The 72089-nt window shown below is 42.7% G+C and overlaps 1 protein-coding gene and 1 long non-coding RNA gene across 5 annotated transcripts; one reads left to right on the forward strand and one right to left on the reverse strand.

The window, feature by feature from the left end:
- Positions 1-4302: 4302 nt before the first annotated feature.
- On the reverse strand, positions 4303-31023 carry LOC121532046 (ceramide kinase). 4 transcript variants are annotated; one of them, XM_041837690.2, is made up of 14 exons: positions 30663-31022; positions 22782-22826; positions 14774-14908; positions 14524-14646; positions 14193-14318; positions 13454-13520; positions 12718-12863; positions 11084-11158; positions 10208-10360; positions 9995-10100; positions 9735-9820; positions 9412-9617; positions 8786-8997; positions 4303-7091 (listed from the first exon to the last, which is right to left on the reverse strand). In XM_041837690.2, the coding sequence occupies exons 1-14, from the start codon at positions 30811-30813 to the stop codon at positions 7004-7006; spliced, it is 1719 nt and encodes a 572-aa protein (XP_041693624.1). In that variant the 5' UTR covers positions 30814-31022; the 3' UTR covers positions 4303-7003. The 4 variants fall into 4 exon arrangements, with proteins under 4 accessions (XP_041693624.1, XP_041693625.1, XP_041693626.1 ...); XM_041837691.2 differs by lacking the exon at positions 22782-22826 and having other exon boundaries at positions 30663-31021; XM_041837692.2 differs by lacking the exons at positions 22782-22826; positions 30663-31022 and adding an exon at positions 29896-29999.
- Positions 31024-42555: 11532 nt separating this feature from the next.
- Positions 42556-67769, forward strand: LOC121531380. The gene is made up of 9 exons (XR_005994143.2): positions 42556-43677; positions 43778-43849; positions 43951-44001; positions 44127-44207; positions 44323-44513; positions 44661-44732; positions 44846-44878; positions 45000-45073; positions 67692-67769. It is a non-coding gene; the product is annotated as an uncharacterized LOC121531380 (long non-coding RNA).
- Positions 67770-72089: the final 4320 nt, after the last annotated feature.

A 72089-nucleotide genomic window follows, 5' to 3' on the forward strand; every position in this document is an offset into this window, starting at 1 on the left:
GGACATCTAACCACATAACCTGGTCCACAGCAGGGCCTGGGGGTCCTGAACCCTCACAGGTGAAATTCCCCTACATTGACTAACTCCACAGTCTTGCTTGACAGGGCATCTTTTTCCAGAGGCAGCTCAGTGAAAAAAGTGGCTCATTATATTACCTAAAGGTCCATGTCATCACCTTTCAACTGCCCTGGTCCCTCCACCTTATTAGGTTAGGCACCATTATTTTAATGCAGGTATCCATTTTCTCCCAAGTGTATTAAAGTACCCTAACCTTTACTTCCTTCTGACCTTGTCAGTTAACTGGAAGTTAATCAAGTTCAGTCACAATGACACGGATAAGACAAATCTCTTCCGACCCAACAGCATTTCATTTAGTTGAACATCAGTGATCACCTGCATTTCCAATGTATTTAAATTAAAGTGGCAATATGTAACTTTTTGAGCGACGTGACCAAATTCACATAGAAATTTGTGAGTTATACATCTATCATTCTACTTGAAAGCAAGTCTAAGAAGCGATAGATATGTTCTATGTGCGCTATTTCTATGCTTCACATTCTTAAGTTTTGTTTTACTTTCGGTTTTGTACACCAGCTTCAAAACAGCTGAAACAACAATATTTTTGGTTATGGAAAATATATTTCACAGCGGTTTAGATGGTAAAATGATTATCTACACTATACTAGCTTATTTTGTCACATAAACTGAAATTAGGCAAACTATTAGAGTTTTAGCAAGCAGGAAATGGTGGAGCGATATCTGCAAAGAGCAACGTTAATAATCATAGGTTCCTGTGTGTGTTTTTGTGAATTTGTGGGATTTGATAATGCCGCTGTGTGAAAGAGCCTATAAGTCTGGTATGCAAAACGACCTCAACCCTCTGACAACTAATTCTGACTACTGAATAGACAATGTATTATTGCATTATAGTGTTGGAAATGAATGTCCTGCAAACCATCATTACATTGGCCGATTGCAGCAGGCATAACAGTCAATAACATGTCCACACAATTATTCCGAGGTTTAAATACTCTTTATTTACTTAGAATGTTCCACTTTCAACCAAAATAGACAGACCTCCACATAATTATTCATACATATCTGTAACATCTTGAAACCTGCAAGATCACAGAGGGGGTTTCTGTTGTACGCTTGTTTGGGGTTTTATTGGTAAAAACGTACAAATATATCAGGATCTCAGTTGTAACCTAACGAGAGAGTGCTGTGTGTGTGTGGTGTCATTACTCTTGCACTGAGAAACCTTACAAGAAAGAGTTGATCTGTGCTACACAGTGCCAAGCCTCATTAAGCCTCATTACACTGCACTTCCCACAGCGTTGTATTGACACCACACACGCACACACACAACACACTCCGTAGGGGTGACGGCTAGGGCCCCACAGCTTCTAGTGGAGTAATGGCCTTTCAGACACACACACTGCTCTCCCCTCCATAGGGGAGCCGCACTCTGCTACAGTCAGCAACTCTCAGCACTCCTATACTGTAAAGTGGGTCGGCATAAATGAGGGGGGCACCTCCAAGATTAAGAATGTACCATTAAGAGTGGCCCCGCTGATACAGATAGTTCTAATGGGCCTGGAAGTGAACCAAACTGCCGACACCAGAGTTCAAGAGTTGAAGGGGTGACTAGTGTTGGTGGAGGGGTGGTGTCACAGTGGATGATGAATCAGCGTAATTCTGTTCTGCCGAGCTAAAGGATCTTGGATGGATGGACGACCATCTGTCTGATAGCTGCCTGGTAGAAAATTCAGAGAGGTGAGTGCATGGTCAGAAAGGAATTGTGAATGCAGGCAAGATTCCTCACAAATGAGGATGCCAAAGTAGATGTTCTAATTTCAAAAGGAGAGGGGTAGGGATTGGTCAATGTGCCCCCTGGCTAAAATATTAGTCCTTCTGCCACTCGTTTGTCTCTTTCCTTGTCCTAATTTAGGCCAGACTGCATGTATGATATAAAAGAGTGCTCTCATCTCCAAGTAGGGGACGTGTGACTGCATCTCAATCTGCAGCAATGTCCTACTTATGCACACCCAGATAATTTAGAGTGAGTGAAAAAGAGGTCCCACTCAAACATGACATATAGCTAACTAGGGGCAAATCTTTTCACATCACTTTAACCTAGTGGATAAGGCCATCTACCCATAAAAAATATCACTCAACCTTACAACCAGCACTCAATCTACAGCATATTCCATACTACTCCTTTTCAATTCAGGAAATGAATTGAGAAACTAGCATGTTAGGAATTATTCTTGCACAATTGTTCTACTGTACCTCTCCTCATAGAAAATGTAATTCAAGAGGCTGACAATGTACACTACTACACTTTGTACCCCCATCCTCAAGGATCTCATGAAAATCTCAAACTACCGTTAGACAAACTGAATGTTTAAGGATTATCCTTTATCTCAGCTGCATGAATAAGACCATTCTGAGACTGGATTTGAGGGAAAACTAGACAATGAACAAACTTTAACAAAGCTGTGTCTTTGAGGAATACACAGAGGGAGACAGTGGATTGGGGATTGGAGTGATGGTGTCATTTGCTTTTGAAATGACAAATCAGGATGTCTCTTAGTCCCTTGACAAACATGCACAATCTGACAGAACGCAGCCTGAATTTTTGCACGGATGCCATGTCAAAACTGTTCAAACAATGTTATTTCACACTAGATAAAGTCATACTGAGAAATGGCTCAAGAATATGACAGTGATGAACCGACCAGCTTTAGTGACACAGCTTCTGAAACAAACAACTCTAACCACACTTCAAGGGAGAATTCTAAAAGAGTATGCTACAATGTACTCAGTCTTTGATTCAGTTTTACAGCAGCTACATTGTTACATATACATAAACATATACTTAAATATGTTTCTATGTGGCACAGCAGAAGTAACATGTCCTTAGATTAGAATACAGATGGCTTGTAATTCTATCCTTCCAAAATCAAGGAAGAGTAGAGTTCTTCAAAAGCTAATCTTCTATTGTTCAAGACACGTCTCAGATCAGCATCACAATATTTTACTTTCAGGCAGACAATGGGGATGCTATGTGGGCTCTACTACTAACTGCGATGTTAAGTCAATGGCAAAGGGGAGTATAACGGATGTTTTAGTCAAAATCACTGCACAATGAGTCTAAACCAAGCTACATCACCGTAGCATACAGCAGAGACTCGTATTTTGGTCAGATGGGGGAAAAACAACAGCCGTTTGCTATTCACTGTTGTCACAGCATATTCATGTTCAGCACCATGAACTGCTACAATTTTCCATGAACGGAGCAGCAAGACCAGCGTGACAGTGTGGAGGGAAATGACACCCAGCATAGTATGTGCAGCAGGGGATTATATGATATGCAGGGCACCAAGCGCACACACACATAACTGTTTTCTGATAGCTTTTCCATTTTTTGTCATTTTAGCAGACGCTCTCATCCAGATTTTTCAACTAGTCTGATCGGGGATTCGAACCAGCGACCTTTTTGGTTACTGGCCCACACTCTTGAAGGAAAACTCCACCCAAAAATGATCTTTTAGTATTTGTTTCAGTAGTCCATTGTTTGATATAGTCCCAAAATATTTTGCATGTCAGCAATCAAGTTAAGATATATAACTTTCAAAATACAGAAATACAGCCGTTATGATGCAAAACGCAGCATGATTTGATGCAAAATGCATCATACTGGCTGTATTTCTGTATTTTGAAAGTTATACATCTTGAAAACTTGATTGCTGACATGCAAAACATTTGGTACTATATCAACAATGGACTAATGAAACAAATGCCAAAAGATAGTTTTTGGGTGGAATTTGCCTTTAACCTCAACCTGGAATGACATTGCAGCAAATGGCAGAGATAGCTTGGTAAAATGTGCCTATTGCTACTTTTTTCATGCTACCAAGTCACACGTTTTAGTGCATAAACAGTGTTGATGCGCTACATTGTTGAGTTTTCAACATCCCATGTGAATCTAGCCAATCTGGACATTTTGTGTACCATTAGATTTGGTGATGGTTTGTTTCAATGTCACATTAAAGGAGAATGTAGTTTTTTTTTGTCTCAATTTTTTACCCCAACCAGCGATTCAATTCCTCATCCTTGTTGTGCAGTACGGGGGCTCTGAAAAAACATGAACAAATGCTTAAAAAACACCCAAATATGTCCTTTTAGAAACTGAAAAGCTCCCAGTATAGTGATGCAGGTCTTTAGATGTTGTTAGGAATTGAAAACTGTTCAAGGTGTGGATAAATGCTGGATGCAAAAGATGAGGCAAACAACTTCTATATTTAAAGGTTTAATAGAGAGACATATGGATATGAAGAGACGGACACGTTCTTCTAAGAGATTCACAGCAAATCTACCACCAGAGGGGAGGGCAGACCCAAATACTCTTGCCTTATCTGTTCGCTGTTTCATCCTTCCATGCCTGGTGCCAAAGCATTAAATCAAGTCTGAGACCTTGGGGTTGAATAGACTATATACATTTGAAACATCTTAAATCGCTTAAGGACACCCATGGCCAATTTTATGGCTCAAGGGCCCAGATAACAGTTACTAAGACCTGCTTTACGGTGACCTCTGGCCTTAGCAAGGGTACCTAGAAGCCAAATTCCAATATTGTACACATGAAATTGTGTCATTCTGAACTTTATCCGCAACGTTATATTCCATTTTGTTGCGACTGGAGTGATACCTCTCCGTCCATTCTAGCAGCAGGCTACATGGAGAATGGAACAGCTGGATGGGGGAAACTCGAGTCGCACAAAAAGGAATATAGCGTTGCGGAAAAGATCGGAATGACACAATTACATGTGTACAACATCTAAAGACCTGCATTACTATACTGAGAGCATTTCCGTTTAAAAAATCACGTATTTGGGTGTTTTTGGAGCATTTGCTCATGTTTTTTCAGAGCCCCCGTATTGCAAAACAAGGATGAGGAAGTGAATCGCTGTTTGGGGTAACTTTCTCACAAACACGTGAAATCGCAAAAAAGTGTCTGGACCCTTGTAGAACATTCCATTTACATACAAAATACAGATTATGTTTGTAAAAAAGCTAACTTCTCCTTTAAGGTGAGAGTCTGGATGGTATCTGGTACCCCTGGAGCAGTGTTTCCCAACTCCTGTCCTCGAGAACCCCCAACAGCACACATTTTTGTTGTAGCCCCAGACAAAAACAACTGGGGCCTCATTTATCAATGTGCGTGCGCACAAAAAAGACTAAACCTTGCATGCAGCAGTTTTCCCGCAAAGATTGGTATTTACCAATTTTGAACTTGATGGGAAAGCGTGCATAGCTCCACGCAAATCTCAAACCATACAACTTCTAGTGGTTGATCTAGTGGTATTGCAAGCAAATTATGTTATTTTGGGGGAAATGGAGGTGTTTGATGCACAGGAATTATAAGAATGTTAGGATAACAAAAACATTAAAACGTTGGTCTAATGATAAAACAGATGCATTTGCCGTTGGTAAGAAGATCGCATAGCAGCATGTTGCCTAATATATTCATTTTACTTATATAGACCTAAATCATATTGCAGGACATCTCTCCTTTTCTGACGACTGGTTTATTCCCGCTACGCAACAAATATTAGGCTACCATTTATCCATCACTTATTCAATAACCAACCATGCTCGAAAGTAAATAGGTATATGACAGTATGGGTAGGCTACAGTATTAATGTGCGATAGGAGTGAGACATAATAGCCTATTAATCTCAGAGCCTATACCAAGGCAAGAGATAGAAACACAATCATCTATTGATTAACAGAATATTGAACAACAATTAGTATTTTGCATAGAAGTGTGGGCTGTAGCATTTACTTGTAAATTGTTTGAATGGACAATCAATCTTGCAGTACGCGCGGACAGTGTTTGCACTCGCTATAGGTGGCATATGTCACTGCAAAAGATTGAAATGTGATAGAATTTGCTATTACGATTTATTTTAGAAACGATCATGGCCCAGCTCCAACATCTCAAAATCATACAGCAAATGAGGGCATTGTTGTTACCATAAAAGGTGAATGGAGGGTGTTTTCCAGGTCGGGTTGTAGTGCTCGTTCACAAGCCCACAAGTATAGTATGGCTCTGATTAAAGCATGAAAACATGCGTATATGTTGCGTGCGACAGTTTGATAAATTTGTTGTGCACGCAAATCCTAGAATCTCCACGTACGCCAGAACTAAGTAAGAAATGCATGCACGGTTGATAAATGAGGCCCCTGGTTCAACTTGTCAAGGGCTTGATGATTAGTTGACAAGTATAATCAGTTGTGCTTGTTCGGGGCCACAACAAAAATATGTACTGTTGGGGGCACTTGAGGACTGGAGTTGGGAAACACTGCCCTAGAGAGTTCTCTGGTTCACCCAATATCCGATCATCCATACAAATGTATTCAAATTCATGCTTTTTAGGTGCAGGGAAATAACTTCCAACAACGCATTACTTAAAAGGTCAAAATGCATAGGGCCTATTTGAAACAAAAGTGCAAGCAGCTAGTAAAATTCAAACATCCTCTAATTAAATGTTTTCTCCAAATGCATAAATAAACAAAATGTTGTAACAGTTATTCATAATTTGGAGCATCATACACTGTAACACGTGCAAAGAGGAGTTCTACAAATGTTGAGCAGCATGTTAAGTGCTAGGTTAACATCGCTCTATTGCAAAAGGAGAGTCGAAAAGGGGGAAAGGCTACATTCAATAATGTTTAGTATTTTCATGATTTCTTCTTCAGTATAGTGGATGTGGATAGTGAACCTCTCCGTAAGTGTACCAGCACCAGCACTCTTTGAACTGTGAACTTGTGAACTCTAAAATGTGGCGGAAAAACAAAAATGGCTCCAGGTAACAAATGTCTGAAACACCTAAAAGTACATCAGAAAAAGGTAGTGCACAGGGCGACATCCTTTTTAAAAAATGCAGTAGGACTGTTCCAGTGACTTTGATAAGGTAGGGCAGCAGAGGGGGATCTATATTGCACACGGGTTGGCAAGGTCCTCAAACACAGGCTGCTCTTCGATCCCTCGCGCAAACAGCTTGATCAACTGGCAGTGCACTCTGTAAGAGCAGAAGACAAAAAAGAGATTGTTTGCTTAAAACAAAGGCAAGAAATCAAAATGTTGATTTTTTGCACTGCGCTTTCAGAAGTGGGTTACAGTGCATTCGGAAAGTATTCAGACCCCTTCACTTTTTCCACATTTTGTTACGCTACAGCCTTATTCTAAAATTGATTAAATCGTTTTTTCCCACTCAATCTACACACAGCACCCCATAGTGACAAAGCAAAAACAGTTTTTTTCTTCTAAAATAAACCAAATAAAAACTGAAATATCAAATTTACATAAGTATTCAGACCCTTTACTCAGTACTTTGTTGAAGCACCTTTGGCAGCGATTACAGCCTCAAAGCTTGGCACACCTGTATTTGGGTAGTTTCTCCCATTCTTCTCTGCAGATCCTCTCAAGCTATGTCAGGTTGGATGGGGAGCATCGCTGCACAACTATTTTCAGGTCTCTCTAGAGATGTTCGATCGGGTTCAAGTCCGGGCTCTGGCTGGGCCACTCAAGGACATGCAGAGACTTGTCCCGAAGCCACTCCTGCGTTGTATTGGCTGCATGCTTAGGGTCATTGTCCTGTTGGAAGGTGAACCTTCGCCACAGTCTGAGGTCCTGAGCGCTCTGGAGCAGGTTTTCATCAAGGATCTCTCTGTACTTTGCTCCGTTCATCTTTCCCTCGATCCTGACTAGTCTCCCAGTCCCTGCTGCTGAAAGAAATCCCCACAATATGATGCTGCCACCACCATGCTTCACCGTAGGGATGGTGCCAGGTTTCCTCCAGACGTGACGCTTGGCATTCAGGCCAAATAGTTCAATCTTGGTTTCATCAGACCAGAGAATCTTTTTCTCATGGTCTGAGAGTCTTTAGGTGCCTTTTGACAAACTCCAAGCGTGCTGTCATGTGCTTTTTACTGACGAGTGGCTTCCGTCTGGCCACTCTACCATAAAGGCCTGATTGGTGGAGTGCTGCAGAGATGGTTGTCCTTCTGGAAGGTTCTCCCATCTCCACAGAGGAACTCTGGAGCTCTGTCAGTGTGACCATCGGGTTCTTGGTCACCTCCCTGACCAAGGCCCTTCTCCCCCGATTACTCAGTTTGGCCAGGCGGGTCTTGGTGGTTTGGCTGAGTCCTGGTGGTTCCAAACTTCTTCCATTTAAGAATGATGGAGGCCACTGTGTTCTTGGGGACCATCAATGATGCAGACATGTTTTGGTACCCTTCCCCAGATCTGTGCCTCAACACAATACTGTCTCTGAGCTCTACGGACAATTCCTTCGACCTCATGGCTTGGTTTTTGCTCTGACATGCAATGTCAACTGTGGGACCTTATATAGACAGGTGTCTGCCTTTCCAAATCATGTCCAGTCAATTGAATTTACCACAGGTGGACTCCAATCAAGTTGTAGAAACATCTCAAGGATGATCAATGGAAACAGGATGCACCTGAGCTCAATTTCGAGTCTCATAGCAAAGGGTCTGAATACTTATGTAAATAAGGTATTTCTGTTTTTTACTTAACCTGTTTTCGCTTTGTCATTATGGGGTATTGTGTGTCGATTGATGAGGATTTTTATTAATTTAATCCATTTTAGAATAAGGCTGTAACGTAACAAAATGTGGAAAAAATGAAGGGGTCTGAATACTTTTTGAATGCATTGTATATTTGCACAGCAGGTTATAGGGAGTGGTGACGTACCCGACTTCAATGGCTGCATGGGGGAGGATCTCGCCGTCACAGTTCCAGCTGCTGTAGGCAGGGCTGCAGCTGCAGGCCGGGTGGTCTCGGCAGATCTGGCTGAAAAGCCGCTTGCCGTTCTCCCTCAGGTCCAGCTCTGAGTCGCTCTGGCAGTGGCGCGGCGTGAAGTGGAAACGCCGCACACGGTGCACTTCTACAAAGGTCATGTCAAACTGAAGGGGAAAGAGACAGAAGGTAATGTCAAACTGAAGGGGAAAGAGACAGAAGGTCACGTCAAACTGAAGGGGAAAGAGACAGAAGATCACGTCAAACTGAAGGGGAAAGAGACAGAAGGTCACGTCAAACTGAAGGGGAAAGAGACAGAAGGTCATGTCAAACTGAAGGGGAAAGAGACAGAAGGTAATGTCAAACTGAAGGGGAAAGAGACAGAAGGTCATGTCAAACTGAAGGGGAAAGAGAGAAGGTCATGTCAAACTGAAGGGGAAAGAGACAGAAGTGAGAGAGTGAACTCCCTGATACAGGGAATTGAAGTGTTAACCATCTCATGCAAACACTCCTATGGACCCGGGTTGGAGTAGCCATAAAAAACATGACATCATTGCAATAGCCCCATCCAGTGTGGTTACCTGGTCGTATTTGCTGGTGTGGCGTAGCAGGTGGCGCAGGAAGTTGAATCGGGAGCACTTGCGCACGAGGATGAGGTCGGTGGTGCCGTCAGCGAGGTGGGCGGCGGGGGACAGGCCCTTGGGGCTACGGGGACAGGCACAGCTCATACTGGCCGCGTTGATGGCCAGGAATTTCCCTCTGATCACCCGCCATCCCCCTTCGTATTCTGGGATAGAGCAGAAATAGAGGTTGGTGCTTTGAGGTAAATGCATAGTGTAGGTTTTTGTAGAGACCCATGGTGTGTGGGCTTGAGGTTAATTGGTGTTCAGCCAGAAATACTTACCACTGTCTGAGACATCTGGATCAGTCTTGCAAATCTCTGGGGCGTCCTCGGAATACAGCTGTCCGTTGTGTTGGCATATGAAGCACCTGGAAATCAGGGATGGAGTGAGGACAGGGGAGAATGGAGTTGGCTAGCCAAATGAGCAATTTGCTTTGCACCATCTAGATGATATTTACATAGACAAACATGGGTATAATACTAAACTACACAATTGGTTGTGGATATTATTGGACAGGTTGCATTTGTCCAGTTGTACATACCCAGCTCTACACCTGGTCTTGTCTCGTGGTGTTCCCAGTATGTCAGTTGCTGGTAGAAAAGACACAGTCCCTTCATAGTAGTGATGTGTGAGAAACGTCTTAAAACCTGCACAAACAATAGCATACAATATCATTAGCAACCAATGGCAACAGTCTACCGCAACAGTATCAAAGTGATGTTTCCTAAGTGTTAAAGCTACTCTTCTGACCTACCTGAAAAGTCGTATCTGGCTGGTCCCATCCATCGTTTCCTCTCGCTGTCTGCCAGCACGTCGCCATAGAAACCGTACCCAAGCAGGGACACAGAGTACCTCAGGAATGTGTTGTTGTGATGGACCGAGCACACGTCCATTGGCTGGGCATCTCCTGTGAAGACACGCCCCAAAGTCTAGTATGAGTGATCCTCCACAGATAATGTGTGTAGTACAGTGTCCTACAAAGGTTGTGACGGATTTGTGTATTTTTACTATAAACATACACACCAGTGGAGGCTGGTGTGAGGAGCTATAGGAGGACCGGCTCATTGTAATGGCTGGAATGGAATAAATGGAACGAAGTCAAACATGTGGCTTCCATATTGTAAATGAGCCTGTCCTCCTATAGCTCCTCCCACCAGCCTCTACTGATACACACCAGTGCTTGAACACACCCACCCACATGCGCTCAAACTCTGTAGCTCAATTGGTAGAGCATGGCGCTTGTAACGCCAGGGTAGTGGGTTCGATCCCCGGGACCACCCATACGTAAAAATGTATGCGCACATGACTGTAAGTCGCTTTGGATAAAAGCGTCTGCTAAATGGCATATTATATTATATTATTAACTCACATACACGCCCACTCATACACACACCTCCAGCAGTTTCCTCTTATCAGCTGAGTGTGTGGTAGGGTTAGCATAGAAGTAACAAACGTGACACACATTTCTATGCACAATAGAGTCCTGGGGAATTACCTGGAACAGTGATAAAGGTGGCTTACGCTACTTATCGGTGCAGTATAATTTCAGTTACACTTCCTTTAGAGTCACTTTTAAAGGCATTTTAATGGGAAGTGCTGCCAATATTTCAATATGGTTAACTGCACTCACCCACTATGATGTGTAAGGCTGAGGTCACAGGATCATTGATGCCTACAGTTGCATAGCAGATGCAGTCCGTCGAACCTGGATAACACACACAGAAACAATGGTACCTTATGTTTCTGACTACACAGAAAAAAACTCTGCAGTGTGTGTGCGTAGAGCAAGACAGAAAAGTGGAACGTGGAAATCAACACACATAAGATACCGTAGTGTACATGAAATGGACCTCATCGTTGAAGTATTCGTTTGTAAACAGACACAGTCAGGTCATAAACCGTGACACGATAAGATGGGGCAACTTGTCAACATCAGCTATTGATAGCTTATGATGTGATCATTGCCACGGCCGGTCCTGGCCGTTCTGCTGCCCTAGATGATACAAATGAAATTGCTGCACCTACAAGAATAAGCAAAATGACGTTGAAAAGACGTCTAAAAGACGTATTCTTCCAGACGTTGAAGGTAGGTTCATTTTCGGTTCTGAATGAAAGTTGAAAATAGGTATTTTCTGGGCGTTGAAAATACATATTTTCCAGATGTTGAAATCAAGTACATTTTCGGTTCTGAATGAAAGTTGAAATGATGTAATTTATAGATGTTTAGGCCAAATCAAGGCTGGTCCATACCGGCTAAAATCTGAACCAAACATTAACATCTATGATTGGTTCATCATGGTTCAGAACGGACCAAAAATAAAAGTCAGTGGACGTGGAAATCAAGGCCGGTCGGGAATGAACAAAAGAAAAGTCCAAAAGATGTCAGCATCGTTCCGTGCTTACTGAGGTATAGCCTACAGCAGGGATGGGCAACTCCAGTCCTCGGGGGCCGGAGTGGTGTCACTTTGCCCATCCCTAGTCAACACAGCTGATGAAACTAATTGCATTCTAAACTGAAGCTCATGATTAGTTTATTATTGGTGTCAGTTGTGTTACCTGGGGCAAAAGTGTGACACCAATCAGGCCCCAGAGGACTTGAGTTGCCCATTCCTGGCCGTACATTTAATTTTAGGAATGCCCATCTATGTGGTAGGCCTACAGTTTGTAAAACACCCAAAAAATAGACAGCAGGTCCAGACAGAACCAAAAAAAGACGTCGGTGTCGGTCAGCGCTTACTGGGGTGTTGTCTACCATGTCGGCCCCAATGGAATTTTATCAATGTCCATCCATGTGGTAGGCCCATTTTATCTCCAGCCTGTAGGCTACAGAAAAGGCCACATACTATTTCTACCATACGCTATATCTGCTACATGATTTATGTTAGATACTTTTTTTGACAGAATGTTGGTGGAGCGCCGCAGCAATGCGACTCTCCAACAGCACCCTGGAGAAGCGCACTGGGAATGGACAAAATGAATATTTTGCGTCCTTGCCTTTGACAAAGTGGGCACTGCTTATCATAGGGCGGCATCAGCGCTCACCTAAAAAGCCCACATGCCACTGGTTGAGAGAAATTGTCATTTTTGGGCAGAATTATGTGAGGTTTTATGTGTTGTTGTAGGTGCTTCTTGGTCAGTTTAGCTCAGAAAATGCCGCCCTCGTCAATCTCATTGGCGGCCACCTAACGCTGCCTAATGAGCGGGCTGGCCCTGATCATTGCTGTGTCAAAATAGTGGTATGTGTGTGAGTGTGTATGCTCTAACCTGCGGGTATAATGCCGATGCGCAGAGTGCAGGGTACCAGCTTCTCCTCCGGGCTGTTCTGGTCCACGCCGTTGTCCCTCTGGGTCCGGGAGACCAGGCCATGAACTATCTCACTGAACATGCCGTCCCCGCCCACACACACCACTCTGCATTGAGGTCAAAGGTCAGGTCGCACACAGAGGTCAAAACAACAACACTAATGTTTTTGTTTGCTGTTTGAGAGGAAGAATATACTGGGCCTGGGGTGGTTTTTAGTTCAACTCTGAATTTGTGACGTTTGGGCTGAAAACCAGACTACAAAGAGGGGCTTCCCAGATATACTTTTGATTACTATAGCGACAATTACATTGAGAACCTAACAAACCGGGAACATTATCTCTAGTTAGGGTTTAATTTAACATTAGGATGACAACATCCCAAAAACATTCAAATATTGTTTTAATTTTTTCCAGAATATGTTTTAAATTAAATATGTGCACAACATATGTAACAACAACCACCACAGAACATTCCCTTAATGTTCTTATTAGGTTTCTAGGTAACGTAATAACAAAAGGTTTTCTGGGAAAGTTCTTGCAACATCAGGCGAATATTTTTATACAAACATTGTATAATCATCAGCTCAACTGGACAGTTTTTGTGTTATTAGAACTTTTGGGCCAACCAAATGAATAATCTGGGAACATTCACAGAACCAATTTTGGTTTGCTGGGAAATGTCTCCAACCATGACTCACCCATCATATTGCTTCAACTCAGCCTCTGTCCTCAGGTGGTCCCTGGCATGATTGGCATGCTCTGTAACTATGACAACCAACAACAAGGAAGGCGTTAGATATCTCAGCATGATTTACATTTTTCTTTCAAGTGCTTCCTGTAGATGGGATACACTTGAAAAGTTATGATTTTCAATCAATACATTGAACAGGTTTACAATCGACTAGATGATATCGCTTGACGTTTTTCTAATTTGCACTATAATCTGCAATATTTTGGACTATGGGAGTAATCATTCACTAGCTTGGAGTAATATATCGACTAAGCATTTTCCCTAAAGAATTCTAGTCCCAAAGCAGCAATTTACTTTCTCTAACCATTATAACAATTTGTAGCTAAAGGAATAGTTTGATTTTATGATTTCGTACCCACCTTGCTCAACTATCAATATCTTGATATCAACCCAAGCTTCTATACTGTTGGAAATACAATTGGTCATAATTTGTGACTATGAAATTACTATGTCCACAGTGGTTCTCCAGTCTGAGAAGTAAAACGGATGTAAAGTAATCCAGTATTCATCGACCATCAGCCTTTCCATTAAGGAACTGGGGTGATGGATGGCGGCCGTAAATGATGTCATAATCCTGTGCGGCCTGAGAGAGCTTGTGCCCATTTGCCTACAGTGAGAAATGTGACTTGGCCCATAAACACTCATCTTTTATTAAAGCATGGTTAATGTTGTTGGTGGGAACTCACCAATCACGTCCGTGGAGATGGAGGCACAGGTGAAGAGAGGGGCGACTTTCTGCTCGTAAATGCACTTGCCTTGCTGCTTGCCCCCATAGGGGTTGATGTACACCAGCAAATGCTTGGGTCTGCTGGCTACAAAAAGTAAAGTGAAAGATGTTACTGGTTTGTCCAGAGAGAAGGGCATGTGACATGGTAAATGTAGGCTGCAGGCTGAGTAACAGTACAGACTGAGGCCCATACTCATTTCTGAGTTAGCCATGCAACTAGACTTCACAAAGCATATTCAGTGAACGTAACAGTGTACACTGAACACAGAGTCAGTAATACTCAGCCATACTCAGTGCTGCGAGCTGCCCTCTGATGGTCTGGACCCACTGCTGACACAGTGCCCCCTCTAGACAGTGGAAGGTGACGTCACTACACCGCCAGCGGTGCTGCCAGGCTCTCTCCACATAGGACACTGTGGCAGGGGGACACAAAGGGAGTGACGGGAGAGAGGCTTAACAGAATATAGATTTACTTTGCCGTATCATCTACCATATTGAATCTAATATCGGTAGATTGCTCAAGATCGTCAACATTCTTACCTGTGAATGCATATGGATAGGCCTCAGTCGATTTCTGAGGCATTTTCTGCCACCTGCCGTCATCTTTCGTCTTGCTGTCCACATCGAGCTCCCTGACTGCTAGGATCTCAGACACTGACACACTGTGGCTGGTACCTGTTAAACACACACCAAATCAATCCGTCACAATGTGGAAGAACCAGAGATGTACCTTTTATAAATTAAAATCTTAGAGAAAGGGAAAGAACACACACACACACACACACAGATAACGATCTATTTTCAAGCCTTTTTTTAAATCATCCCAGCCAAACAAACTGGTCTGGCTGTATCAACTACAGCTTGGAAAGCGTCATTCTAATTAAGTTTAATGTGATGAAATGGGAACTTTAATGGACTAATTAACAGTTTGATTTTAGCATTAGGGTGGAGTAGGGTTGTGGCGGTCATGATATTTCGTCAGCCGTTGATTGTCAAGCAAATAACTGTCGGTCTCACGGTAATTGACCGTTAATTAACATAAACACAAGCCATTTTAAAAAGTCTAATAAATCCATGTAATATAGCCTACACCTTCACAATAAATGCATTATTTATTTTAGACAGGTCTAAAGAAGCATGATATGAAGAAAATGTAGTCTATTTCAGAAGAACAGAATAGCATACTCTGAGTTGTCCTTATTTTAGGTCCTGATGTGGCTATGCCAAATGGCTGTGGGCTACACTAGTTCATTTAGCAGACAAGATTTGATTATAATTCGTGGAATTATTTTATAGTATGAAGAATATAATCAAACAAAGATGAATAAAATATACATATTTTCTCCAAATTATTTGAGGGAGTGCGCACATGCAGCAATTCTATGTAGAGCGGTTAACAAATAAATAGGTACTCCTCTATGCTAAATTTAAAGTTAAGGGCTATAAACATTGGGCTATATGTTTTGATTTGTAATACATTGTAAGGCTGCATAATGAGACTAATGATGATTTGAAAAAAGTCGCTTGAAAGGCATGAGCTCTGCTTAGTTTTTTGCTGTACACACTCCAATAGTCTCACATTCACAATTTGACAAGCACTTCATTATGCCTCGAATTTCACAGCGGCATCCCCTTTGTGGCCGTAATGCATCCTAAAATAATCCATGCCTTTTGCGGCCCGGAGTGCTGCGTTGTGCCCTTCTCCTAGAGTGTGCTGCGCAATCCAAAACGTCTCTCACTCACACGGCTCTCCGTCACTTGATCGGGTCTTTCTCACAGGCTACAAGTTAAGACACACCAGGGACGCAAATGTGCGCGTCCTTATCCAATTCCAAGGTGCATATTGAAGATGTTGGAAGAACTGTCCACATTTACTTTCGTCAGCCAACAAGATGAGTAGGCCTAACGAACAACAAAACACTAGCCTATGTCAATCCACTATCCCCCATAGTACAAAAGTTGACATATTCTATGCTGTGCAATAAATAAATATTCCAAACATAGTCTGGGACAGTTGTGGGACGCGATAGATCCCAAACTAATACAACCACTAGCATCCCAATTTTTTTTTTATGCAATGTGGCTGACGCAACAGGTTAGAACCTTTAGCTTAAAATGTTGATAAACTATTAGGCTATTTCTTCACATTACAAGTGCAGCAATGCTTACATGGCATTAGGCTATAAGCGGCAATGTTCCATTAGCGGGAAAACACCATTATCAAAAGTGACCGCAAATGCAAATATGCATGTAATGCTTTTATTATAAAGGTGCATTTTTATGGTGTAAATTATCTTCCCTAAACTTGAAACTCATGTGGCGCTTATATATGCCAGTTAGGCTCTACACGCCTTGTAAAGCAGATGAATATGCTTAATTTTAAGAAGATATTTGGCCACTTTAGTTGTGATTCAAACCTTATTAAAATATATAGGCCTATAGACTAGGCTACATGAGGTGTGCGACTATGACTCGAACAAGTCGCAAAAAAAAGCCATTGTTTCTTATGCTGGGCATCATTCACAAGTGATAATAATAATACTTTTTAATGGAATATCTACATAGGCGTACAGAGGCCCATTATCAGCAACCAGCAGTTCTGTGTTCCAATGGCACGTTGTGTTTGCTAATCCAAGTTCATTATTTTAAAAGGCTAATTGATCATTAGAAAACCATTTTGCATTTACGTTAGCACAGCTGAAAACTGTTGTGCTGATTAAAGAAGCAATAAAACTGGCCTTCTTGAGACTAGTTGAGTATGTAGAGCATCAGCAATTGTGAGTTCGATTACAGGCTCAAAATGGCCAGAAACAAATAACTTTCTTCTGAAACTTGTCAGTATATTCTTGTTCTGAGAAATGTAGGCTAATCCATGCGAGAAATTGCCAAGAAACTGAAGATCTCGTACAACGCTGTGTACTACTCCCTTCACAGAACAAGGCAAACTGCCTCTAACCAGAATAGAAAGAGGAGTGGGAGGCCCCGGTGCACGTTATTTGTTTCTGGCCATTTTGAGCCTGTAATCGAACCCACAATTGCTGATGCTCCAGATACTCAACTAGTTTCAAGAAGGCCAGCTTTAATGCTTCTTTAAATCAGCACAACAGTTTTCAGCTGTGCTAACATAATTGCAAAAGGGTTTTCTAATGATCAATTAGCCTTTAAAAATGATAAACTTGGATTAGCAAACACAAAGTGCCATTGGAACACAGGACTGATGGTTGCTGATAATGGGCCTCTGTACGCCTATGTAGATATTCCATAAAAAATCAGCCGTTTCCAGCTACAATAGCCATTTACAACATTAACAATGTCTACACTGTATTTCTGATCAATTTGATGTTATTTTAATGGACAAAAAAATTGCTTTTCTTTCGAAAACAAGGAAATTTGTAAGTGACCCCAAACTTTTGAACGGTAGTGTATGTGTATATATATATATATATATATATATATATATATATATATATATATATACATACATACAGTGGGGAGAACAAGTATTTGATACACTGCCGATTTTGCAGGTTTTCCTACTTACAAAGCATGTAGAGGTCTGTAATTTTTATCATACTGTGAGAGACGGAATCTAAAACAAAAATCCAGAAAATCACATTGTATGATTTTTAAGCAATTAATGTGCATTTTATTGCATGACATAAGTATTTGATCACCTACCAACCAGTAAGAATTCCGGCTCTCACAGACCTGTTAGTTTTTCGTTAAGAAGCCCTCCTGTTCTCCACTCATTACCTGTATTAAGTGCACCTGTTTGAACTCGTTACCTGTATAAAAGACACCTGTCCACACACTTAATCAAACAGACTCCAACCTCTCCACAATGGCCAAGACCAGAGAGCTGTGTAAGGACATCAGGGATAAAATTGTAGACCTGCACAAGGCTGGGATGGGCTACAGGACAATAGGCAAGCAGCTTGGTGAGAAGGCAACAACTGTTGGTGCAATTATTAGAAAATGGAAGAAGTTCAAGATGACATTCAATCACCCTCGGTCTGGGGCTCCATGCAAGATCTCACCTCGTGGGGCATCAATGATCATGAGGAAGGTGAGGGATCAGCCCAGAACTACACGGCAGGACATGGTCAATGACCTGAAGAGAGCTGGGACCACAGTCTCAAAGAAAACCATTAGTAACACACTACGACGTCATGGATTAAAATCCTGCAGCGCACGCAAGGTCCCCCTGCTCATGCCAGCGCATGTCCAGGCCCGTCTGAAGTTTGCCAATGACCATCTGGATGATCCAGAGGAGGAATGGGAGAAGGTCATGTGGTCTGATGAGACAAAAATAGAGCTTTTTGGTCTAAAGTCCACTCGCCGTGTTTGGAGGAAGAAGAAGGATGAGTACAACCCCAAGAACACCATCCCAACCATGAAGCATGGAGGTGGAAACATCATTCTTTGGGGATGCTTTTCTGCAAAAGGGGACAGGACGACTGCACCATATTGAGGGGAGGATGGATGGGGCCATGTATCGCGAGATCTTGGCCAACAACCTCCTTCCCTCATTAAGAGCATTGAAGATGGGTCGTGGCTGGGTCTTCCAGCATGACAACGACCCGAAACACACAGCCAGGGCAACTAAGGAGTGGCTCCGTAAGAAGCATCTCAAGGTCCTGGAGTGGCCTAGCCAGTCTCCAGACCTGAACCCAATAGAAAATCTTTGGAGGGAGCTGAAAGTCCATATTGCCCAGCGACAGCCCCGAAACCTGAAGGATCTGGAGAAGGTCTGTATGGAGGAGTGGGCCAAAATCCCTGCTGCAGTGTGCGCAAACCTGGTCAAGACCTACAGGAAACGTATGATCTCTGTAATTGCAAACAAAAGTTTCTGTACCAAATATTAAGTTCTGCTTTTCTGATGTATCAAATACTTATGTCATGCAATAAAATGCAAATTATTTACTTAAAAATCATACAATGTGATTTTCTGGATTTTTTGTTTTAGATTCCGTCTCTCATAGTTGAAGTGTACCTATGATAAAGATTACAGACCTCTACATGGTTTGTAAGTAGGAAAACCTGCAAAATCGGCAGTGTATCAAATACTTGTTCTCCCCACTGTATATATGTGTGTGTGTGTGTATGTATGTGAAATTTGTTTTGATTTAGAATGGACCATTATCATGCACCTGTATCGAAACGGGCAGCGGGAAAAAAATACATGTCATCTATGCACTTAAATAGCGAATGGAGGACGCGTTTCCCCGTGGTTTATTTTCATGCCAGCCAGGTAGGCTATACTCCTGTTGTAAATATAAGCAATGTGCTTAATATTAGGTAAGTTGAGAAATAAATATAGTAGGCCTATAGAAAGTTGATGGGATCCTCCTCTTTTTAATAGAGGCCATCACTATGTTTTCTCCCGCAATTGCATAGCCTATAGAAATGTTGCTCAACATCAGCTTATGGGCTCTCATGAAGTGTTTGATTAGATTTTCGAACACATTTGCATTGATGTCAGATTGATTAGAGGGACAATATTCCTGAGTACCAGGCAGTTATCAAGTATGGTAGGCTACTAATGACCAGCAGCAGCATCAGTGCTTGGAGAAGCCTAATTAGCGTGACTAAGCGGTCACGTGGAATTTGACTGCCTTCATGACTCGTGACCACGCTGTGGCGGTAATACGGTCACCGCAACAGCTGTAGGGTGGAGCTAGTGTTGGGCTAAGAAGGCAGGGAGTGGGAGAGCCATTAGTCTTGTATGTCTGACGACCGCCCCTGCCATAGAAAGCACTATTGATGGATAACAACACAGCAGGGGAGATTATTTGAAGGAAGATGAGATCTTTCACTATAGACCAAACAATACCATATTGTTAGCGCAATGCCTACATTAATGGTGCCTCTTACTACCAGCCTATGGCCCTTTCCTGCAGTCATCATCATGATCATGATCCGAGTCTGCATTCATTTGACTTTGTGCCTACTGCCAAGCGCAGTTCTATAACAGCTCTATAGGAAATCAGAGCAACATGAATGACCTCTGAGTGACTTCTATGTTGATCATTCATTAATGCACTCCATAAAATGGCCTGCTGTGGCACGATAGAGGCCATAAGAGTTACATTATAATAAAAATAAACTAACTTTCTGCCTGCATACCACAACCCAACTAGCTGAACTCGAATGCAGTTTGTGTGCTGAATTAAGTCACTTTTCAGCTTTCAAGACCTGTTTATGACATGTCACTACTATGATATTGTCCCCTGTAAGATCAGTTGGTAGAGCATGGCGCTTGCAACACCAGGGTTGTGGGTTCATTTCCCACGGGGGGCCAGTATGAAAATGTATGCACTCATTAATTGTAAGTCGCTCTGGATAAGAGTGTCTGCTAAATGACGTAAATGTAAAATGTCATATAGTTTGATGAAAGTCTACCATTGCCGGACGTGCCAAAAACCCCATTGGCTGAGGAGCGTAAATAGAGGCCACTACAGAGGAGAGGTATGGTGCAGTGACTTGGCTCAACAGGCTGCGAGGCGCTATCCGTGTATCTTTATACACAACCCTGAGGACACAGATTATGTGACAACAGGCAGGGCGGGAGAGGGGTTTTTGGAGAGGTTTTAGTGTGAGGAATAATTAAATACACAGATGAGTGATAGAGAAACTTCAAAAATCCTGAAGCCCTTGTCATACAACATCCATGGAAGAGTTACGTTCACAGATGTCAAGTTAGGATTCAGGCCAGGGTGCTAAGACAGACAGACACTAAAGGGCATGACTCCAGTCACTTTTATGTGTATGGCTTTTTCTTTGCACAAACTCAAGTCACGAGCATAAAACTGATCTGGCTAATGATTACCTCAAAGAGAGACTCAGTTGATGGTGCTAGTCCTGACCTCAATGTCACCCAGGACCTAACTGAGAAACACGGCACAGAGGGAAGGCCAACGGTAACAACATGCTGGAAACAGTCACCAGAGAGCAATTAAAGGGGCAATCTGGGATTGGTAAATGAACTTTTGGACTTCATGAAGAATATAACGTATCAATGACTAATGAGCTTAGATAAACAATATTTTTTACAACTTTTTTGTAAGCAATATAATTGTAAACAAGAGCTGTATAGCTTCAAACATGGTTAAAACTATACTTTTGATCTCATGGATGGTCAGTCTTTGCATCCAGAGCTGTATACCAAAACGGTGTTAATGAAAATGAAACAATGTGAACCATTTCTGTCTGGGCCTAGACACACAGCAGTGTATGTATGAATCACTGGGATGATGCCCCATGCATTTACATAACTTACCCACCGAGGGTGCAAAAGCCTCAGTGAAATCTCACACTGTTGCACAATGGGATGAAAATGCTACACAATAGCAGGAGGCCAGAGCAATACAAAAGTGGAATGACATGGCAAATATCAGTTTATATTAGCACGAGAGAGAGAAAGAGAAAGAATGAGAGGGAGATAGAGAGAGAGCTCTATAAGAACAAAGGATAATTTCAGCTATAAATTCAACTGCTCTGGTTCACGGGCCCTGAGGGTGCCAGTAACATAAAGCCGGTTCGAGACTAAGTATCACATTGGTCACGTTGCAATGCACAGCCTATTCACATTTAATGATGAAGCAAAGTGGCAACAACAGGACACAGGAGTGTCATTGATCTGTTTGCTACAGGTTGTTAACAACAGATGGCTCTCCTACCCCGGTGGACGTATGGAGAGGCCAAATGAAAACCATAAATCAACTGTGATGACTCAGCATATTGTAGGTGTTAAACACACACACGCGATGCAAATAACCAGATCATTTTGAAGTCATGAGCATTAAACCGGGTCCAATGGCTCCAAGTTGAAGGGAGACATAGCAGCAACAAAAAAACAACACCTTAAACAGAACCGTGCGAGATACAAAGAGCAGGGACAGGATAGACCTATGATATTACATTACGGAGAACTGAACCCCCATTTGCAGTCTATCTCCTCACACTGCAGAATGCCCTAAGGGCTGCGATCCCTTTTACAAACCAGGTCAGGTCAAACCAATTAGGTCAGAGAACATTTTATGTTCACAATGTTCCCCCTTTTTCACACAAACATGCTGCAGAGAATGTGGTTCATCACGTCACTTTTCTTTAGATATTGTACCAACACATCTCCATAAGACTTCCTTGACCACACGTTGTACATACTTACCAAGATCGTGAACGTACAGAGGCATTCATGATGTGTGTGTGATTCCCTGTGGGAACATCACTGTTGGCTGAGGGCAAGAAATCACAGCACACTCCACTACAGCTAGGAGCACTAGAGTCACCACTACACAAGCAGCTAACTGTATTTGATGTAGGCCTACATAGGCTAAATAGGAAGTTCAGGAGACTTCTTTTCATAGCAAATGTTTTTAATTTAATCTTGCCAACTTTTCTGTCTTCTAAATGTGATCTGATCTAGAGGAACATTGATTGACTGATGGGGGACACCAAATACAGCTGGCAAAAGTATTTCAAACTACTCACTCTAGCGAACATATTTCGCCCAACTCTTTGACCACATTGTGGTAAGTGCTCCTACCTGACTCTCCTTTGCCTCTGCGGTGAAACTTAGGAAAACAGAAACCTGGAAGGGGAACAGTGGAGTTATTGTGGTTGGTTGCACCAAGATGAGCAAATGCTTGATATTTCCATTTTCCACACAGGAATATTTACATTTTTCAGCAGAATAAAACTTTCAGAATGTCCTGCATTGACTTGCTTTACAGCTTAGCCAGGGGAGTTCAAAGTTAAGCGAGCGTTTTTCTCAGTAAACCACAACCATGGCGCCACAATGAATTCATTGGAGGCCAAGATGCAGCAGATTTTGTCGCTGAAGTCAGTAATGTGTTCGAGTTATGGAGCCAGCATTTGATTAAGCAATCTCTACTCCGAGATAAGGTCTTGCATCATTTGATCCCTTTCAACTAGAGAATGGAAAAACATAATCTTATGAGAAAGACTTCATTCCCTTTTCATCTGGAGAGATGATCATTTCAATAACGCTCCTTGCGATTGCTCATTTTCAGGACTTATGTCCTTGGAACATCCAGATATCTCTGAATTGAATGCTCTTTTTTCAGCTCATGAAATGAATAGGCTCGACTGCAAAGCCCATCCATTCTGAAATAAATGGAGAGACCTTTGGCAGCCTCATGATGTAAGATGGCAGATAGAAGGCATCCAAATGAACTAACACGATACAGGGAGGCTACTAGTCTATCTCTAGGCAGATACAGTGCATTCGGAAAGTATTCAGACCCCTTCCACATTTTGTAACGTTACAGCGATATTCTAAAATGGATTAAATAAATAAAAATTCCTCATCAATCTACACACAATACCCCATAATGACAAAGCGCACATTTTTTTTTTTTACAATATGCTATGAGACTCGGAATTGAGCTCAGGTGCATCCTGTTTCCATTGATCATGCTTGAGATGTTTCTACAACTTGATTGGAGTCCACCTGTGGTAAATACAATTGAAATGGACATGATTTGGAAAGGCACACACCTGTCTATTTAAGGTCCCACAGCTGACAGTGCATGTCAGAGCAAAAACCAAGCCATGAGGTCGAAGGAATTGTACGTACAGCTCCAAGACAGGATTGTGTCGAGGTAGAGATCTGGGTATCAAAACCATCCTTCTTAAATGGAAGAAGTTTGGATCCACCAAGACTCTAACTAGAGCTGGCCGCCCGGCCAAACTGAGCAATCGGGGGAGAAGGGCCTTGGTCAGTTCCAGAGTTCCTCTGTGGAGATGGGAGAACCTTCTAGAAGGACAACGATCTCTGCAGCACTCCACCAACCAGGCCTTTATGATAGAGTGGCCAGACGGAAGCCACCCCTCAGTAAAAGGCACATGACAGCCCGCTTGGAGTTTGCCAAAAGGTACCTAAAGGACACTGACCATGAAAAACAAGATTCTCTGGTCTGGTGAAACCAAGATTGAACTCTTTGGTCTGAATGCCAAGTGTCACGTCTGGAGGAAACCTGGCACCATCCCTACAGTGAACCATGGTTGTGGCAGCATCATGCTGGGGGATGTTTTTCAGCGGCAGGGACTGGGAGACTAGTCAAGATCGAGGGGAAAGATGAACAGCACAAAGTACAGAGAGATCCTTGATGAAAACCTGCTCCAGAGCGCTCAGGACCTCAGACTGGGGCGAAGGTTTACCTTCCAACAGGACAACGACCCTAAGCACACAGCCAAGACAACACAGGAGTGGCTTCGGGACAGGTCTCTGAATGTCCTTGATTGGCCCAGCCAGAGCTCGGATTTGAACCCGATCAAACATCTCTGGAGACCTGAAAATAGCTGTGCAGCGACGCTCCCCATCCAACCTGACAGTGCTTCAACAAAGTACTGAGTAAAGGGTCTGAATACTTATGTAAATGTAATATTTAAGTTTTCAATTTTTTATAAATTTGCAAACATTTCTAAAAACCTGTTTTCGCTTCATCATTATGGGGTATTGATGAGGGGAAAAAAACTATTTAATCCATTTTAGAATAAGGCTGTAACCAAACAAAATATGGAAAAGGCACTGTATTTCGTCCATATAAGAAGCCATTACATAAGTATTACAGGATAATTTGATTTTGTTCTGATAACTTACAGCTATTGCTATAACAATGTCACATAGGTGTTCCTTTTGTCAAGGTGGGAAAGGTCAGTGTGGAGTGCGATTGAGATTGCGTCATCTGTGGATCTGTTGGGGCGGTATGCGAATTGGAGTGGGTCTAGGGTTTCCGGGATGATGGTGTTGATGTGAGCCATGACCAGCCTTTCAAAGCACTTCATAGTCATTTAGGCAAGAATCCAGGTGAAAGCTATGATCCCTTACTTATGTCACTTGTTAAATCCACTTCAATCAGTGTAGAAGGGGAGGGGACACGTTAAAGAGGGGTTTTTACGCTTTGAGACAATTGAGACATGGATTGCGGAACACATGACACCTTGTAAAGTCCATGCCCCGACGAACTGAGGCTGTTCTGAGGGGGGTGGGCAACAAAATATTAGGAAGGTCTTCTTAATGTTTTGTACACTCAGCGTATATGAGGCAATTTAGCAATTAGGATTCGTTATCTGTAATAGCTATGATAAATCAGGCATTGTTTCGCACCGTTGGCATATAGATAAATGCAACATATTTTTTCCAGTGCAGGCAAAATAGCTTATTTTTTCCCCCATTTCAGTACTCTAAAAGAAAATATGCGAGTACTTGAACAGTCCAAAAATGTCAAATGCCCATCCCTAGTATAATACAGTACATTATTGTGTACTCAACTCTAGTGTGCTCTACTGTGTACTGTTCTGAAGTGGGGTTGGGTGGTTTCCAGATTTTCATATCATCATACCGTCCTTCTCTCATTCCGGGATTTACGGTATTACTGTCTTAGTACACAAGGGGGACCCCAAAAAAACGTAAAAAAGAACCATTGGGCATCTGTTACCAGAATGCTAACAAAGTTAGCTCAAGTACTAGAGAATTTCCATGGAGGCTGCTACTGAATGTCATTTTTGATGAGTTTGGACATTTATAAGCGAATGAACAAGAGACACTGAACAAAATAAAAAAGTTCACACATGCTTGTCTGCTCTGAAGCAGTATGCGTACACACTGTGTCTGTATGGAGTCGCTAGGGCAATGGGCCTGCCTGCTCTGCTCAGAGGGGCCTGCCTGCTCTGCTCAGAGAAGAGGGGGGAAGCAGACGGGCCGAGAAAGGAGAAGAGAAAAATAGCAAGGAAATCAAGATAGTGGCAGCTGTACAGATAACTCCTCCAAAGAGCTTTGACTTCTCAAACACGGCAGAAAGCTTACACAATGATGCACCGTCAACTTATTAATTTAATAACTTACTTAGATAAGTAGCAATTTTTCACGCGGGAAAAACACGTAAGAAATATCTTCCTGCATTTTGTAAACGTAGATCTAAACTGCTTCTTATTGTAATTTCTGCTCGGCATCACACAAATTATGTGCTTCAGTTGCACTTCTCCACTTGGATGAGAATTCACAAATGGGCATTCCATCAGCAGACAGCTCTCTGACTAATGTGTAGCTTTTTTCTACCTTTTTCTCGTTGTAGCCAGCCAGCCTACTTATCTACATTTACATTTTAGTCATTTAGCAGACGCTCTTATCCAGAGCGACTTACAGGAGCAATTAGGGTTAAGTGCCTTGCTCAAGGGCACATCGACAGATTTTTCACCTAGTCGGCTCAGGGATTAGAACCAGCGACCTTTCGGTTACTGGCACAACGCTCTTAACCACTAAGCTACCTATCTCCGGTAAAATTCAAGATTACCTTTAAGCAAAACATTAGAAAATGTAGCTGGCTACATTCTTTCTATGATAAACATTAGAAATATGATGGCCATGCATAGTTTTTGCAAAAAAGACCTTGCTTTTTCATTGTAAGCTAATGTACTGTGTCTGCCTGTGAATGAGAGCCTGATGAAGTGTCTACTGTACTATGTGCTCTCCAAACTTGTGAAACATAGAAGTCTATGACTGATTCAGATTTGGTCTGGTCTGGACCAAATCTGAACCAATCATGGACGTCTGTGTTTGGGCCAAATCAAGGCTGGTCCGGACCAGACCAAAAATCTACATCTGTGGACGTTGAAATTAAAGCAGGTCCGGACTAGGGCTGTTAGGGTGACCGTATTACCTCCACACCGGCGGTCAAGAGTCATGACGGCAGTCAAATTCCACGTGACCGCTTAGTCACGGTAATTAGGCTTCTCCACGCTCTGATGCTGCTGATGGTCATTAGTAGCCTACCAAAAGTGCTAACTGCCTGGTACTCAGCACTCTATTGTCCCTCTCTGACATCAATGCAAATGTAATCGAAAATCTAATCAAACACTTCATGAGAGTCCATGAGCTCATGTTGCGCAACATTTCTATAGGCTATGCAATTGCGTGAGAAACCAGAGTGATGGCCTCTATTAAAAAGAGGAGGATCCCATCAGCTTTCTATAGGCTAGGCCTCCTATATTTATTTCTCAACTTTCCTAATATTAAGCACATTGCTTCTCTTTACAACCGGAATATAGCCTACCTGGCTTGCATGAAAATGAACCACAGGAAAAGCGTCCTCCATTCGCTATTTAAGTATTTTCACTGCCTCTGTTTCGAGACAGGTGCATGATAATGGTCCATTCTAAATCAAAACATATATTAAGACAAGATTAAATCAACAAGTGTGATGGGTGACAATATATCACTTGTGAATTTTTTTTGCTACACCCACAATAACATCTGCTAAATATGTGTATGTGACCAATAACATTTTGATTTGATGATATATTATCACTTGTGAATGATGCCCAGCTTAAGGCAAGAAACAGCGCATGCTTTTTTTGGCTACTTTTTTAAATCATAGTCGTACACCTCATGTAGCCTAGCCCATCGGCCTATATGTTTTGATAAGGTTTGTATCACAACTAAAGTGGCCAAATAACTTCCTAAAATGATTAACATGAATCTGCTTTACAACAGGTGTAAAGCCTAACTGGCATACATACGCAGTGTGTGAGTTTACATTTTGGGGAAGATAGTTTTCCCCATCAAAATGCACCTTTATAATAAAAGCATTACATGCATGATCGCATTTGTGGTCACTTTTGAGAATGGTGCTTTCCTGCTAATGGCGCATTCGCGCTTATATTGTGAAGAAATAGCCTAATAGCCTAACAGTTTATCAACATTTTAAGCTAAACGTTCTCATCTGTTGCATCAGGCTCATTGCTTAAAACAGGTTTTTTGATGCTAGTGGTTGTATTAATTTGGGATCTATTGCATCCCACAACTGTCCCAGACTATGTTTGGAATATTTATTTCTCGCACAGAATAGGTCAACTTTTATACTATGGAGGATAGTAGATTGACATAGGCTAGTGCTTTTGCTGTTCATTAGGTCTACTCATCTTGTTGGCTGACGAAAAGTAAATGTGGACAGTTCTTCCATTATCTTCAATATGCGCCTCGGAATTGGATAAGGACGAACGCAGTTGCGTCCCAGATGTGTCTCTCTTCACTTGTAGCCTGTGAGAAAGACCCGATCAAGTGACAGAGAGCCATGTGAGTGAGAGGAGCTTCGGCACGCAGCCGGAAGAAGGGAATTATAATTATTATATTCAGCCCAAGGGCACAATGGCCACTGGCCACAAAATGCATGGATTTTTTTTAGGGGGCATTACGGCCACACAAAGGGGATGCAGGAGGGAAATTCGAGGCTTCAAGTGCTTGTAAAATTTTGAATGAGAGCCTGATGAAGTGCGTACAGCCTGCTGCACAAAAAAATCTAAACATATAGCCCAACATTTGTATCACAACTAAAGTTACATAAATAACTAAATTAAGCATATAGGAGTACCTGTTTATTTGTTAACAGCTCAACACCAAATAGCCACATGTGCGCACTCCTTTCTATTTTATTCAGCCATGTTCAATTGTATTCTTCATACAATAAAATAATTAAAATAATGCCACAGAATTCTAAACAAATCTTGTCTTCTAAATGAACTAGCGTAGCCCACAGCCATATGGCATTGCCAGATCAGGGCCTAAGATAAGGACAACTCAGAGTATGCTATTCTGTTCTTCTGAAATAGACTACATTTTCTTCATATCATGTTTCTTTAGACCTGTCTAAAATAAATAATGGATTTATTGTGATGGTGTAGGCTATATTATATGGATTTATTAGACTTTTTAAAATGTAGATGTTCCAAAGGCCTGCATCAGTGGCTTGTAGGCTATGCGTGGAAGCCAAGAGATGCTAAATGTCTTTATGTTGATTAACGGTAAATTACCGTGAGACCTTCAGTTATTTGCTTGACAATCACCGGCTGACAAAATTCTATGACCGCCACAGCCCTAGTCAGGACCGCACCAAAAAACTACAACTATGGACGTTGGCGGACTGACACAATTTCAACTACTTTTCAACGTCCATGGACGTCCGGTGGATAAGGATGCACTTTACAGTAAATGGAAAGAGGGGGCTCATGCATAGGTGTCATTTAGACCCGGGAGAGGTGACATTAACTGGAGAAAGAGAGAAGAGAGAGGCACACTTGTTTGACCAGAGGACAGAAAGAGAAAACTGTTGAGGTGAACATAAGAGCCTAATTTTGAGTTTTAATCAGTTAATAATTCATAAACCAAATAGATATCAGCAAAAACACTAACTATGTGATAGGTCTAACTTTACTTGTTACATCTGTGCCCTTATTTTAAGTGTTTCTAAAATCCCCTATGGGAAAAATGAATGTGGAAAAACGATTGAAACCATTTCCTTGTTTGACCGCTAGGTTTTATGGTTATTATGACTCATACTGTGGTTCTCTATATGCTTTGCCCCTCATCTGAATCTCAAGTGACAAGGGATTTGCTATGTAGCCGATTGTTTAGACATGTGGGCCTATGTCAAACAGTAGGATATAGTTACAATTTCATTGATATGATTCTCAATAAATAACTTTAAATCTTATTATAATACATTACAGGCTAATACATACATACCAGCCTACAATTATGATGCTTTGTGCGTTTATATGCAGTGCCCATAGACTGACAACATCAATACAGTAGCCTAAAACATTAAGGCTAATTTGCAAGGGCTATGTTGGGTTATTACCGTTTGATGTGATGAAAAATGTCAACCAGCTCATAAAGAAGAACTCCGAGGCCAAATTGCGTGCCATCCAATTGACCCGACATAGAGAGGCTATCCAAGCCAGGGCCGCAGCCGCACTCCACGGACCAGCTGTCAAACAATGAACAGCTCAGAATCGGCTTGCGTTCATTTAAAATGAAGCTGGGCAATGGATAGAGGACTAAACTCCACTCCATGGTGAAGGAAGTTTATGATGAACTTCACCAACGTCCTGGAGCCGAGACAAGGCTTTGAGGACTCTAGCTCCGATTAGTTCTTCAGAAACTTCCTTCACCATGGAGTGGAGTTTAGTCCACTAGTCAATGGATAGTCTCGCTGTTATAATACACAAGTATATATAGAAGAAAAATAAAAGACTACACTAAACTGTCAATGTTCTAGTTATCGGTGTCGGATAGGCTATGGGGCAATTGACTACATCGACCATATACATCTAGGACTAACTTAGGCTATATCATTCCATGTCATTCGTTGACAATAACAATAGTGTATTGTATTTCATTAGCAAAAATGTTAAGAGCATGCAACGATGAATTTATATTGCCTATTTAATAACCTTCAGAGGATTATGTGCATGCGCACGTCATCTGTTTACGCGAATGTGGATAGCGGATATACCCAACAAAGAAAACAGGCTAAATGACCTCTCAACATCCTTCATCGTGCACGGCGGAATATTTTTACTAACATCTTTGCACTTCATAACCAGTTTATGTTTTGACACTTACCGACTTTAAATGGGTAATGTATGCCGCCCGAAACGCGTTTTTTCTTGGTCGGAATCTCTTTCCACGTCAGAAGCACACCGTTTAACGACACTTCGAAGAAGCTGTTTTTCAGTAGGAGTTGGGATGCCAACAACCTCGGTTGTTTTTCCATCTCTTCACCAAGAAGCCACCGCACTGGATAACTCTTCAGTAATTTACCGGGTTGTCGAGGCCCCTTTGTCTACAGAAGGAAACAATGTTGCTGTTTTCGACAATGGCAGTGCCACAATTGGATAGCGGATTCTTCATTCACCATAGGGGACGGACTGAACATTACGCCTAGCGTCATGACGTTTTCACATGTTGGTGCTGGAGAGAGATTTTGAAATGACCGAATGCTTGCTCTGAGAGCAAATATTCAGTGGTGGAAAAAGTACCCAATTGTCATACTGGAGTAAAAGTAAAGTTACCTTAACAGAAAATGACACAAGTAAATGTGAAAGTCACCCAGTAACATACTACTTGAGTAAAAGTCCAAAAGTATTTGATTTTAAGTATACTTAATTGTCAAAAGTAAATGTAATTGCTAAAATATACTTTAGTATCAAAAGTAAAAGTATAATTATAAATAATTTCAAATTCCTTATTGTAGTTTCCTGCAGTCAAATGACAAATCGCCCTCTAGTGGCGTCATTGGTGGAACGTTATTAGTATTTTTCATAATTTCATAATTAATAAACATTATTTAAAACCCCCCGAAAATCCAGGGATTTGTGACCCTGATTTAGCCCACTGCAGTAAAAAGGTTATTAAGCAAACCAGACAACCAATTATTTTAGTATAAAAAATAAATAAACGGATAGCCAGGGGCACACTCCAACACTCAGACATAATTTATAAATGAAGCATTTGTGTTTATTGAGTCCACCAGATCAGAGGCAGTAGGGATGACCAGGTATGTTCTCTTGATAAGTGCATTAATTGGACAATGTTCCTGTCCTGCTAAGCATTCGAAATGTAATGAGTACTTTTGGGTGTCAGGGAAAATGTATGGAGTAAAAAGTACATTATTGTCTTTAGGAATGTAGTGGAGTATAAGTAAAATGTGTTTAAAAAAAATATGAATAGTAAAGTAAGTTACAGATACCCCCAAAAACTACTTAAGTAGTACTTCAAAGTATTTTTACACCACTGCAAATATTTCTATGAAATAAAATGGAATCAATACGATTGTATTAGGTGTACAGCTTGATATGTGGGTAAAATGTATACAATTAAAGTGTTTTGTATTTTCAAAACTTCAGAATAACAAACATATTGACCATATTATTTCAATGTCTATCCCTTATATCAGTACTTGATGTTTTGAAACATGATGACTTACATTACTTCAAAATAAGCACCTCCTGAAAAGACTGGATGACTCCATATTATCCTATCTTGATCAGTAGCTAAAATTAACTTGGTTTAGTGGTTGCTGAGATATCTGATACATTGGGTGAGATATGCATTCAATCCACTTAACCTCCAACCTTGATGGATTTAACAAAAGTGGCGCCATACAGTACTAACTGTTTAACTGTTCTGTATTGTGTCAGGTATTTTATGTTTCGTGTGAACCCCCCAGAAAGAGTAGCTGCTGCATGTGCAACAGCTAATCGAGATCCCAATAAACTAAACAAAGCAGTACAGAGCAACTGTTTATTACCTGCTTGACCTGAAAATGAGGCCTCAAACAAGAGTCCTTGAAAATGAAGAACAAAACTCAGACTCCAGGGAAAATTAGTAGTAGTGTTTAACATGATTTTTGAATGTACCCCACACATACAATTATCTGTAATGTCCCTCAGTCGATTAGTGAATTTCAAACACAGATTCAACCACAAAGACCAAGGAAGTTTTCCAATGCCTCGCAAAGAAGGGCACCTATTGGTAGATGGGTAAAAAATAAAAAAGCAGACATTGAATATCCCTTTGAGCCTGGTGAAGTCACAAATTACACTTTGGATGGTGTATCAATACACCCAGCCACTACAAAGATACAGGAATCCTTCCTAACTCAGTTGCCGGAGAGGAAGGAAACCACTCAGGGATTTCACCAGGAGGCCAATCGTGACATTAAAACAATTAGAGTTTAATAGCTGTGATAGAAGGAAACTGAGGAAGGATCAACAACATTGTAGCTACTCCACAATACTAACCAAATTGACTGAGTATAAAGGAAGCCTGTACAGAATAAAAAAAAATCTAAAACATGCATCCTGTTTGCAAGAAGCACTAAAGAAATACTGCAAAGAAAAATGTGGCAAAGCAATACATTTAGGTCCTGAATACAAAGTGTTATATTTGGAGCAAATCCAATACAACAGTACTGAGTACCACTCTCCATATTTTCAAGCATAGTGGTGACTGCATCATGTTATGGGTATGCTTGTAATTGTTAAGGACTGGGGAGTGTTTCAGGATAAAAAGAAACGGAATAGAGCTAAGCACAGGCAAAATCCTAGAGGAAAATCTTGTTCAGTCTGCTTTCCACCAGACACTGGGAGATGAATTCACCTTTCAGCAGGACGATAACTTAAAACACAAGGCCAAATCTACACTGGAGTTGCTTACCAAGAAAACAGTGAATGTTTCTGAGTGGCCAAGTTACAGTTTTTACTTAAATCTACATGAAAATCTATGGCATGACCTGAAAATGGTTGTCTAGCAATGATAAACAACCAATTCGTCAGAACTTGAATAATTTTTTAAATAATAATGGGCAAATGTTGCACAATCCATGTGTGGAAAGCTCTTATAGACTTACCCAGAAAGACTCACCGCTGTAATCGCTGCCAAAGGTGATTCTATAAAGTATTGACTCAGGGGTGTGAATATTTACGTAAATGAGATATTTCTGTATTTATTTTTCAACATTTGCAAAAAAATATATAAAACATGTTTTCACTTCGTCAATATGAGGTATTGTGTGCAGATAGATGAGACATTTTTTTATTCAGGCTGTAACACAACAAAATGTGGAATAAGTCAAGGGGTATGAGTACTTTCTGAAGGCACTGTATGTGCCAGTTACTCACTGCGGTAAAAAGATTCAGGTAAAAACACGTTTTTAAGGGCCAGTACTGTATAATTAATGATCTCCTTAACAAAGCCTCATTCGTTTAATTGGAACAGAAGACATCTGTTATGTAGTGGCTGTCTGAGTCACTAGAGAGGAGATGTACACAACTACATGTAGCCTACAACAACACCATGAGCACCAGAACAATGACAGCTTTGTCAGAGTTCCATTACAATGAACTGTGAGTCTGTTGTATAATTTGAAGCATAGAAGATGAGTAGAATGCTATCTTGGAGTGATGTCATATCGGATCATGGTGTCATAATAGAATAGAAATCCTCTTGCCTTGAGGATAGAATCATAGATGGGAGAACGTTCAGTGAGAGGGTTAGTTAGAGAAAGTCAGTTTAATTGGTAAATACTGTTTAAAAAAAATTCAAAAGTTATGGTGAATCTACTATAATGGAAAGGATGGTTTTAGGCAAATATGATAGAATTTCATATCACATTGCATAGCCTACTGCGAGTTTCAAATTCCTGTCTGATGTTTAAATGAATATGTTTATGGTTAAATATTTGTATGCATTCATTTATCTAAACTGATTACTCTATAATCTGGATTCCTTAATCTCAGAGTGATTACTGATTAGTTGATTAGTAAGGTCTCAAAACAAATTTGATGCTGTATTTTGTTTTGAAAAGGTTTAAAGTAAATGTATTGTATAAAGAGAAGTTTGCTTAATATTTGTTTGGTCACAGCTTGTTTAGTTTGGATCAGTAACGGTGCGTGGGTAAATCAAATCACTGGGGAAGCCCCCCTCCCCCCCCAAAAAAAGCCATATTAGAACTTGTTTGCTCTATAACCTGTTAATTCATATGCCTTGCGACTGTGATATATAAGCCTAAAAGCCGAGACAATAAGAAGACACAGTGGCAGAATAAATTCAACCACACATTTGTTTTATCACAAAACCGGATAGCAACCTCTGTCCAGTAAAGTCCACAAAGCATAACAGACAGTTATATGACCTACAGCACGGTCAAGCAAGTTAATGTTTCCGACATTTTCGGACCACTAAACAGCTAATGATTTAGAACCACAGAGAGTTACTGCAAGTCGCAAAGAAAACAGGAGCTGCCTCCACTATTCCAGCACCATTTCAACATCATCAAATCACCTCTGCTTAGTGTAATACAGTGACAACTATAAGATACCTAAAACAATTTAGCTACTGCCTCTGATCTGGCGGACTCACTAAACACAAATGCTTCGTTTGTAAATGAATGTCAGTAATGGAGTGTGCCCCTGGCTATCTGCAAATTTAAAAAAAAGTTACAATTATTGTGCTGTCTGTAAATGTTAAGGACTGGGGAGTTTCTCAGGATACAAATGAAATGAAATAGAGCTAAGCACAGGCAAAATCATAGCGGAAAACCTGGTTCAGTCTGCTTTCCACCAGACACTGGTAGCTGATTTCACCTTTCAGCAGGACGATAACTTAAAACACAAGGACAAATCTACACTGGAGTTGCTTACCAAGAAAACAGTGAATGTTTGTGAGTGGCCGAGTTACAGCTTTTACTTAAATCTACTTGAAAATCTATGGCATGACCTGAAAATGGTTGTCTAGCAATGATAAACAACCAATTCGTCAGAACTTTAAGAATTTAGAAAATAATAATGGGCAAGTGTTGCACAATCCATGTGTGGAAAGTGCTTCTACAAAGTATTGACTCAGGGGTGTGAATATTGACGTAAATGAGATATTTCTGTATTTATTATTCAATACATTTGCCAAAAAATATATAAAACATGTTTTCACTTTGTCAATATGAGGTATTGTGTGCAGATAGATGAGAAAAAAACATATATTTCATCCATTTTTAATTCAGGCTGTAACACAACAAAATGTGGAAAAAGTCAAGGGGTATGAGTACTTTCTGAAGGCACTGTATGTGCCAGTTAGTCACTGCGGTAAAAAGATTCAGGTAAAAACTTGTTTTTAAGGACCAGTACTGTATAAATTATGATCTCATTAACAAAGCCTCATTGGTTTTATTATACTCGTTACATTTTGACAGGAAAATTGTCCAATTCACACATTTATCAAGGAAACATTCCTGGTCATCCCCACTGCCTCTGATCTGGCAGACTCACTAAACACAAATGCTTTGTTTGTAAATTAATGTCAGTGATGGAGTGTGCTCTGGCTATTGGTAAATATAAAAAAAGAAGAAATTATTGTGCCGTCTGGTTTGCTTAATATAAGGAATTTGAAATTATGAATACTTTTACTTTAGATACTTAAGTATATTTTAGCAATTCCATTTACTTTTGATACTGAAGTATATTTAAAACCAAATACCTTAACACTTTTACTCAAGTAGTATTTTACTGGGTGACCAACTTTTACTTGAGTCATTTTCTATTAAGGTATTTTTACTTTTACTCAAGTATGACTTTGAATACTTTTTCCACCACTGGGCACTGCATAGGGTAAAAGGCTTTAATTTAGTGATATTCAAGAAGGTTAGAGTAGGCATGGAAATATAATTACTAGAATGGACATCCCTATTCAAGTCAATGTGGTATTGATGGGTGAACCCTTGGCCAGGGAGTAGAGACTTCAATTTGTGCTTTAACTTAATTGACATTACAAACAAATTAAGGAAAATTCCATATTGCCATTCCAATTCAGCTTCAGTTGATGGAACATTCCAATACAATGGCAATTGTGCATCACACATTGTCAGCTATACTGAGCTAGTGTCCTCATGAGGTTGCAGTCAAATTGCCAAGTTTTGAGGGGCTGTGTCTATTGTAGCAATTCAATTTCTATGAGAGTGGGCTAGATATCAGAAGGGTTTAAGAACTTTGCACAGAGACAGAGAAGAGGTTGGGTGAGTAAAATATACTAAATTGTTTTCTATTGATAATCTGCAGGGGAAATTGTCAGTTATTTTTTCCATTTCATTTAATTTGACATTGACACCCCCCCCACCCTTACTTTTTACTTGAGTTTTACTTTAGAGACTTGGATGGAGGATGAAGAGGGAGGAGGAGAAGGAGTGTGTGAGAAAGTAAGGGAAAGAGGAGAGAGCTCTTGAAGGAAGAGGCAGAGACAGATTGAAAAGAATGAGAAAGCTAGAGGAGAGGGAGGAGGAGAGGAAGAGAGACATTGACTTCCGTCTCGCTTCCGCATTGTCTCCGTACTGCTGTGCTGTTTGTTGCTACTTGGCTACCTGCCAAACTATTCACGTTTTACTTTTAATAAACGTTTAATCAATCTTTGTGTTCAACAAATTTACCAACTTTTTAGTTTTGTCCTCACTCATCTTTTTTCGTTAAACTTTTTCACCCCGGACGTTTATCCCGAGACAGAAGAGTCATTTTCCTGTGCGTTTTAGCTGCCAACTTTACGTTATTTTCCTTTTTTCCATCGCAACTTTTTTCCCTTATTCAACTTTTTTCACTCCGGACGCTTTATCTGGACATGGTTCATCAACATCTTCAACAGCCGAAGCTAAGTAGTAACATTAACATGATGTCTTCTAATTGCAGTCGCTGTACTCATAATACAGGAGAACGATCGCCTTACGGGCGAAAATAGCTGTGCTACAAGCCCAGCTTCAGACGCAATCGTTAGGCAAGGGTAATCTCAGTGTAGGAAAGGAAGAAACAGCGTCTGTGCCACCAGTAAGTACAGACAGTAACGTTAGTATAAATCCCCCGCACAGTCCCCGCAGCCGGACAACTTTCTCATGGCTTCTGGAGGGAAATACTGTTGGAATGCTCAACCGGTGTCGCTCATTCAGCCGACAGAAACCTTCAACCGGTTTTCCCCATTATGTAGCGAGTCTGAGTCTGAGTCTGAGTCTTCTCTAGTCTCTACTCCTCCCGTTACGGGGTCTGAGACGCCGAAGGCTCCCACCATTAGCTCTGACAAATTGAAAACCCTAGTCATTGGCGACTCCATTACCCGCAGTATTAGACTTAAAACGAATCACCCAGCGATCATACACTGTTTACCAGGGGGCAGGGCTACCGACGTTAAGGCTAATCTAAAGATGGTGCTGGCTAAAGCTAAAACTGGCGAGTGTAGAGAGTATAGAGATATTGTTATCCACGTCGGCACCAACGATGTTAGGATGAAACAGTCAGAGGTCACCAAGTGCAACATAGCTTCAGCTTGTAAATCAGCTAGAAAGATGTGTCGGCATCGAGTAATTGTCTCTGGCCCCCTCCCAGTTAGGGAAGTGACGAGCTCTACAGCAGAGTCTCAGCACTTAATCGCTGGTTGAAAACTGTTTTCTGCCCCTCCCAAAAGATAACATTTGTGGATAATTGGCCCTCTTTCTGGGACTCACCCACAAACAGGACCAAGCCTGACCTGCTGAGGAGTGACGGACTCCATCCTAGCTGGAGGGGTGCTCTCCTCTTATCTACCAACATAGATAGGGCTCTAACTCCTCTAGCCCCACAGTGAAATAGGGTGCAGGCCAGGCAGCAGGCTGTTAGCCAACCTGCCAGCTTAGTGGAGTCTGCCAATAGCACAGTCAGTGTAGTCAGCTCAGCCATACCCATTGAGACTGTGTCTGTGCCTCGACCTAGGTTGGGCAAAACTAAACATGGCGGTGTTCACCCTAGCAATCTTATTAGGATAAAGACCTCCTCCATTCCTGCCATTATTGAAAGAGATCGTGATACCTCACATCTCAAAATAGGGTTACTTAATGTTAGATCCCTCACTTCAAAGGCAGTCATAGTCAATGAACTAATCACTGATCATAATCTCGATGTGATTGGCCTGACTGAAACATGGCTTAAGCCTGATGAATTTGCTGTGTTAAATGAGGCCTCACCTCCTGGTTACACTAGTGACCATATTCCCCGTGCATCCCCAAGAGGCGGAGGTGTTGCTAACATTTACGATAGCAAATTTCAATTTACAAAAAAAAATGGCGTTTTCATCTTTTGAGCTTCTAGTCATGAAATCTATGCAGCCTACTCAATCACTTTTTATAGCTACTGTTTACAGGCCTCCTGGGCCATATACAGCGTTCCTCTCTGAGTTTCCTGAATTCCTATCAGACCTTGTAGTCATAGCAGATCATATTCTAATTTTTGGTGATTTTAATATTCACATGGAGAAGTCCACAGACCCACTCCAAAAGTCTTTCGAGCCATTATTGACTCAGTGGGTTTTGTCCAACATGTCTCTGGACCTACTCACTGCCACAGTCATACTCTGGACCTAGTTTTGTCCCATGGAATAAATGTTGTAGATCTTAATGTTTTTCCACAAAATCCTGGACTATCGGACCACCATTTTATTACATTTGCAATCGCAACAAATAATCTGCTCAGACCCCAACCAAGGAGCATCAAAAGTCGTGCTATAAATTCTCAAACAACACAAAAATTCATTGATGCCCTTCCAGACTCCTTCTGCCTACCCAAGGACGTCAGAGGACAAAAATCAGTTAACCACTTAACTGAGGAACTCAATTTAACCTTGCGCAATACCCTAGATGCAGTTGCACCCCTAAAAACGAAAAACATTTGTCATAAGAAACTAGCTCCCTGGTATACAGAAAATACCCGAGCTTTGAAGCAAGCTTCCAGGAAATTGGAACGGAAATGGCGCCACACCAAACTGGAAGTCTTCCGACTAGCTTGGAAAGACAGTACGTGCAGTACCGAAGAGCCCTCACTGCTGCTCGATCATCCTACTTTTCCAACTTAATTGAGGAAAATAAGAACAATCCAAAATTTCTTTTTGATACTGTTGCAAAGCTAACTAAAAAGCAGCATTCCCCAAGAGAGGATGGCTTTCACTTCAGCAGTGATAAATTCATGAACTTCTTTGAGGAAAAGATCATGACCATTAGAAAGCAAATTACGGACTCCTCTTTGAATCTGCGTATTCCTCCAGGGCTTAGCTGTCCTGGATCTGCACGACTCTGCGAGGGCCTGGGATCGGGAGAACACTTAAGTGTTTTAGTACTATATCTCTTGACACAATGATGAAAATAATCATGGCCTCTAAACCTTCAAGCTGCATACTGGATCCTATTCCTACTAAACTGCTGAAGGAGCTGCTTCCTGTGCTTGGCCCTCCTATGTTGAACATAATAAACAGCTCTCTATCCACCGGATGTGTACCAAACTCACTAAAAGTGGCAGTGATAAAGCCTCTTGAAAAAGCCAAACCTTGACCCGGAAAATATAAAAAAACTATCGGCCTATATCGAATCTTCCATTCCTCTCAAAATTTTAGAAAAAGCTGTTGCGCAGCAACTCACTGCCTTTCTGAAGACAAACAATGTATACGAAATGCTTCAGTCTGGTTTTAGACCCCATCACTAGCACTGAGACTGCACTTGTGAAGGTGGTAAATGACCTTTAATGGCGTCAGACCGAGGCTCTGCATCTGTCCTCGTGCTACTAGACCTTAGTGCTGCCTTTGACACCATCGCCATCACCACATTCTTTTGGAGAGACTGGAAACCCAAATTGGTCTACACGGACAAGTTCTGGCCTGGTTTAGATCCTACCTGTCGGAAAGATATCAGTTTGTCTCTGTGAATGGTCTGTCCTCCGACAAATCAACTGTACATTTCGGTGTTCCTCAAGGTTCCGTTTTAGGACCACTATTGTTTTCACCTATATATTTTACCTCTTGGGGATGTTATTCAAAACATAATGTTAACTTTCACTGCTATGCGGATGACACACAGCTGTACATTTCAATGAAACATGGTGAAGCCCCAAAATTGCCCTCGCTAGAAGCCTGTGTTTCAGACATAAGGAAGTGGATGGCTGAAAACTTTTTACTTTTAAACTCGGACAAAACAGAGATGCTTGTTCTAGGTTCAAGAAACAAAGAGATCTTCTGTTAAATCTGACAATTCATCTAGATGGTTGTAAAGTCGTCTCAAATAAAACTGTGAAGGACCTCGGTGTTACTCTTGACCCTGATCTCTCTTTTGACGAACATATCAAGACTGTTTCAAGGACAGCTTTTTTCCATCTACGTAACATTGCAAAAATCAGAAATTTTCTGTCCAAAAATGATGCAGAAAAATTAATCCATGCATTTGTTACTTCTAGGTTAGACTACTGCAATGCTCTATTTTCCGGCTACCCCGGATAAAGCACTAAATAAACTTCAGTTAGTGCTAAATACGGGCTGCTAGAATCCTGACTAGAACCAAGAAATTTGATCATATTACTCCAGTGCTAGCTTCCCTACACTGGCTTCCTGTTAAGGCAAGGGCTGATTTCAAGGTTTTACTGTTAACCTATAAAGCGTTACATGGGCTTGCTCCTACCTATCTTTCCGAGTTGGTCCTGCCGCACATACCAATACGTACGCTACGGTCACAAGACGCAGGCCTCCTAATTGTCCCTAGAATTTCTAAGCAAACAGCGGGAGGCAGGGCTTTCTCCTATAGATCTCCATTTTTATGGAACAGTCTGCCTACCCATGTGAGAGACGCAGACTCGGTCTCAACCTTTAAGTCTTTACTGAAGACTTATCTCTTCAGTAGGTCATATGATTGAGTGTAGTCTGGCCCAGGAGTGTGAAGGTGAACGGAAAGGCTGGAGCAACGAACAGCCCTTGCTGTCTCTGCCGGGCCGGTTCCCTCTCCACTGGGGTTCTCTGCCTCTAACCCTGTTGCAGGGGCTGAGTCACTGGCTTGCTGGTGCTCTTTCATGCCGTCCCTGGGAGGGGTGCGTCACTTGAGTGGGTTGAGTTACTGACGTGATCTTCCTGTCTGGGTTGGCGCCCCCCTTGGTTTGTGCTGTGGTGAGACCTCTGTGGGCTATACTCGGCCTTGTCTCAGGATTGTAAGTTGGTGGTTGGGGATATCCCTCTAGTGGTGCGGGGGCTGTGCTTTGGGCGGAGTGGGTGGGGTTATATCCTTCCTGTTTGGCCCTGTCCGGGTTTCTTCGGATGGGGCCACAGTGTCTCCGGACCGCTCCTGTCTCAGCCTCCAGTATTTATGCTGCAGTAGTTTATGTGTCGGGGGGCTGGGGTTAGTTGGTTATACCTGGAGTACTTCTCCTGTCTTATCCAGTGTCCTGTGTGAATTTAAGTATGCTCTCTCTAATTCTCTCGTTTCTCTCTTTCTCTCTGAGAACCTGAGCCCTAGGACCATACGTCAGGACTACCGGGCATGATGACACCTTGCTGTCCCCAGTCCGCCTGGCCTTGCTGCTACTCCAGTTTCAACTGTTCTGCCTGCGGCTACGAAACCCCTACCTGTCCCAGACCTGCTGTTTTCAACTCTTTAATGATCGGCTATGAAAAGCCAACTGAGAGACCTGAGCCCTAGGACCATACGCCGGGACTACCGGCCGTGGTGACTCCTTGCTGTCCCCAGTCCGCCTGGCCTTGCTGCTATTCCAGTTTCAACTGTTCTGCCTGCGGTTATGGAACCCCTACCTGTCCCAGACCTGCTGTTTTCAACTCTTAATGATCGGCTATGAAAAGCCAACTGAGATTTATTCCTGATTATTATTTGACCATGCTTGTCACTTATGAACATTTTTGAACATCTTGGCATGGTTCTGTTATAATCTCCACCCGGCACAGCCAGAAGAGGACTGGCCACCCCTCATAGCCTGGTTCCTCTCTAGGTTTCTTCCTAGGCTTTCGCCTTTCTAGGGAGTTTTTCCTAGCCACCGTGCTTCTACACCTGCATTACTAGCTGTTTGGGGTTTTAGGCTGGGTTTCTGTACAGCACTTCGAGATATTAGCTGATGTAAGAAGGGCTATATAAAATAAAATTGATTGATTGATTGATTGAGAATCGGCTTAGAGATGAGTTGAGAAAAAGAGAAGAGAGAAAGCAAGAGGAAGGAAGGAGAATGAGAACTGGAAGACACAGAGAGTTGGAGGAGATGATGACAAAGAAGACAGCATGCGGAGCAGACAAAGAGTGAGGAGGAAAAAATAATGGCGGAAAACACAGTGAGTAAGAAAGAGGACAAAAAGACAACCATGAAAGTGTGGGAATTTCACTTTGGAGGTGATGACATTTCAGAGACTGACAATAGCGAAGGTGAGGAAACACCAGACAGTGAAGATAATGCAATTTGCAAAACAGCCCAAAAGGTTGAGAAGGAAAACAGTGCCGGTGAGAAGAAAGACAACACTCTGGGGGGACGAATCTGTGATTGAGGAAATCAACCCAGTGGATGAAGAGAGGGATGGGGACCATAATGATGGCACCAAGAGTAATTGGATGACATACACAAATGATGCAGAATGGTCAAATGGTGATGACGGTAAGTGTCAAAAAGCACTAAAAACGACAGAAGCCACCCTGACTGATGAGGAAAGGACTGATTGAGATGATGATGATTTTACTGAGATTAAACACTAAAAAGGAGAGAGAAACATGCTTGCAGAGGAGAAGGTAGCTACCAATGACTGAGAGAGTCTATATCACCTGCCAAGTGCAAATTACTTGGCAGGTGATATAGACTGGTCAGAGACTAAATACAGTGAGATTGAGGAAAGAACTGACAGTGACAATGAGGGCCAAAGAGGATAATGAAGAAAACAGACAGACATGTTTCCTAAACTTAAACCAAGCATGAAGAAAGACAAAGACATGTTTAATGAAGACAATACAGACAACACCCATGAGAAAGAGAAAACAAACCAAAACAATGAAAAGAGAGAGCAGGGTGAGAGAAAAGAGGGTAAAAGCCAAGACACAGAACATACAAAACTGACGGAGCAACAGGATCTGACGAGCTCACTTCGATTCTTGGAGAGTGGTCAGATAGCAATGACAGTTAGAATGTCAAATCCAACAATGAGAAAGAAGAGGAAAGAATAAAGGAGAGTTAGAGAGTCAGCCTGAGGAGGAGAAGGATAATGGGATCTTTGCTGTTGTGGAGGGCTTTCCCTCTCCCTCAGCATCCTCAGGAAGACAAACAAGCAACCCGCAAAGGTAAAAAGACAGTTGTTTGACAGCATGTGCAAATTGTCACTGATCTTTTATTATTGTAGTAAATTCCACTGATATCAGTAACACTTGTCTTCGCTTTCAGATTTCTCCATCTTTGCTGAGGCAGAGGTTAAGACTCAGGACCCTCACAAGGGCCAGCCAGCAAAGTGCAAAGGTAAAAAGGAGAGGGTATAGACAGAGAATAAAGTGTGATGTGTAAGGTTAGCTTCAACACCTTCACTTATACTGTCTATTTCCCACCTCCCTCTCTCCCAGATTTCTCCATCTTCTCAGCTGGTGCTGAGGTCAAACAGACCCAGCACAAAGGTAATCTTTGTTTACAGTTGTTTTGTACATTGAAAATGTTACACAACGGCAAAGTACTGCAATATAAAACTGCAAAACACACCCCTTTCGGGATTAACATCCTCCATTTTATTTTTTCTTGTCAGATATCACCATGGTTGCTGCAGTTGAGTCAAAGACTCTGAACCCTCAGGAGGATGGTCCAGAAAAGTGAAAAAGCCAGAATGGTAGCATATTGATATAATGATGAGTGCTGAGCTAGTTTGAAAGCATGTTCAAGGCATTTCCTTATTTATGTTTTTCTGTGTGTATTAATGCCCCTTCTCTCTCTTCTCTTGTCAGATTTGTCTGTGTTTGCTGCAGCTGGAGGAAAGACTCAGGACACTCAGACAGACCAGGCAGCAAAGGTCAAAGGTGAAAAGAACCTGGACATTGATATAGACTGGTCAGAGAGTAAAAGAGAGATTGAGGAAAATATAGCTGACATTGAGATACAGTAGATGAGGAAACAGACCAACCAGCAACGTGCAAAGGTAAGAAGGCAGTCAGTTGGAATTATAATGAGGAGTGCTGATCTTGTTTGACAGAATGTGAAAATTGTCACTAATAGGTTATAATTGTAGTAAACTCCACTGTTATCAATAACACTTACCTTTTCACACCCTTTTCTTCTCTTTCAGATTTCTCCATCTTTGCTGCAGAGGAGGTTACGACTCAGGACCCTCACGAGGATCAACCAGCTAAATGCAAAGGTATATGGGGATAGACAGAGAAAAAAGTGTGATATGCAAGGTTAGCTTTAACACCTTCTGTTATACTGTCTGTTTCCTACCTCCCACTCTCACATAATTCTCTATCTTCTCAGCTGTTGCTGAGGTCAAACAGGCCCAGTGCAAAGGTAATCTTTGTTTACAGTTGTTTTGTACATTCAAGATGTTATAATTTTAAGGTTGTATTGCGGCATATTAAATAATTACTATGACCTGTTGGTTCATTGATATGTAAACTTTTCTTGTCAGATGTCTCCATATTTGCTGCATCCGGGGAAAACACTCTGAACATTCAGTAGGACAAGCCTACACAAAGTGCAAAGGTAAAAGGAGCTGGGCAACAGTTTAAGTCAGAATAGTAGCATATTGATATAATGTGCTACCACCACAAATTGCGCCGACAGACACAGCCACCCTGTTTCTAGCTCCTAGCCAGCTTTGCAGTATTTTGTTTTTCTTAGTGCTTTTTTTTTTACTGGTATAATTTCCTATAACCGTCCATACAGCCTGTTGGGTTCTCCGTACATCGCGCGACAGGACGAAATAACTGTCCGGGAAAAGTAAAGGTCAACAGGTATCTTTCATGATTAATAACTCATGGTGTGATTGTGGTAACTTACAAAAAAGGAAGACCTTTAGCTCTCCTCATCTGGAATACCTCACTGTCAAATGCCGAACCCCTTACCTCCCAAGAGAATTCTCATCGGTTATTGTCATGGCTGTTTATATCCCCCCTCAACTACATGGGAAACTGGAAACCGCATATCCTGAGGCTGGAATTGTTTTGTAGCTGGGGACTTTAACAAATAAAATCTGAGGAACATTCCACCAACATATCTCCTGTGTTACACGCGGAGAGAGGACGCTTGACCATTGTTATTCTCCCTTCCGGGATGGCTACAAGGCCCTCCGCCGCCCCCCCCTCGGCAAAATAGATCACGCCTCCATTCTGCTCCTTCCCGCCTATACTGCCCTACAAAGGCAAAACACAGTAACTACTCCAACAGTGAAACGGAGAAAAATGGCTATGTTGTAGGTAGATAAAGAAATTGTACACAGCCGTGCTAAAAAAGTTGTTTAGCACGGCTGTGCTACGGTCATAGGTACGAGGCGGAGCCGGGTGAAATCCTCATAGCGGACCAACGCTGCGTCTATTCCTCCCCATTCGGCGTTGGCCCACTCAAGCGCTCTCCCCGACAGACAGGAGATGAGGGCGGACACGCTCTCGTATCCCGAGGGAGCCGGGTGGATGGTCGCCAGGTAGATCTCCACCTGGAGCAGGAACCCCTGGCACCCGGCAGCCGTCCCATCATATGCCCTCGGGAGCGAGAGCCGAATCCCACTGGGTCCAGGTGACGGAGGGGTGGACATTGGAGTGGGTTGACCTGAAGTGGATGGGGTTGTGGGAAAACCCCCTCTCTCCCATTGCTCCATGGTCTGCAGCACGCGATCCATCGCTGTGCCGAGATTCTGGAGCATCGTCGCATGCTGCTGGACGTGCTCCTCCACTGGTACCGGAGGACTGGCTGCACCTGCTGACTCCATATTGGGGTGCGTGATTCTGTCATGTGTCAGTGTGCAGTGGTAGGACGGAGTCAGGCGCAGGACACAGAATTGAGTAATAGACAAACTTTACTTGAAAAGCAACAAAATCTAATTTCCACACAGGGAAATACATAAGCTCACAGCAGACATAAACACCAAACAACGAACAATCACGCAAAACACCATGAGGGAACCAGAGGGTTAAATAGGGAAACAAATTAACATGATGGGAACCAGGTGTGTACAATACAGACAAAACAAATGGAAAACAGAAACGTAGATCGGTGGCAGCTAGAAAGCCGGTGACGACGACCGCCGATAGCCGCCCACACCAGTTTCTGACTTGGTGTACACAGAGAATACTGTAGGAAAAGCCCATGTTCTGAATTCTGTTGCTGTCAATTTCAAAAGTGCTGAACAAATAGGCACATGTTTGCCAGTGACAGTCTCTTCCCCCAGAAAATGCAACAAAAAGTTCAGTAATAAACTCATGTAATTCCAGTTGGTATTGCAAGGGTTGTTTTATTTGCGCAATGTGCTGTCCTTCCTTTGTAGACCACATAGGCCTAATAATATATTTCAAATGGTAGGCTAACCGTCTCTCTCTCTCTCTCTCTCTCTCTCTCTGTGTGGTGACTTAAAGAAGAGTTAAGTTAAGGCCTCAACATCTTGCTGAATTGATCTGAACTAACTTCTATTTATATTGCTGTCGGTGTCCATTTTGAAAGTGCTGAACGAATAGGCATACCTCGTCGCAGCTTGTTTGCTTGCATTTGCTTATACTTAGAGCTAAGTGTTAATGATATAAGAACAAACATTATGAATTTACTGAACATAAATGTAATAATGTTTGTGTATGGTTCAAAAGTCAAAACTCATGTCGGCATTTGTTATTATTGAAGGAGAATGCGGTTCTTATCGAGTTACACAAATCCACAAGGAGTCAGTAGAAACAATATTTATCAGCCATATCAGCTATGGTTTTTAAAAAGGCAGTTTCGCTGCCAAATGAGGCTCCACCGATAGCCAGGTGTAGCGGTGGTAAGGATTCACTCCATGGTGCTGAAAGGAAAGCTCTGCTGTTGGGACAGCTTTATGTAGGCCCTAACAGTTTGTGGGCACCGTTTGTCACTGTTATAGTGCAATTCATGTAATTTTTAGTGTTGTGTAGTGGCTGGCATACAGTGCCATCGGAAAGTATTCAGACCCCTTGACGTTTTCCACATTTTGTTAAGTTACAGCCTTATTCTAAAATGGATTAAATAAATAAAAAAGCTCAGCAATCTACACAAAATACCCCACAAAAAAATTAAAACAGTAATACCTTATTTACATAAGTATTCAGACCCTTTGCTATGAGACTCAAAATTGAGCTCAGGTGCATCCTGTTTCCATTGATCATCCTTGAGATGTTTCTACAACTTGATTGAAGTCCACCTGTGGTAAATACAATTGATTGGACATTATTTTGAATGGCATACACTTGTCTATATAAGGTCCCACAGTTGACAGTGCATGTCAGAGCAAAAACCAAGCTATAAGGTTAAAGGAATTGTCTGTAAAGCTCCGAGACAGGATTGTGTTGAGGCACAGATCTGGGGAAGGCTACCAAAAAATGTCTGCAGCATTGAAGGTCCCCAAGAACACAGTGGCCTCCATTTTTCTTAAATGGAAGAACTTTGGAACCACCAAGACTCTTCCTAGAGCTGGCCGCCCGGCCAAACTGAGCAATCGGGGGAGAAGGGCCTTGGTCAGGGAGGTGACCAAGAACCCGATGGTCACTCTTACAGAGCTCTAGAGTTCCTCTGTGGAGATGGGAGAACCATCCAGAAGGACAACCATCTCTGCAGTACTCCACCAATCAGGCCTTTATGGTAGAGTGCCAGACGGAAGCCACTCTTCAGTAAAAGGCACATGAGAGCCCGCTTGGAGTTTGCCAAAAGGCACCTAAAGACTCTCAGACCATGAGAAACAATGATTCTCTGGTCTGATGAAACCAAGATTGAACTCTTTGGCCTGAATGCCAAGCGTCACGTCTGGAGTAAACCTGGCACCATCCCTATGGTGAAACATGGTGGTGGCAGCATCATGCTGTGGGGATGTTTTTCAGCAGCAGGGACTGCGAGACTAGTCAGGATCGAGGCAAAGATGAACGGAGAAAAGGACAGAGAGATCCTTGATAAAAACCTGCTCCAGAGTGCTTAGGACCTCAGACTGGGGTGAAGGTTCACCTTCCAACAGGACAATGAACCTAAGCACACAGCCAAGACAATGCAGGATTGGCTTCGGGACAAGTCTCTGAATGTCCTTGAGTGGCCCAGCCAGAGCCTGGACTTGCACCCGATCGAACATCTCTGGAGAGACCTGGAAATAGCTGTGCAGCAACGCTCCCCATCCAACCTGACAGAGCTTAAGAGGATCTGCAGAGAAGAATGGGAGAAACTCCCCAAATACATGTGTGCCAAGCTTGTAGCGTCATACCCAAGAAGACTCGATGCTGTAATCGCTGCCAAAGGTGCTTCAACAAAGTACTGATTAAAGGGTCTGAATACTTATGTAAATGTGATATTTACGTTGTTTATTTTTTATAAATTAGCAAAAAAGTATAAAAAACGTTTTTTGCTTTGTCATTACATTTAATCAATGTTAGAATAAGGCTCTAACGTAACAAAATATGGAAAAAGTCAAGGGGTCTGAATACTTTCCGAAGGTGCTGTATATAGGGTATACAACTCTCCGAGCTCTGCAGATTTTGCTGCGAAGAGACGGAATCATTAGATAATTTGTTTTGGTACTGTCCATACAGTATGTAACTTGTTTTTGGTTGCAGGTTCAGGAATGACTGAAGAATTCCAACATCTATCTGGAGTTAACTCTGCAAATAGCACTGCTGGGTGATCTGAATAGTAATTGTCAATCGATCAATAATATAATAATACTCTTAGCAAAAATGTTTGTCTTGAATTTACAGTCTGTAGAAACTATGAGAATAGAAAGGTTCAGAACTTTTGTGAAACATCACAGCACAGTTGAAAAATGTATGGCAAATAGAAGTCAAAACTGGATGGTCTTCAGAGATAGATGAGGGTAGCTGAAGGATGGGACTAAAAACAAACAAACGATGAGTGAGAAAGTGTTATTGACATCAGTGGAGTTTACTACAATTATAACTTATTAGTGACGATTTTCACATCCTGTCAAACAAGCTCAGCACTCAAAATTGTAATACCAACTGACTGAGTTACCTTTGCACGTTGCTGGTTGGTCTGTTTCCTCATCAATCTCAATATCAGCTATATTTTCCTCAATCCCACCAGCCCATTTCAATGTCCAGGTCCTTTCCCTTTGACGCCTGGTCTGTCTAAGTGTCCTGAGACTTTCCTTCAGCTGCAGCAAAAACAGACAAATCTGACAAGAGAAGAGAGAGAAGGGGCATTAATAATAGACTGATGTAACACTGAAATAATAGAAAAACACTTGGAACTAGTTTAGCACTTACTAAAATTCTAATAATCAAATCAAAGTTTATTGGTCGCATACACAGATTTGCAGGTGCTGTAGCAGATGCAGTGATATGGTTATTGTACTTGCTCCAACAGTGCAGTAGAATGTTTCCAAATACAAGAAAAAACCAGAACAATAATCTAAACAAGAAATCAAGAAATAACAATCCAGAGTATAAATAAGTGGTGTATTTGTCATGTGGCCACCCTAGCCATAGCTAGCTATTTTGACACTGGGTGTTATGCACTAAAGAAGATTCCTGATCTGATGAAAGAAGGCTAATCAAATCAAATCACATTTTATTTGTCACATGCGCCGAATACAACAGGTGTAGTAGACCTTACAGTGAAATGCTTACTTACAAGCCCTTAACCAACAATGCCGTTTTAAGAAATGCAAATAGTCCGGGTAGCCATTTGATTAGCTGTTCAGGAGTCTTATGGCTTGGGGGTAGAAGCTGTTCAGAAGCCTTTTGGACCTAGACTTGGCGCTCCAATACCGCTTGCCTTGCCGTAGCAGAGAGAACAGTCTATGACTAGGGTGGCTAGAGTCTTTGACAATTTTTAGGGCCTTCCTCTGACACCGCCTGGTATAGAGGTCCTGGATGGCAGGAAGCTTGGCCCCAGTTATGCACTGGGCCATACGCACTACCCTCCGTAGTGCCTTGCGGTTGGAGGCCGAGCAGTTGCCATACCAGGCATTGATGCAACCAGTCAGGATGCTCTCGATGGTGCAGCTGTAGAACCTTTTGAGGATTTGAGGACCCATGCCAAATCTTTACAGTCTCCTGAGGGGGAATAGGCTTTGTCGTGCCCTCTTCACGACTGTCTTGGTGTGTTTGGACCATGATAGTTTGTTGGTGATGTGGACACCAAGGAACTTGAAGCTCTCAACCTGCTCCACTACAGCCCCGTTGATGAGAATGGGGGTGTGCTCGGTCCTTCTTTTCCTGTAGTCCACAATCAGAGGTTGTTATCCTGGCACCACACGGCCAGGTCTCTGACCTCCTCCCTATAGGCTGTCTCATCGTTGTCTGTGATCAGGCCTACCACTGTTGTGTCATTGGCAAACTTAATGATGGTGTTGGAGTCGTGCCTGATCATGCAGTCATGGGTGAACAGGGAGTACAGGAGGGGACTGAGCACGCACCCCTAAGGGGCCCTGGTGTTGAGGATCAGCATTATAGGCATCACCGAATGCACTGTATATCTCACTAGGTCAGGATAATTAAACCTCCATATATCCACTAGTTCCAATATATCCATGATATTTGGGATTTCTTTAGGCGCATAGGGTGATAGTTTATAATGTGATTTCCTTTAGAATCTATTGAGGATTCCCAGTGACTGGCAGACCACCCCTGTCCAGCTGGATCCTAGGGCCTTTGAGAGATTGGGACCCATCCTTTAAAGAGAGTACACAGTGCCACCCACAGAACAGAAGCAGATCAACAGGCAAAAGCATTTACAATGCCCTCACCTAGATTGTATTGTTCACAGTTATTTAAAAAATACATATACACTACCGGTCAAAAGTGTTCGAACACCTACTCATTCAAGGGTTTTTCTTTATTTTTACTATTTTCTACATTTTAGAATTATAGTGAAGACATCAAAACTATGAAATAACACATATGGAATCATGTAGTAACCAAAAAAGTGTTAAACAAATCGAAATAGATTTTATATTTGAGATTGTTCAAACATCCACCCTTTGCCTTGATGACAGCTTTAAACACTCCTGGCATTCTCTCAACCAGCTTCACCTGGAATGCTTTTCCAACAGTCTTGAATGAGTTCCCACATATGCTGAGCACTTGTTGGCTGCTTTTCCTTCACTCTGCGGTCCGACTCATCCCAAACCATCTCAATTGGGTTGAGGTCGGGGGATTGTGGAGGCCAGGTGATCTAATGCAGCACTCCATCACGTTCCTTCTTGGTAAAATAGCCCTTACACAGCCTGGGGGTGTGTTGGGTCATTGTCCTGTTGAAAAACAAATGATAGTCCCACTAAGCCCAAACCAGATGGGATGGTGTATCGCTGCAGAATGCTGTGGTATCCATTCTGGTTAAGTGTGCCTTGAATTCTAAATACATCACAGATAGTGTCACCAGCAAAGCATTCCCACACCATAACACCTCCTCCTCCATGCTTTACGTTAGTAAATACACATGCAGAGATCATCCGTTCACCAACACCGCGTCTCACAAAGACACAGCGGTTGGAACCAAAAATCTCTAATTTGGACTCATCAGACCAACGGACATATTTCCACCGGTCTAATGTCCATTGCTCGTGTTTCTTGACCCAAGCAAGTCTCTTCTTATTATTGGTGTCCTTTAGTAGTGGTTTCTTTGCAGCAATTTGTCCATGAAGGCCTGATTCACACAGTCTCCTCTGAACAGTTGATGTTGAGATGTGTCTGTTACTCTGTGAAGCATTTATTTGGGCTGCAATTTCTGAGGCTGGTAACTCTAAAGAACTTATCCTCTGCAGCAGAGGTAACTCTGGGTCTTCCATTCCTGTGGCGATCCTCATGAGAGTCAGTTTCATCATAGCGCTTGATGGTTTTTGCGACTACACTTGAAGAAACTTTAAAAGTTCTTGACACTTTCCGTATTGACTGACCTTCATGTCTTAAAGTAATGATGGACTGTCGTTTCCCTTTGCCTATTTGAGCTGTTCTTGCCATAATATAGACTTGGTCTTTTACCAAATAGGGCTATCTTCTGTATACCCCCCCTACCTTGTCACAACACAACTGATTGGCTCCAACGCATTAAGAAGGAAATAAATTCCACAAATTAACTTTTAAGGAGGCACAACTGTTAATTGAAATGCATTCCAGGTGACTACCTCATTAAGCTTGTTGAGAGAATGCCAAGAGTGTGCAAAGCTGTCATGAAGGCAAAGGGTGGCTATTTGAAGAATCTCAAATATAAAATACATTTTTATTTGTTTAATACTTTTTTGGTTACTACATGATTCCATATGTGTTATTTCATAGTTGATGTCTTCACCATTATTATACAATGTAGAAAATAGTACAAAAAAAGAAAAACCCTTGAATGAGTAGGTGTTATAATACTTTTGACAGGTTAATTTATTTCCACAATTAACTAATAATATGCGTAATATTGTAGGCAGTTCATACAAAGGATTGGTTACCTATAACCAGGATTGCCATTATAAAAATTAAATTTTTGGCAAATAATTACTATTTTGGCAAACAATTATTGTGATTCATCCTATATTGTCCCTAACATCATTACCCCATAACAACAGATGTTGGATACGTACACATACTCTCCTCACCCTTCCCTCACAATCAACCACAAGCTCAGATGTTCAACAGTTGTTCCGTCCCCAAGCCCAACTCAAGAGAAGACTTGATGTGCGAATACATATACAGTTGTAGCTGTTTGAGAAGGCAGGCAATTATTGAGCAAGAATGGGGAGATTTGCTTAACCAATGTCAAGTCCTAGCTGATGGAGCTCAGATACACCCCTTTCCTCTGAAACACACACGCTGGTCCCCCGTTGTGATCATTTTCCCAATCATCTCTGAGCAGTGAGACCTTTTGATTATTTTGTGCTGCCAGAGGCACAATAATTTGCCCCTTCTCTGATTGTCTGAGTGTGACTGCAGCTAGTGTTTACAGCACTGCAACTACCTGGGTGGGGGTCTCCATTGGAATTGCCACCGGCTAGGTACAAGGTCATCAAGGTTCTCATTATATATTATATTATGCTCACCCACCCAGGGGCTTTGGCTATGTTGGACCAACCCTACCAGGCAGGCTCAGACTCTTGAGGGGCGGTGCTGCTTTAGTGAGTCTCTGACAGCATGTATCTTTCTGTCTTGGCTACGTATAAGCTACTAGCAGTAGGCCTATAAAACAGATAAATATTTCTCCGCTCAGGTCGGTGTCTAGGGTCTAGGGTTTGGGAACGCTCCATCATCATAGGACAATAAATAAATAGACTATATTTGTAATTTATTTTAAAATGAAATCCCATATCTGCACAAAATTGAAAACTCTCTCTGTTACAACTCCTGCTCGCAGACACACATGGGCTCTGGCATTTGCAACTATTTTCATTTTTCACTCAGTTAACTCACCACACCTATCCAATCACAAAAACACACACCCCATCTTCCATCACAACCACACACCCCCCCACATATACACCCACACATACTGACATTCTGTGCCTTCAATGTCCTCTGTTTGCTGTGTTTTTATCTCTACCATGTTGATTCCTTCCTAATTTCGGGCTTTTTAGTACTTTTGTGTTCCAGTTCCTTATATTTGAAGATGTATTATTTCAATAATTGTCTTTCTTCTACTGCTGTCTTTTATCTATTTATAAATACTATAAATAGAAAGTCGAATATTAATTATTTTACAACATTCCCTATCTTGAATGGTATATTGTATTTGTGGTTTATTTCTTTATCAATTGTTGTATTTGATTGTTTTCCTGTTTTTTATTACAATCCCTACCATGGATAGAGTTGGGTGTTCCATTATTCGACTCCTCTATGGGAACTTTGTATTATTTAGAATAGCCATGGAGTAGTCTTGGTGTCTCGGAACAGTTGGTTATCGACTACCAGAGCTATGCGTTTCCCTTTTAGTCTATTTATTTTGAAGAGTGGGTACAGAACTTTGCGCCGTTCTGCAATTTACTTCGGGAACTGATCATTCGCGCCTATTTTCGTGCCAGTGAGTCTTTTGCCCAGGCTTTTATCCATTATTTTATCCTTAAAGAATGCACATTTGGCAACGATTGGGTGATCGATTGGGTGATTCCTCTCTGTCCGAAACGATGTACACGTTCGAGTTTGATTTTATCGACAGTATCTCCTGGCATCTGTAGCACTTTAACCAGGAAATCTTTCACCACACTCTCTGGATCTTTACCCTCATTCTCTTTAATACCAGTAAGTACCAGATTTTCTTTTGGGAATTGAACATGTTTTGGTGTTGACTGTGTTGGTAATATTGGTCGATACATTTCTCTAGCCTTATCATTTGTTTTGTGTTGTTATCCAGATTGAAGGTTATTGCCCATGAGAATATGAGTATGTGGAGTGAAGCGCTAATATTTAGTCAGATTCACAGATATTGAATATTACGTTTTCATCTTGATGCATTCTGCCACGCTGTCTTCAATCCGTCATTGTTCTCTCTAAATTAAGTGTTTGATGGTTATGCTAATGAAAGTAGAGAACCTCCTTTGACACTATCTGTTATGCAAACTTTGTAAGGGAATATGTCAGTAATGAGCTGCCCTGTGAAGAGATCATTGTGCATTTCCAGTATCTTAATGTTAACTTGTTGCCAGAAATTACTGTGAATTTGTCATTTCTTAACTGGAAACTACTTGTCAGTAAGTTATTGTAAAAGTCACAATAACTTACTGGCAAAATATTGCCAGTAACCTACATGACACTCGCTGCCACTAGCAATCTTGCCAGCAACCTACTGTGCCTTCACTGACTCTTCTGTTGACAACATGCACAGCACTTGCTGATTGGCAGCATACTGTAACAGCGCCAACCCATCAGAAGATTACAGCCTTGGTTTATTTGAGGCGTGGCTTTCAGCTTGCTCTTTTTGGTCTCCCATAAGCGGGAATGTCATCCCAGTTAACATGGTCTGTTGATAAACATGTCAGTTCTGCAGCCTTGTTAAAGGCTGATATAAGTGCATGTGATACCAAAGAACCATATGCTGTTTCATTTATAGCTAGTCACCATGCAATTGTAACACTCACTTCCCTACCAGACCATCAGGTCAGTGAGTGTGATAGATTAGCTGCAAAAAGTTAATGTGAATTTCACAATACCCCACATGTAATTAGTTGATAGTAAGTTATTGAAAATGAAACATTTACTTAATGTGAACCAGCTGCATCAACATAATGATAAAATAACTTTAACTGGTACAACATTTCCACTGAAAGTTGGCACAAATACAATGTATTTTTGACCCCGCGCAGCATGTTGGCCATCAGCCAATTGGCGTTTCCCAACAATTTCAAAACATATGTAACTACATAAAATATACCCCCCCCCCAGCATTTGAACTCTCAACCTTTGGATTTGGGGTATGCTGATCTTTCTAATGTGCCACTAAGTCTGTAGCATACCCCTAAACATTCATGACCTATAATACATCTCTGCACACAAAATAGTGCCATATGCAATGCTATTTTAGTTATTATTAATAATTACTGTTTAAAAAACATACACAATGTTGTCATGTATGTATGAAAGTGCTGTGTGTTGTATCGTAATGGCTCATTTTTGTTTGTAAGGCATCACCTGTGAAATCTCATGTGAAAATTTGAATCCATATGTGAAAGGTTATGTGATGACGTGAAACTTCATGTGAAATATCATCACATGTGAAGTGTTCCAAAAACGCATGGTTTCACATGTGGATTTTCTATAAGGGAGGAAACATCAGCAGTAGGTGGCACCTGAGATAATGATGCCAGCAACCCTCTAGTTTCCAGCTCACTCCCCACCAGATTCCCCCTGTCAGCATTGGGATTTAAACTAGCAACCCTCTGGTTGCTGGCCCAGTTCTTTAACCCCAAGCCACTGCTGCAAAATACAACTGCAAACACACCCCTTTCGGTATAAACATCCTCCATTTTCATTTATCTTGTAAGATTTCTCCATGGTTGCTGCAGCTGAGACAATGGCCTTTTATCAATTAGATTTGCTCACTTCCTGCGTCCTCTCTCCTCCATCCTCTCTCGCCTCCTTTTGAAAAAGGTCAAAGTTAATCAGGGAGAGTCAGCGAGGAGAGTGAAAGTGGATGGAAATGCGCTTGCTTGAAAAAAGACGGTCCTTCTCCACTCGTGCGTCATTAGGCAAATTATTTTTACAGGGGTGGATCCCTCAAAAAATTTGTAATGTGCTCAAAACTAATTAAGTTAGTTGTGCAATACATTTTATAGATAAAACGATAAGTAGCATATTGTTTTTTTAAACGTGTGCATGATTTTCTCCTCCAACAATACAACAGCTGATTCAAAGGGGGTGTGGCAGATATCAAAACTCTTCCGCAGTAGGATACACTTGTGCTTCCTTGTCAAAAGGAGGCTTTTGAGGAGGGGAGGACCTACTGTTTGCCTACTAACGAATTGACACACTCCTCAACCACTCATCAGTTTCCGGATCACGGAGGAGAGAGGACAGACTTTTGCCCAAACGAAAAAAAAACAAAGACTCTGAACCCTCAGGAGGATGGGCCAGCAAAGTGCAAAGGTGAAAAAGCCAGAATGGTATCATATTGGTATAATGATTAAAAGCATGTTCAAGGCGTTTCTCTTATTTCTTGTTTTTCTGTGTGTATTAACGTCCCCTCCCTCTTTTTTGTCGGATTTGTCTGTTTTTGCTGTAGCTGAAAGAAAAACTCAGGACACTCAGACAGACCAGGCAGCAAAGGTCAAAGGTTAAAAGGACCAGGACATTGACGTAGACAGGTCAGAGAGTAACTATAAGAGTGATGATGTGATCATGAGTGAAGAAATAGAGAAAGAGAAGAATGATGGAAGGAAAGATGCTCTTGAACTCCAGAGGGATGGGAATACAAATGAGATTAATGGAGAATACCAGATAGTGATGATGTTGACAGAGACAAAATAAACCAAGAGAAAGACGAGAAAGAGGAGGATGAAAAGAACGAGGTCCTTCAGGAGAACCTGCCAGCAAAATACAAAGGTAAAAATGAAAGAGAGATATAGAAAAAAAGAAAGAAAAAAAAGACAGGCAATAAGTGTTAGAAGTTATTTTTATTTTTTTCCTGTTTTGAATATTGTACCAATGTTTTTGAATATTTTACCTATAACCCCCCGCCCCCAAACAATTTGGTCACAAAAAAAGAATGTGAGGTCAGCTTGAACACCCTCACTAATATGTGTATCTCTCACTTTCCCACTTGAGGGCAGCCATTTATATGTTAACTGCAGAATGTTTTCAAATAGCAATGGTTAAAAGGCATTATTTGGAGTTGCCGCAATATGGATACAGTTATGAGTGCTGAGCGTGTTAAAAACCATGTTCCAGTCTATATTGCTTTGTTTTACTATCGCTTGAAAGTCCATTTAATAACACTCCTGTTTCTCTTGTCAGATCTCTCTATTTTTGCTGCAGCAGGGGATAGGACTCAGAACCCTCAGAAAGACCAGGCAGCAAGGGTCAAATGTGAAAAGGACCTGGACATTGATATAGACTGGTCAGAGAGTGACAGTGAGATTGAGGAAGTAATCAAAAGTGACAATGAGTGCATAAGTGAAGAAATAAAGGAAGGTTGGAACTCGGTAGAGAGTGCTGCAACCGAGGACAGACAATTTTTACACGCTTCAGCACTCGGTGGTCCCGTTCAGTGAGCTTGTGTTGTTGCTCCTAGACGTTTCCACTTCACAATAACAGCACTTACAGTTGACCGGGGCAGGTCTAGCAGGGCAGAAATTTGTCGAACTGACTTGATGGAAAGGTGGCATCCTATGACGGTGCCACGTTGAAAGTCACTGAGCTCTTCAGTAAGGCCATTCTACTGCCAATGTGTGTCTATGGAGATTGCATGGCTGTGTGCTCAATTTGATATACCTGTCAGCAACGGGTGTGGCTGAAATAGCCGAATCCACTAATTTGAAGGAGTGCCCACATACTTTTGTATACATAGTGTAATTTGTAATTGATTACATTTTTATATTTCTCCGTTTTTTTTTATATTTTATTAATTAGTTAATGATTAGGCTCTATATTGATATGTTTCCGATGCCGCCCCACATCTCTGATTCTCTGCTGGGCGCGCAATATCAAGTGTGCCTATAGGTTACTTAGTGTAGTCTCAATCAAATGATCCATAGTCTATAGGCTATGAAGTGCATGCTCAGAATAGCACAGAGCAAAGTTATATTTCTAAGATAGCTGCTGGGATGGTGTAAATACAACTAGGCTGCGCTACACACTGAAATGGATATTCCAACCCTGAGCTCTGCTCTGCTCTTGCTGATCAAAAACGTTTTTGTGTGCTGCCTAACCAATGGCTGTGCTGTATAGCCCTATAGTGGCAGTTCATGAGGAGAGTCAAAGGCTTCTTCTGCTTATAGTCAAAAAAATTTGCGTGCGGACTAGCCTATAGCCTATATTCTGTTCAGTTTGAGAAGGAGGACCGGAGGTCAACTTTGATAGCTTGCTACTACTATAATTGATTTGTATTAAAAACAATATGTTTCTTGTCCATGATGTAGGCCTATTTATCAGAGTTATTGACCTCACAATAAGCCAAATTCGAGTAACTTAAATTGTAGTGCTGAAACTTAAAGCAGCAGCCATGGGCACAATCAATCAGAAATGGACAGCTCATGGTGCTGAAAGTAGGCACATTTGAGAAGTCTTCATTTTAATTAGACTTTACAAAAAACAGGAGGGCTTTGTGTTAGAGCCTATTTCTTCCTATTTAAGAAATAAGAGGTAGGCCTATATCCATAGATTTGTCGGTCAATTCCTCCACTCACCATGCACTCTTTAAATAGCCTACCTCTATGTAAGTGAAGGGCTGTTAAGTTAAAACCAAGACTCGACTTGAGGGGGTATGGGATGGTATGCCATATGTCTACTTTTTATTAAAGAAAATGACCAAAAAGCACAGGCCTACCACTTGTTAGCTTAAGATTTTCAAGAAAATAAAACGTGATCTATAACAGCGCTTTGGTCCACGATGCTTTATGCTAGAAACAAGCTGTAAAATATCCGGGAAATACGTGACTCTGATGCATATGGGGATATCATTGTTTAGTTTCTTTGACATTCAGAGGCTGAGCTACACCCTTCTATAGCTGAGGAGACAAACATTTACTTTGCTTGGGAAGTAATCTAATTCTGTCACTATCAATTGATAAAGCTGTTCACTTTCTGTGCAATAGAAGATGTTTAAAACCAGACAGCATTTAGGGAAACACTTGTGACCTGCTCTCGCTGGGTTAAGCCACGGAAGAAGAGTAGCCAGCAGTTAAGATTACATTTTTCTGCGTCGGTAGGCCTACTCTGTCTGGGGTGGAAAGGTAGGTAGGCCTAACTTTTGAAAGTACCATGCTCAGATTCCTAATGACGTCTCAGGTTTAATTATTTGCAAGCACAGACAGTTTTGTTGCAAACAAGACACACTGATTTGGCATTGGAGAAATATGATAAGATGAACACATAGGCCTATCTCTCTGTCTATTCTTGGCCTGTCATTTCGGTAATTTGTTTGGTATTAAAAAATATTCTGCTAACATGTAAAATGATGTAGAATTGCATGAAATGTTTATTAAAGGCAATTTTTTCTCAAACCTGCAAATATGATGATAGATTCATGCAATGCTTTTACTATAAAAGAGATCTTTCTACCCCTACTCTTGTCCACGGTGGTCTGTGAACCCACAACCTTCTGACCCGCAGCCCCGTGCACTATCAAAATTCCTGCGTTAGCATGTGATGCTAACAGGACTAAGAACAGTTTCTAAAACTGCATATCTAAGGCTCTGGTCTGTCCAAGAAGTGAGGGTAAACGGTAACCATGTTCTCTGCTATCCACTTTATGTTTTAATTATTATTGGGTATAGGGGAGGGTCACTTTTTTCAAGTGTTCAGGGAGGGTTTTGGTCAAATATATTTTGCTGATGGAAGGCCATCCATTTTCATTTCAAAGAGGTCCAATTTGTATTATTATTATATATAACGTTCACTCCCTTACTGAAACTCCAAATGTCATCCAGTTGTTATAATACATTTGAAGCAATAGCCTACCCGCGTGTGGACAACTATTTCAGCACCGTTTCGTGCTGCTTTGAGACAAGCGTGGGGACTCGTCCTGATAAATCAACCAATGTCCGATTTTTCTTTTCATTGAATCTCCGTTTGGATATTGGTTAGGTTACAATTAGGCTGTAGAAATGTTAGCTAAGTTGAGGTGAGCACTGCTAATTTATTAGCACTGATCAGAACATTTTCCCAGCATGTTATTTAGCTTAACAAGTGGATTATGGTGGTCCTCTGTAGCTCAGCTGGTAGAGCACGGCGCTTGTAACGCCAAGGTAGTGGGTTCGATCCCCGGGACCACCCATACACAAAAATGTATGCACGCATGTCTGTAAGTCCCTTTGGATAAAAGCGTCTGCTAAATGGCATATTATTATTATTTTGCTCTTCACTCGCAGTCGCTTAGTAGCCTAGGCTTACTCCCGACCAAAAGCCTGTGACTCGTCTTAATCAATCAACGTGATTTTGTTTCACAGAATCTCTATCTGTACATTTTGTTAATTCTCTGGCTGGGCAATTAAGTGGAGGTGGTATAGCTCATTTATTCGTTTGCTCATCTATCACTGATCAGAAACATTTAGCATGCAACAATGTAGTCTAAATGTAGTGTGGTATCTGAACAATTTAGGACTTTGCTAATGGTTGCAAATGGTCTTAGAGGATGTTGACTCAGCTTAAGGGAGCATCTGGAGAGTAGTTCTATAGGGGCACCCTAAAGCAGAGGAAGTATGTTAGGTGGAGTCCTGGGATTGGTCTGTAGGGGAAAACACCCATATCAGGTTACATAGGATATATACTATGGTTTGGGACAAAGGACGGGGAGAATAATATATTAGAGATTGGAGCCGGTTATTCTCCAGATGTCGGCAGATATCTGTAAATTGACGCTGGAATCCTTTGATGTAATAAACCTTTATAATCAAAGTACAGTGTCAGCGGATTTCCTTGTTCTCACAGCATAATTAGCATCATTTTCTCGACACTACAGTAGGTCTATTGTTTTGCTAGATCACTTAAAAGCAACTCTAAAAGCCCACGGAGTTTCTGAAATATGAACACCAGACTCACATGCTTTTGAAATATAGATTGCTATCATTTTCTATTGGTATCATGATGAATATACTATTAATGTACGACCCTACCACTGCTCCCTTACAAAGCCGATTGAGTGTAGGGAAGAGATTAAACGTGGATAAAAAAAAGCAAGGGGTTGATTTGGGCTCTGTTTCAAAATATCAAATTTTTTATATGACCACGATTCCACACGTTGCCGTGACGCAAGTTGTTTAGGAAAAATATTATTTGTATTTTTTTCTGTTATATTTCATTATATTCTTACTACAGAATATCTGTGTGTTGGTTGTGATGGGGGTAGGTGTGTCTGTTTAATGAATCCTCAACGCACCCGTGCGTCAATCTACATTGCCTTAGGAAAGTATTCAGACCCCTTCACTTTTTCCACATTTTGTTAGGTTACAGCCTTATTCTAAAATTGAATACATTGATGGAAAAAAAACAATCTACACACAGTACCCCATAATGACAAAGCAAAAATAGTTTTTTAGAAATTTGTGCTAATTTATAGAAATAAAATACTGAAATATTACATTTACATAAGTATTCAGACCCTTTACTCAGTACTTTGTTGAAGCACCTTTGGCAGCGATTACAGCCTCGATTCTTCTTGGGTATGACACTACAAGCTTGGCACACCTGTATTTGGGGAGCTTCTCCCATTCTTCTCTGCAGATCCTCTCAAGCTCATTCAGGTTGCATGGGGAGTGTCGTTGCACAGCTATTTTCAGGTCTCTCCAGAGATGTTCGATCGTGTTCAAGTCCGGGCTCTGGCTGGGCCACTCAAGGACATTCAGAGAATTGTCCCGAAACCACTCCTGCATTGTCTTGGCTGTGTGCTTAGTGTCGTTGTCCTGTTGGCAGGTGAACCTTCACCCAAGTCTGACGTCCTGAGTGCTCTGGAGCAGGTTTTCATCAAGGATCTCTCTGTACTTTGATCCGTTCATCTTTCCCTTGATCCTGACTAGTCTCCCAGTCCCTACCACTGAAAAACATCCCCACAGCATATGGTGCCACCACCATGCTTCACCATAGGGATGGTGCCAGGTTTCCTCCAGACGTGACGCTTGGCATTCAGGCCAAAGAGTTCAATCTTGGTTTCATCAGACCAGAGAATCTTGTATCTCCTGGTCTTAGAGTCCTTTAGGTGCCTTTTGGCAAACTCCAAGCGGGCTGTCATGTGCCTTTTACTGAGGAGTGGCTTCCGTCTGGCCACTCTACCATAAAGGCCTGATTGGTGGCGTGCTGCAGAGATGGTTGTCCTTCTGGAAGGTTCTCCCATCTCCACAGAGAAACTCTGGAGCTCTGTCAGAGTGACCATGGGTTTCTTGGTCACCTCTCTGACCAAGGCCCTTCTCCCCTGATTGCTCAGTTTGGATGGGCAGCCAGCTCTAAGAAGAGTCTTGGTGGTTCCAAACTTCTTCCATTTAAGAATGATGGAGGCCACTGGGTTCTTGGGGACATTCAATGCTGCAGAAATGTTTTGGTACCCTTCCCCAGATCTGTGCCTCGATGCAATCCTATCTCGGAGCTCTACAGACAATTATTTCGACCTCATGGCTTGGTTTTTGCTCTGACATGCAATGTCAACTGTGAGACCTAATATAGACAGGTGTGTGCCTTTCCAAATCATGTCCAATCAATTGAATTTACCACAGGTGGACTCCAATCAAGTTGTTGAGACATCTCAAGGATGATCAATGGAAACAGGATGCACCTGAGCTCAATTTAGAGTCTCATAGCAAAGGGTCAGAATACTTATGTAAATAAGGTATTTACGTTTTCTATTTGTAATACATTTGCAAAAATTTCTAAAAACCTGTTTTCACTTTGTCATTATTGGGTATTGTGTGTAGAATGATGAATAATTGTATTAATGTAATCAATTTTAGAATAAGGCTGTAACATAACAAAATGTTTAAAAAGTAAAGCGGTCTGAACACTTTCCGAGGGCACTGTATGAGAGGATTGCAGAAGAGAGGAGGAGATGGCACGGTCAGGAGGATAGGAAAGATATAGAAAAGGCCAAAGGGAAGAAGGGAAAGAAAATGGAGAACAGACGAAGATGAACCAAAGACTAACAGCGCTGGCTGAGGAATGGGAAGGCCCTACAAGAACACCTGGACAGGGTAGAGAATCAGGAAGGGACAGGCAAGGATACCAGACAAGAACACCTGGACAGGGTAGAGAATCAGGAAGGGACAGGCAAGCAGACCAGACAAGAACACCTGGACAGGGTAGAGAATCAGGAAGGGACAGGCAAGCAGACCAGACAAGAACACCTGGACAGGGTAGAGAATCAGGAAGGGACAGGCAAGCAGACCAGACAAGAACACCTGGACAGGGTAGAGAATCAGGAAGGGACAGGCAAGCAGACCAGACAAGAACACCTGGACAGGGTAGAGAATCAGGAAGGGACAGGCAAGCAGACCAGACAAGAACACCTGGACAGGGTAGAGAATCAGGAAGGGACAGGCAAGCAGTCCAGACAACCAAAGTGTAAAGGTATGACAAGGCAAAGTGACAAGGACAAAAACACAAAACAGTGGGTATAGAAAGTCGACACCCCCTTGAACCTTTTTCACATTTTGATGTGTCAGTGTCTTAGAGTTTCATGCATTTAAATACGTTTTTTTCCCCCACCTATCTAAACACCATTCTCCACACTTTAAAAATACAAAATTGAAATACCATAATTGGATAAGTCTCCACCCCCCTGAGTTAGTACTTGGTGGAAGCACCTTTGGCAGCAATTACAGCTGTGAGTCTGTGTCACGCCCTGGCTCTGGGGACTCTTGTATGTTGAGCCAGGGTGTTAGTTTCTTTGTGTAGTGTCTATGTTTTGTTTTCTATGTTCTGTTCTATGTTATGTGTTTCTATGTTGGCCGGGGTGGTTCTCAATCAAAGGCAACGAGAATCAGCTGTTGCTTGTTGTCTCTGATTGGGAACCATACTTAGGCAGCCTTTTGTGCACTTGTGATTCGTGGGATCTTGTTCCGTGTAGGTTTGTGTATGACCGAGGACTTCACGTTTCGTTTTGTTGTTTTGTTATTTGTATTGTGTTGCTAAGTACACTATTAAAGAGATGTACGCATATCACGCTGCGCCTTGGTCCGCTTCATATAACGATCGTGACAGAAGATCCCACCATCAAAGGACCAAGCAGTGTGTCCTGGAGCAGACAGCCTGGTCTTGGGAGGAGATCTTGGACGGGCAGGGGTCCTGGACTTGGGAGGAAATCCAGGCCGGAATGGATCGCCGTCCGTGGGAGGAGACGGTGGAGGCGCGCCATAGAGAGGAGCAGCGGCGCCAACCGGGCCGACGTCGGACATGCAAGAGGCAACCCCAATACATTTTTTTAGGGGGGCACACGGCATGGACGACGGGGCTGCTGGAGGCAGCTACGGGGCGAGTTTGGGAATTAGGAGAGGAGGCCACCGGGTTTGGGGGGCTGGAAGGGAGGTTGGCGGAGCCTAGAGGTAGAGCAGAGCCAACTCCCCGTACTCAGGCTAGGCAGCATGAGACTGGGCAGGTTCCGAGGTATGCGGAGCTGCGTACTGTGCCGCGAGTGGTCCGGCACAGTCCGGTACGTCCTGTGCGAGCACCACGCACGTGTCGTGCTAAGGTGGGCATGCAGCCAGGACGGAGTGTGCCGGCTCAACGCTCGTGGCCTCCAGTACCCCTCCTCGGTCCCGGATATCCTGCGCCAGTGTCACATGCTGTAGTGCCAGTACGAGTACACAGCCCTGTACGTCCTGTGCTGATGCCTCACACAGAGTGTGTAAAAATAGGCATTCAGCCAGGACGGGTTGTGTCAGCTCTTCGCTCCAGACCTCCAGTCCGTCTCCACAGCCCGGTCCGGCCTGTTCCTGCTCCCCGCACCAAGCCTGTGGTGCGCGTCGCCAGCCCGGTCTGGCCTGTTCCTGCCCCTCGCACCAAGCCTGTGGTGCGCGTCGCCAACCCGGCCCAGCCTGTTCCTTCCCCTCGCACCAAGCCTGTGGTGTGCGTCGCCAGCCCGGTCAGGCCCATTCCTTCTCCCCGCACCAAGCCAGTGGTGCGCATCGTCAGCCCGGTCCGGCCCGTTCCTGCTCCCCGCACCAAGTCAGTGGTGCGCGTCGTCAGCCCGGTCCGGCCCATTCCTGCTCCCCGCACTAAGCCTGTGGTGCGCGTCGTCAGTCCGGCACAGCCCGTGCCTGTTTCACCGGTGCCTGTTCAGGTACCGGTCAGCTGCTCCACACCGGAGCCTAAGCAATCCGCTCCACCGATGTCCAGCTCCAGCCAGCGGGGCCAGACCAGACCAGGGCGCTACGGGGGGGTTGTTAGAGGGTGGTGGTCATGCCCGGAGCTGGATCCGCCTCCGAGGTGGAATGCCCACCCGGCCCCTCCCCTGTTGGGTTTATGTTGGCGCGGTCACAGTCCGCGCCTTTGGGGGGGTACTGTCATGCCCTGGCTCTGGGGACTCTTTTATGTTGAGCCAGGGTGTTAGTTTATTTGTGTAGTGTCTATGTTTAGTTTTCTATGTTCTGTTCTAGGTTATGTGTTTCTATGTTGGCCGGGGTGGTTCTCAATCAGAGGCAACGAGAATCAGCTGTTGCTTGTTGTCTCTGATTGGGAACCATACTTAGGCAGCCTTTTGTGCACTTGTGATTCGTGGGATCTTGTTCCGTGTAGGTTTGTGTATGACCGAGGACTTCACGCTTAGTTTTATTGTTTTGTTATTTGTATCGTGTTGCTAAGTACACTATTAAAGAGATGTACGCATATCACGCTGCGCCTTGGTCCACTCATTATGACGATCGTGACAGTCTGTTGGGATAGGGCTCTACCAACTTTGCACACCTAGATTTGGCAATATTTCCATAACATAATACTGCCACAACCATTCTTCACAATAGGGATGGTGTTTTTTGAGTGATGTGCCGTGTTGGGTTTGCACCAAACGTAACGCTTTGCATACTTCTAAAAGGATTCAGGGTGGGCTTTCTTGAGTAATGGCTTCCTTCTTGCCACCATACATGCCAGATTTGTGAAGTTCTTGTCATATGCACACTTTGACCAGTCTTGGCCATAAAAGCTTGTAGCTCTTTCAAAGTTGCCATTGGAGTCTTGGTAGCCTCTCTGATCAGTCTCCCACTTGCTTGGTCATCCAGTTTGGAGGGAGGGCCTGATCTTAATAATCATCTTGACCGTGCGCAAGGAACCGTGCGCCTTTCCACAACTTTGTCCCAGAGTTACTTTGAAAGCTCCTTGGTGCTCATAGTTGACGATTGTGTAGAATGTTTATAGGGGGAGCAGCAGGGGGGGAAGTGAGAAGGGGATGAAACAATAATAAATAAAAAATAATAGATATACACTGAACAAAATATAAATGCAATATGCAAAGTGTTGGTCCCATGGTTAATGTGCTGGAGAAAAAAAATCGCAGACATTTTCCATCCGCACAAAAAGCTTATTTTTCTCAATTTCTTTGCACAAATTTCTTTACATCCGTGTTAGTGAGCGTTTCTCCTTTGCCAATATAATCCATCCACCTGACAGGTGTGGCATATCAAGAAGCTGATTAAACAGCATGATCATTACACAGGTGCACCTTGTGCTGGGGACAATAAAAGTGATCAGACCTTGTTTCCAAATCTTAGGGAAGATGCCGGAGCTGAGGATAATGTTGAAGAGTTTAAGAATAGCCCATTTGAATTTGTGGTCTGTGTATTTTATCATTTCGTTTAGTATACCATCAACACCACAGGCCTTTTTGGGTTGGAGGGTTTATATTTTGTCGTGTAGCTTCCAGTGGGATCTGGTAGTCTTTAATATCTGATTCTTAGTTTTGTAAATGATCATGTATATGTTTTTGCTCTGATTGACTCTCTCTCTCTCTCTCTCTCTCTCTCTCTCTCTCTCTCTCTCTCTCTGTCTCTCTGTCTCTCTCTGTCTGTCTCTCTGTCTCTCTCTGTCTCTCTCTCTGTCTCTCTCTCTCTCTGTCTCAGATTACTCCATCCAGAATAAGATAACCTCACCCCGCAAAGGTAATAACAAGAGCAGGTTGATTGATTGGCTCATATCAACAATAATGTATAAGAGCAAACAGTGGGCAAAATACTTAACAGAATGCATAGGTAAGAGTGGGAAAGGGTCAAACTCAGAGAATGTTAAAGCTGATAACTGAAGTCTGTTTGACACACAGAAGTACATGATTCTAACAGTAATACCCAATTTTACATATATTTTCTGAAATTCATTTTCATTCTTTATCTATTTTCTATATATTTTTTTTTTCTTCAAGCATTATAAAATACCAATACCAATTATGTTGTGTGTTTTGCTACAGTAGGTAAGTTAACAAGAGCAAATGTATGGATATTATCAACATGTTTCTAACCTCAAGGTTTTGCAATATGCTCTAAGGCTCTCAACATGTGAATTAAATGTTCCAAAAAATAAAATAAACTACATAATTTGTCACCAGCTTTACACTCTCTACTATTTTGTGCCTAATTAGACTTGAAAGACTAAGATATACTTGAAATATTTACTAACAGACAGTTTTCAACTCAAAGCATTCTCTCTTTAGATTGTCACAGATGGTTGTGGTGATATGCTCCCAGGAACAAAGTTGCAGCTCTACAGACATTACACACCGCCATGCTGTTGCTGACTGCACATTGTTGTCATCAGATGCTATCTTTCAAACAGTCTTTGATCAGATTCAAATGGGGGTCTTTTTAATGATGACCTTTCGACCATTTCCAGTCCCTCTTTGATTAGGTGTGGGCTAATAGTGAGAGAACCACATCAAACTCCTCATTCTTTCACCTAGACGTCATTAACACGTGTCCAGATCATACAATGTGGAATTTCAAGATGTGACTTCACCACATAAAAGACACTTAAAGTTCCTTATTGCTCCCCCCCCTCCCCTCCCCTCCCCTCCCCCCTCCTCTCTGTCTCTCTGTCTCTCTGTATGCCAATACATCAGTTCAGTGTAGATAAAAGAAAAATACTTATGTCAGCATCCACACATATTCAAACACATATTTTCAGCTGGATAATTGTGTAAAATAGTGCCCCCTAGTACAGGGTGTGATCAATAATTCAGTCATTGCACAGTCTAAATTGGTTTCTATATAAATCAGCCACAGTGCTGCTTGCCTCACACCCATTCTGAGTATGTACAGTATAATTTTGAGAAATAAGTTGGGTGGATCCTTTCTTATCAGATAAGGAGAAAAGGAAAGGACACTAGGAAATAAAGTTGGCTCCCCTTACTGGGACACCATTAGATATGCACCCTGATGTCAAAGGTATCCTTAGATGGCCGTTCTCTCTCCCTGCAAGATGTGAGGGTTTTGTTTACCTTTTGGCAAACTACAAGGGGGCTGTCATGTGCCTTTTACTGAGGATTGGCTTCCGTCTAGCCACTTTACCATAAAGGCCTGATTGGTGGAGTGCTGCAGATAACCCTAATCCTGTTTCCATGTTGTCATTATGGGGTATTGTGTGCAGATTACTGAGGATTTGTATTTATTTAATCAATTTTAGAATAAGGCTGTAACGTAACAAAATGTAGAAAAAGTCAAGGGGTCTGAATACGTTCCGAAGTCACTGTATACCTTTGGAACTATAACCATTTTAAATGTGCATAAACTAACATGGGTTTGAATGATAACCATAGGAATACAGTGGCAGCTATTCAAAATTGTTCTGCTCCTTGGTTAATTAAGCTACAAAACCAACTTTAAAACTTAAAATTCTGTCACGATCGTCTGAAGAAGCGGACCAATACGCAGCGCGTGGAGTGAACATGATGACTTTATTTATTAAAGCAACCACGAAAAACAACAAATGACGATAGTGAAGTCCTCTGTAACACTGACAGAAACAAGGGGCAGCACCAGGATAAGGGGCAGCACCGGACTAAGGGGCAGCACCGGACTAAGGGGCAGCACCGGGATAAGGGGCAGCACCGGGATAAGGGGCAGCACCGGGCTAAGGGGCAGCACCGGACTAAGGGGCAGCACCGGGCTAAGGGACAGTACCTGACTAAGGGGCAGCACCGGACTGAGGGGCAGCTCCGGACTGAATGGCGGATCCGGCTGGGACGGCTCTGTGGTCGACGGATCCTGGCTGGGACGGCTTTGGCGGATCCTGGCTGGACGGCTCATGGCTGGCTGACGGATCTGGCTGCTCATGGCTGGCTGACGGATCTGGCTGCTCATGGCTGGCTGACGGATCTGGCTGCTCATGGCTGGCTGACGGATCTGGCTGCTCATGGCTGGCGGAAGGCTCTGGCTGATCCTGTCTGGCGGACGGCTCTGGCTGATCCTGTCTGGCGGAAGGCTCTGGCTGATCCTGTCTGGCGGAAGGCTCTGGCTGATCCTGTCTGGCGGAAGGCTCTGGCTGATCCTGTCTGGCGGAAGGCTCTGGCTGATCCTGTCTGGCGGAAGGCTCTGGCTGCTCCTGTCTGGCGAAAGGCTCTAGCGGCTCCGATCTGGCGGACGGCTCTGAAGGCTCATGGCAGACGGGCGGCTTTGCAGGCTCAGTACAGACGGGCGGCTTTAGCGCCGTAGGGCAGACGGGTAGTTCAAGCGCCGTTGGGCAGACGGGCAGTTCAGGCACCGTTGGGCAGACGGGCAGTTCAGGCGCCGTTGGGCAGACGGGCAGTTCAGGCACCGTTGGGCAGACGCGGGCAGTTCAGGCGCCCGTTGGGCAGACGGGCAGTTCAGGCCCCGTTGGGCAGACGGCAGATTCTGGCCGTCTGAGGCGCACCGTAGGCCTGGTGCGTGGTGCCGGAACTGGAGGTACCGGGCTGAGGACACGCATCTCAGGGCTAGTGCGGGGAGAAGGAACAGGGCATGCTGGGCCCTGGGGACGCACCGTAGGCCTGATGCGTGGTGCCGGAACTGGTGGTCCCAGGCTGAGGACACGCATCTCAGGGCTTTTTATGGTGCGTGGAGCAGGAACAGGCCGGGCCGGGCTGGCGACGCGCACCGTATCCCCGGTGCGAGTGGCCGGAACAGGCCGGGCCGGGCTGGCGAAGCGCACCGTATCCCTGGTGCGTGGAGCAGGAACAGGCCGGGCTGGGCTGGCGACGCGCACCGTATCCCTGGTGCGAGTGGCCGGAACAGGCCGGGCCGGGCTGGCGAAGCGCACCATATCCCTGGTGCGTGGAGCAGGAACAGGCCGGGCAGGGCTGTCGACGCACACCGTATCCTTGGTGCGTGGAGCAGGAACAGGCCGGGCAGGGCTGTCGACGCACACCGTATCCTTGGTGCGTGGAGCAGGAACAGGCCGGGCAGGGCTGTCGACGCACACCGTATCCTTGGTGCGTGGAGCAGGAACAGGCCGGGCAGGGCTGTCGACGCACACCGTATCCTTGGTGCGTGGAGCAGGAACAGGCCGGGCAGGGCTGTCGACGCACACCGTATCCTTGGTGCGTGGAGCAGGAACAGGCCGGGCAGGGCTGTCGACGCACACCGTATCCTTAGTACGTGGAGCCGGAACCGGCCGGGCTGGACTGGCGACGCACACCGTGGGCTTGATGCGTGGAGTAGGAACAGGCCGGTCCGTACTGGGAACACACACCACTGGCTTTAACTGGGGATCAGGAACGGGCCGGACCGGACTGGTAACACACATCAGTCTCTCACGCCGTGCCGCAACAACTTCCCTTCCTCTACTCGCCAATGGCTCCCGTAATCCGATAGCCTTCTCTCCACATCTCCCTGTGGCAGCCTCCTGCTGCCCAACCGCCCAAGCCATGTGCCCCCCCCAAAAAGGCTGGCGATTGCCCACCTGGGCCATCGCCAGCCTCTCGATCTCCTTACCAGGCGCTTCCTCCCATGTCCAGCTGTCTTGCTCCTGGACACGCTGCTTGGTCCTTCTATGGTGGGTTTTTCTGTCACGATCGTCTGAAGAAGCGGACCAATACGCAGCGCGTGGAGTGAACATGATGACTTTATTTATTAAAGCAACCACGAAAAACAACAAATGACGATAGTGAAGTCCTCTGTAACACTGACAGAAACATGGAACAAAAACCCACAATACCCACGAGAAAACACACAGTATAAATATGGCTCCCAATCAGAGATAACGAGCCGACAGCTGTCACTCGTTACCTCCGATTGGGAGTCACCTGAATAATCACGAACAATCACCACACATAGAAATGAAACAACCAGAATACCCAACATAGAAATACACCCAAACAAGGAAAATGAACAACCCTGGCTCAATAATAAAGTCCATGGAGCCAGAGTGTCACAAATTCTCTAAAAACGTTATAATCTATGACCCAATTTAGTCCAGATTTAAATGACATGCAGCTTATGAAGGCTTCATAAAGCCTTCATAAACAATACATAAATACATAAATAGGGCCCCGT

Source organism: Coregonus clupeaformis, chromosome 19 (genome assembly GCF_020615455.1).
Source record: "Coregonus clupeaformis isolate EN_2021a chromosome 19, ASM2061545v1, whole genome shotgun sequence".
Taxonomy (NCBI): Eukaryota; Metazoa; Chordata; class Actinopteri; order Salmoniformes; family Salmonidae; genus Coregonus; species Coregonus clupeaformis.

Excerpts from the sequence above, each read along its gene's own strand:
- LOC121532046 (XM_041837690.2), bottom strand. The coding sequence starts at position 30,813 with ATGGAAAAACAACCGAGGTTGTTGGCATCCCAACTCCTACTGAAAAAC. Across the intron at positions 11,159-12,717 it reads CATCGGCATTATACCCGCAG|GTTCGACGGACTGCATCTGC; the intron begins GTTAGAGCATAC and ends TGTGTTATCCAG. Across the intron at positions 8,998-9,411 it reads ACACCAGCAAATACGACCAG|TTTGACATGACCTTTGTAGA; the intron begins GTAACCACACTG and ends TTTCCCCTTCAG.